Source organism: Bidens hawaiensis, unplaced genomic scaffold (genome assembly GCF_021521415.1).
Source record: "Bidens hawaiensis isolate Kalapana, Puna unplaced genomic scaffold, B.hawaiensis_p1.1 tig00026230_1, whole genome shotgun sequence".
NCBI classification, from domain to species: domain Eukaryota; kingdom Viridiplantae; phylum Streptophyta; class Magnoliopsida; order Asterales; family Asteraceae; genus Bidens; species Bidens hawaiensis.
The window spans coordinates 1-72,089 of NW_027494227.1; the positions used below are offsets into that span (position 1 = coordinate 1).

Below are 72,089 nucleotides of genomic sequence, written 5' to 3' on the forward strand. Positions count from 1 at the left end.
CTGGAAGAAAGACTGGAAGACCCATCTATACACCATCGTGAGCATTTCATTTTTAGCCAAAATATAAAAAAAATAGTTCAAAATATTTAATATACATTTCCTATTTTTAGTTTTGCATACGGTGTTTTGAGGAGGTTTTTACCGGAAGAGAAGGTGGAGTCTGTTAGAGGACTTGCATTGACTGCTGATAAAAGATGCGCTGTCTTTGACGTTGCCGTTGATGATTTGGACACATTTCTTTCAGGTATATTGTTATGTTATCTTTTATGGTTTTTAGTAAAGTTTGCAATTTTCACTGATGGTTAATAGTAGATTTGAGTAATATTATAAGTCATATTTAAATGCATTAAAAATTAAAACATCTTTACTCGTTTTATCTAATAAGAAAAATATCGCGTGTGTAAACGAACAACATAAATGGACAATTTTATTTGTGTTCATTTATTTAATAAAACGAACAATTTGACTTACGCTTGTTCATTTATGTAAATGAGAACATGTCCCGTTCAATCATTTAATCTGTGAACATTTGTTTATGGTTGTTCTTTTACGTTCATCGATGTTCGTTTATGTCCGTTTGTTTACATATTCATTTAAAGAAGTTGAGTCCAATCCGTATTGTTCTTTACTTTACTTGTAAAATGTTTTGATGGTCTATAGGCTTTAATTTGAACATTGTTCTTTACTTTTAATTGGTGTCCGTTTGAGTTACTTTATATTACTTTGCTTTCATATATGTTCGTTTAGAATATTAACGAACGAACATTAATGAATACAAACATGTTCATTTTCTTAACCAACAAACACGAACAAGAAAATATGTTCATTTAAGCTGTTCATGATCGCCTACAAATATATAAGGAGGATATATGTAGTTTTGGTAACAATAAGCCTTAATGACGTATAAAAAAATGTGTTTATGGGTCTTTTAACTTTTGGTGTTGAATATGCATGAATACACGCAGGGCAGGAGAATGGTGGTGGTGTAAGGTTGGTGATTGTGAAAGAATTACCGCCGTTGCAAGAAAGAGAACAGTCAAGGGGAAGATATGGTGATGGCTGTGGAGGTTTTGGTAACCGGAGAGGTGGTGGTGGTGGCAGAGGCGGTGATTTCTCTCAAGGAGGAAGAGTTGGTTTCTCTGATCGACGGAATGACAGGTTTCCTAGAGGTTCAGGTGGCGGTGGTAGAGGCCGAGGGGTTTATAAAAAATGGTAGCCACCAAAATGGCCTTCGGTCGCCGAGATGGCAAATCAATTTTGAAAAAAAAAACGTAGGAACATTTGGTAGAAAAAGTCGGCATAAGTGTTTTTTCCTTTTACCCTGTTGTGAATGAGAAATATAATTCCTTTTTTTACAAAAAAATAAATAAATGATTATTCTCATACGTTTTAATGTCCCCATTTACACCCATATATCATGTATGGTGGTTTAATGGCATCCACCCCGATTTTAAGTTGACATAATTGATCATTTGTTTTTATATGTTGTTTTAGTAAAAAAGATATAAGACGACTATGTAACCGTTTGAATAACAATGAGCACGTATACAAAGCCATTGAGGGGAAAAGGACAATAGCTACAATTATTGACTATTTTTGAATGATGGAGATGTTATAAAAACTAGCAAGAGCTAGAAAAAAAAAAGCACCCTCACAAGGAGCTAAAGAAAAAAAAACAAGCACTCTCACAATGGATGAGAGGATACAATAATAAACGTAAACCAATTTGCTTATTCAAGATGAGCTAATTTTGCCTTATTTTGATAGAAAGAAAACCCCTAGACTTGCATGTGGTGACTGAATTAGTCCCTTTGTTGTTGAAAGTCTTATTGTTCCTTACTCTTCACATGCACCACGACGTTATTGATGCGGGAACGAAAGCATTCAAATGGCTCATGACACTTTAGTTAATCAAAGACCGATAAACTGAACCATAGGTTTCAAGAACAAAGTTCTTCAATTTAATATTCAACCAGAAACTTATAAAACTAAATAATCATAACCCTATTTATACCAGACATGAAAATAGATAAACTTGGAAACAAGATAACACAAAATAATAAAAGATAAACTAACAAAAATAAAAGATTCTAATTAAATATAAATGCTCCTGCATCATACTCCTCGTCTTCGAAAAAACTCGTCATCGAGTTTTGCCTTCCGATCAAAGCCACTCGAATCAAACGAAAGATCATTTCGATTTATTATTATCACAACCCAAATAAACAATTCAACTTCATAGGTCACCTCAACCAACTTGGGGCGTGTACCACCTGGGTCGAAAGGAACATTGAGCTGCCTCTTGTTCACTATCGATTCAGAAACCGATTCAACTTATGTTTTTAAATCTTTGGCTCAGTTTAAACCACTAGAACTACAAATATTTTGCAAACTAAATCCTTCGTGAAAGTGATTGCATTTTTCGATTAAATCACCAACACCCCAATTAATCACTTCATCTCCTTCCTTATGCATGACAACCATGAAAATAATTGGTAACTCACAATTATTATGGAGAATGGCCTCATATTTGAAAACTTTATTTTCTTCCTTGTTTTGTATAATTTTATACTTCCTATTGAGTGGTCCCACTACCATAATTTCCTCTATTTGCATTTGCGTATTGGTTGTAACATTTGCAAGTCAACAGCCCCTACGTAATCGGTAATATTGGATTTTCCAAAATTCAAACGATACGTATCTCGTAGAACATTCAATCCAGCCACAATATTTTCTGACTTTATTGGAGCTTTCACACCACCACCATCCGCCTCAACGCCACTAATAACCATCGGACCACCTATCACCACCTTAGGGCTACTGCCATAGTCTTCATCTTCATCAATATTACTAATCTTGGAAATTGATTCATCATTTCCGTTAAGAAGATTTTTCACCAGCCGACATTCTTCTCCATCAAAACCAATCTCGTCTTCATCGAATATGGGTTTGTCTTTCGATAAACACTCTTCTAGATAGATCAGTCCGTCGAACCGAGGTGGGTGATAGTAAAATGGATGCTCATCGCCGTCGTCACCTTCATCCGAGACGACGGTGCTCAACTCGGTTTCCACCTTACGCATCTCACGTTGCAACTTGAGATCACGGACTCGTTTTCGGAGCCGTTCGATCTTCTCAAGATCGCGAACTCGTTGTCGGAGTCGTTTGATTTCTTCAAGATCCCGCGTTGAGATCACGGACTCGTTTTCAGAGCCGTTCAATCTCCTCAAGATCGCGAACTCGTTGTCGGAGTCGTTTGATCTCTTCAAGATCCCGCGGGTCGGGATAGATTCCACTTCTGGCTCTAGCGGCGACTCTGCTAGTAGAATACCAATCTCTACCGTGGGCACGTGAAGCAACATAGGCGGCTAATCTACAAGCAAGCAAGTATTCATATTCATGTTGAGCCATTTGAGAACCCAAAGCTGAACCATAGGTTCCAAGAACAAAATTCTTCAATTTAATATTCAACCATAAACTTATAAAACTAAACAATCAAAACCCTATTTATACTAGACATGAAAAAAGATAAACTTAGAAACAAAATAAACACAAAATAATAAAAGATAAACTAACAAAAATAAAAGATTCTAATTAAATATAAATGCTCCTGCATCAGTCATCCTTACTAATTATTGTTTGTAGAGCTTCTTTATTAGGCTTTGAGAGTGAAAGATTGTTAGGGAGGACAGTCAATAATACCGAATCAATAGAAATTGACGAGATCTTGCACCAAGTCTAGATGTATGACCAAACCATATATGCAAAATCACATGTTACCAACATATGATTGTTATTCTTTGTAAGGGCACCACATAATTTGCAAATATCTAAACCTATCAGTATACCTATTTAGACAAGGTCTCAAAAGTTGGGACGCGATTCAAACATGCTTTCCAAACCAAAATAATTAACTTAAAATACATTTGTTCCATTGATGTGTTTATGATGATACACCATCCATCAGAGAATACACTGTTCCAACATTGCAATGCAATATTGTCTTTCCTCTAATTCAATTTCACCAATTGACACCCTACGTACTCCCATTCCATACTCAAGAACCAACCCATTATGATGTATGAGTACATACATGTCTAACCCAACACCTTTTCTTTGTTTCAGTGGCGAATAAAATCGATAAAACGACTTTTATCTAGGTCATATTTTTGTTAACGTATATAGCTTTCATGTGTTTATTATTTTTGCAAATTATATTGTTATAATCACTAGAGCACATAAAAATGACACCGAACGTCTTATGCGAACCACTTTAAAAAATTATCAGTACAAATTAATTATTGCTGAAGTAACACACCCTAAAGATTTCAATTTAAAATAATATGTTTTTGGTAGGTCAAGAGGTTTTGTTGTCACAAAACTAATATCTTCTTTGTTTCAACAGAAACCCCAACAATACAACACAAATTCTTCAATCGATTACACAGAAAGAAGATACAGTATAAGAAAGAACCAAGAACATATTCAGATCATCATTATGATGATCGGATTACAAGATGCACTCAGTATACGAACCACATCAAACCCTAACAGGGTGAATAACAAGAGAAGAGAGAGTTTGTAGGTTTTTTTTTAGAAAATATCTCTAACTAATTTATCTATCTAAGTTTATATCAGCCATTGTAACAAACTAAACCGGTATAATAAACAAACCCGGTTTAAGTTATAGCAGACCATGAGACTTGAAAGAATTCAGAAGTAGAAGCCCAATAGATGCTTCCTACCTTAAGCCCAACAGCTTCCTTAAGCCCATCTACAAGTCCAATTTAACCCATTCTCCAAACTTATATTGTATATACAACAATACCTCATTAAGCATACAAACAAAGCTAAAAGATACAAAACATTCAATATAATATTGAATTAAAGTTTATTTTTTATAACATTTTGACATCCCCCTCAATTCAATATATAAACAAATCAATAAGACCTAGCGATTTACACAATTTATGTTGTTGAACAGAAAACAACCCTTTTGTGAACCCATCAGCAAGTTGATTCGAAGAGTCAGTCTTTACTACTTTTATAGTACCAGAAGCAATTTTCTCCCTCAAGAAAAACAAGTCAATCTCGAAATGTTTAGTTCGATCATGAAACACTGGATTGGCAGATACATAGATTGCAACATTATTGTCACAATGCAACACAAATGGCAATTTAACATCAACTCTCAACTCTTTTAAGACATTAACTAGCCAAATTATCTCATCAGTTACTGTACACATCGCTCGGTATTCAGCTTCAGCCGATGACCGAGAAACGGTGCTTTGTTTTTTTACTTCTCCAAGAAATCAACGATTTTCCCAGAAAAATACAAAAACCCGTTACAGACCTCCTATTTATGAATCATTTTCCTCAATCTTAATCTGCATAAGCAGTGATATTAAGACCATACCTTTTACTAATCAACACACCTTGATCTGGACATTTCTTCAAGTATCTTAAGACCCTTAATGCCGGTCTCAAATGAGCCATTATAGGACTATGCATAGATTGACTTAAGAACTGCACTGAAAAAGAAATATCCGGTCTAGTATGTGACAAATAAATAAGTTTGCCTATAAGTTTTTGTTAAAGTTTTATGATATTATCTCTAAAATTCTAAATAAACTGTGACAACAAAACAATACTAAATTATTTAAAATACAAATATTTATTGTTAAAATATAATAACAAGAGATAAACTAAAAGATAAGTAAAAGAAGGAAAGAATAATAACAAGTGACACAGGTTCTTTTGATGAAGGTATTGATCTTAGCTTACGTAGATTACCTCCATCACAAAGGAAAATGAATATAAATAGACGTGTCGTAACCTTTAATACTCACATCCTCCGACACACAAGTTCCGGTACTGATTAAAATTTCCGGCAACCAAAAACAAAACTATACCCTATCCATCTTCACCTTGGTTACTAAGAAAAGTTGGGTTGTAAAGCTTTCACCATCATTTACGTTAAATTTCCGACGAGTCAAAACCAAACTAAAACACCCACAAAATAACCACACTGCCTATATTCACCTTCTTGATAACTTTCGGTCACTTCGATATCTCTCGTAGAACTCAAAAACAATTTCCAGTCAACATGTACTTTTCCGACGAATCGGTATAAATGCAAGAAGCAAAACAATTGATTTTTTCCCTATCTCCACTCCGTAGCTACTCCGAATCACCATGCGACATCACAACGGAACCGATCTATTATCACTACCTATTGTTCATCTCTAACGTAAGGTGTCCACACACTTAAAAGTTTCACTTACTTACTTATGTGTTGTGTATATATGTATATAAGAGACGGATAAAAGAAAGAAAAAGAAAAAGTCCCTGGTTATTATTTCATTATTCATACCAAGAAGATGATGAAGATGACTTAGTTAATAATATGATTCTATTATTTTAAAAGAACCACTCATTTATCCAAACTACATTCAGTGGGTAATTTTTCATATTTTACTTGCTAACTTTAGAATTTTGTTTTATTTACTTGTTAAATTGTGAAACCCTTTTTAAGATTTGTTATTTGAAAAATATATTTGTTCTCATTGTATACTAAAAACTTTATTTCTGTAAGTAACGAAAATAATTGGTATTATAGATAAAAGTACTATTAAAAGATCAAAGAATAAAGGTTCATCTCATGATCAAAAGAATATTACAATTAAAACAATTACGAAAAATGTACATATAGAATAAAAACGTTTGTACGGAAATTAAAAAGTTTAATAGTTATGCACTATTATACATATATTAAATAGATTTTGTTCTAACAATAATAAACATATAGTCAGTATGTGATCATTCCAAACTAATTGTAAAGTTCTAAATATAATACTAATTAGATAACTAACTCGTATGTAGATAACTAAGACGCTCCTAAACAAGTTAGCATCGTTTTGGAACATAAAAAGGTACGGATCCTTACCCCCACTTCTTATTGCTTCATATTCTATTGTTATAAACCCATTTATTTCATATACTTTGGAAACTCATCACGTCTTTAAAATATCGATTTAGTTGAATTACCATTGAATTCCTATTATGACTATGACAAGGAATTTAACTTGACATCATGCGATAGGTTATATTTAATTATACTAATTATCGCATGTTCCGATATATGTTACGAAAATATAATTGCTATAAGTTATATGAATAAGATCATCTGTATTCCGGTACCCTGTGTGTCGCTTCTCGTGGAGTGTCCCACGAGCATGTTGTTGCGGCATCGACAACGTGTGCACCACCCGTGACGGTGAAATCAGTTCACGGCATCTCTTAAGTACAAGTGTGGTACATATGGCTATTAGGAGGCGTATAGATCAATCCTAGGATTAATACTAAGGAGATGGATAGCGGGTGTGCAAACTTGCCATCTCGTGTGATAAATATGCAGGAGTAGCTACCTGTATATTTTCACGTTCTATGTTCGCTCATGGGTACATCCGTATGATACGTCATAATTTATTTAATAAGGTTACTTTGCATCATATCATCAACTGTAAGTTAAATCTCAATTACGTTTCACTGAATTATTAATTGTTTGAGTCTATTATTCCGTACTGAGCATTTGGCTCATTCCGTTATTTTATTTTTTATATACAGGTCCACATGTTACTTTGGCCGGGAATAAGAGCGAGAAATAAAATATCAGGATCCTAATAAAATATCTTTTCAACCGTGCTAGTTTGTAAATTAACCTTAAGTTTTACCTTGTCTAATGTGTTATATCTTTGGCAAATAAATATATAAAATTATGTCTTTTGTTCGGTAACCATATTATTGTGACACGTCAGCCCTTCCGGACCAGGGTGTTACATATTATCAGTTTTAAAAACTTCAATACCCAAAAAATATTTGAGCAATCCAAGATCTTTAATTAAAAAACTAATATTTGAGCAATCCAAGATCTTTAATTAAAAAACTTATGCTTAACATATTCTTTATAGATTCTATTTCACTCACATTATTACCATTTATTACTATATCATCAACATATACAAGCAAAACTATAAACACTTGTTTATCAGATTTTACAAACAATGAATAGTCACTTTTACTTTGAACAAATCCTAAATTTAATAAAACTTTGACTAATTTCTCATTCCACATTCTAGGTGCTTGTTTTAAGCTATATAAAGATTTTTTTAGTTTGCAAACTTTGGTCTCTCTCAAGTAGGGTCATATATATTTCTTCATTTAAATCTCCGTAGAGAAAGGCATTATTTATATCCAGTTGATATAAAGACCAACCATTCTCTACAACTAAACTAAGAACAACTCTTACAATAATCATTTTTACTACAAGAGATAAAGTCTCCTCAAAGTCAACACATTCTTTTTGGTTTAAGCCCTTAGTCACTAACCTAGCTTTATATCTTTCTATTTCACCAGTAGATTTATATTTTATTTTATATACCCACTTAGAACCAATTGGTTTTCTATTAGGAGGTAAATCAACAAGCTCCCAAGTGTTATTCCTGTTAAGATAATTTTGGTTCAAGACTTTTATTAAGTGTAGACACAAAACAAAAATTTTCTTTGGACAAATTAGAGTAATTTAATACTTTTTCTAATCCATTTTGACATTTCCCTCAACCACATAGTCTTGTAATTTTCTAGACAAGCTAGAGTTTCTAATTGATCTTCTTACAGTTGAAGGTATAATGGTCTCACTACCCTTAGAATTAAAGTTGTCATCATTTGTATTGACATCTTGAACTACCTCACTGGTTGGTATAATCTGGTTACTAGGTTGCTGGTCACTACTAGCCTCACTTGCAACCTCAGGACTACTAACAAGTTGCTGCTCATGGTCTATATTTTCAGTACCGGTTCCTGTTCATCATTGAGATTTGGGTCACTTGAGAAATTATCAGCGTCATCATATTTATCAAAAAAGTTTAAATGATTTATAGTATTATCATTGTAAGAATCATCAAGTTTTAAAATAAAACTATCTTTAAAAGGATAAACTGTTTCATAAAATTTTACATCTCTTGAAAACACAACTTGTTTAAGATCTAAATTCCACGACTTATTACCTTTTTTTGAAATTGAATATCCTAAAAAAAAATTTTGTTTGCCCTAGACTCAAACGTATTGAAATTATTTAAAATGATACAAAAACACAAGCAACCAAAATTTATCAAGCGACCTAGTGAGGGTTTAAAACCAAACAGCTGTTCATATGGAGACTTACCATTCAAGACTGATGAGGGAGTTCTGTTAATCAAATATGTAGCAGTTAGAATGCACTCAGACCAAAACTTTAAGGAACCCCCTTCAAACAAAAGTGACCTAGCTACATTAAGAAGATGTCGATGTTTTCTCTCTACCACCCCATTTTGTTGGGGTGTGTAAGTGCATGTGGGTTGATGAACAATGCCATTTAATCTAAAGTTTTTTTGAACCTGACAATTTACAAATTCCGTTCCATTATCAATACGAAATGTTTTCACAATGATTTGAAACTGATTTCTCAACAAGTAAAAGTCTTAATATTATAAAAAACCTCAGTTTTATCTTTCATCAAAAATACCCACACGGCTCTAGAGAAATCATCAACAACAGTTAAAAAGTATCTATACCCTTCTTTACTTGGGATCCTATAAGGATCCCAAGTATCTATGTGTACTAATTCACAACTGTTAGTGGTTTTGTGATCACTTAGTGGAAAAGGTTTACGATGTTGTTTAGCTTTATGACAGACTTCACATGGAAATGAATCATTAACAGATTGTATTTTAAGATCATTTTTTAAGACACTAAGTGCATGACTAGCATGATGTCCTAATCTAGTATGCCAAAGATTTATAACATCAAAAATGTTACAACACACCTTAAAACACTTAGAAGAATCACCACATAGATACAACTCATCTACTTGACTACCAGTCAACAGGGTTTTCTTTGTGTGTGCATCTTAAACTAAACAATTATATTCATTAAAGGCGACAAATAATTTATTTTGACTAGCTAACCTATAGACATATAGAGTTTTCTTTGTGTGTGCATCCTGAATTAAACAATTATATTCATTAAAAGTGACAGATAATTTATTTTCACTAGCTAACCTATAGACAGATAGAAGGTTGACATAATAATCTTGGACAACAAACACATTATTTAGAATTACGTTACCATTTAACCTTATGCTTCCTATCTTTGTGACAGAAGCATTTGAACCATTTAGATGTTTAATACTTATATTAAATTCTGATACATCTATTATATTAAAAATATTTATTTTTTCACTCGTAACCATGTTTTGATTAGCCCCAGAATCAATGACCCAACTATTATCAATCTTATTACTTGAAGTAGTGTTAAAACAATAAAGTTTATTTCTAAACACATAACTTGAAAAAGAACACATAATATTACCTCCTATGTTATTGCTCTGTTGTACCTCATCACCCTTATCGTCTAGAAGACTTAACAACCTAGCAACTTGATCAGAGGTTAATGAAGCAACAATACCATTACTTGAAAGACCACTTTTACTTGAACTAGAGGGAAAAGTTCTTTGATTCCATTTAGGCCTAGGCCCTTGGGGATATCCAATGATTTCAAAACATTTATCAATCGTGTGTCCTATTTTATCATAATGTGTGCACTTCAGATTTGGATTTGGTCCATGTATGAATATCCTTTTATTGTCAAAACTTTGATTAGTTTTAGAAACAAAACTTACATTTTGTGACTGACCCTTAGACCAATTAATAGTAATTCTATGTTATTCTTCCCTAGATATAATAGCAAAAGCTGTTTTAATTGTTGGTAAAGGCTCACGAGTTAATTGATTTGTTCTAACAGGCTGGTACACATCATCTAGACCCATAAGGAATTGCATTAATTTTATTAAAGTATCAAAGTCGTTAAGCCCTTTTGAGGCTTGACAAGAACACGAGGGAAGTTGAACCATTGCATCAAATTGTTTCCACATACTAGTTAGTCTATGATAATACTCAGAAATGATGACCCATTTTGATTAAGTAAATTTATTTTTTGATATAACCCAAAAACAATTGAACCATCAATTTTCTCATAAGTATCCCTCATTTCATCCCAAACTCAAAGGCTAATTGAGAATAGACTTGATAAGCATATAGCTCTTCACTTACAGAATTAAGAATCCATGTTAAGATCATAGAATTCAATCTATCTCACTGATTAGCTAAAACTTCATCTTCTGTTGATTTAATGCATTTACCATTTACAAAACCTATCTTATTTTTGACTTGAAGTGCAAGTTTCATTGAATTTGCCCGCACAGAATAATTTTCAACCCCTTTTAATTTGAAATTAATGATTGTCAATGTGCCAGAGTCACTAGGATGAAGGCATAATGGATTACTAACATCCAGTTAGTTTGCTAATAAGAGTCACTATTTGTTTCACCCATTTTTTTAACAAGATTAATTCACAAAAAATATGCAACACAAAAGAAAATAATAACAATCACACAAGATGATTCACACGTAATAGCACGTAAACAGGGAGAGACAAACTTATACTACAACTATTAACAAAAAAAATTAAAGAGGGTTTGGAAAAATCTCATAGTGAGTGTTCTAGATATAGCTAAAAAGAAGAATAAAGCTGGAGACGAAAGTTTTCACATCTACGAAGCAACCAATATCAACTCCTTCTATAGAACCCAATAACCGTTCCAAGATCACCCGATTTTGCTTTAACCAATATTAGGGTTTACGATTTGAGAACCCTAGATAACCAGAACCATAGATTAACCGATGATCACAACCTTATAAGCTCTGATACCATGTCACAAAACTAAAATCTTATTTGATTCAACAGAAACCCAACAATACAACACAAATTCTTCAATTGATTACGCAGAAAGAAGATACAGTATAAGAAAGAACCAAGAACAGATTCAGACCATCATTATGATGATCGGATTACAAGATGCACTCAGTATACGAACCACATCAAACCCTAACTTGTTTAAGTTTTATAACAAATTTAAGAAAATATTTCTAACAAATTTATCTACCTAACCTGTTTAAATTTATATCAGCCAGTGTAATAAACTAAACCGGTATAATAAACTAACCCGGTTTAAGTTATAGCAGGCCATGAGACTTGAAAGAATCCAGAATAAAAGCCCAATAGCTACTTCCTTCCTTAAGTCCATCTACAAGTCCAATTTAGCCCATTCTCCAAACTCGTATATACAACAATATCTCATTAAACATACAAACAAAACTAATAAGATACAAAACATTCGAATATTGAATTGAAGTTTATTTCTTTTATAACATTTTGACATTTGTCACCTATGGTGAATTTCCTCCCGAAAAGGGTTTCCGCTACTCGACCCATCAGTGATCCAAATTAGTTGTTTAAAAAAAATAATAAACTCAAAAACTAAAAAAATAATAACAAAAATGTATTTTTAACAAACTAAAAACATTTAATAGGATTTATTAAAAAAATAAAAATTAAAAATATTCCTAACTCTTGCCATTTGAAATAACAAAAGTGAATAGTGTGGTAAAAAAGAGAAAGTATAAACAATAACATCTGTCAGCCTGGGTTACTGTTTACACTTGTCATTTCAAATGACAAATGAATTTAAAAGATTCAAAAATTATAAGGAAGCATGGCATGGAATGAAGAACAACACAAAACCTTATCTTTTGCTTTTCTCTCTTTTTATACTCTCCATACTCATGGTAGAACCCCAATATCAACAAGATCCGAGATCTAGGTTAGCTTTAGTGATTTCCGCTAACTAAAACTTAGATTGATTCAAGAACTAGTGTTGTTAGATTCGTATTTGGGACCTACACAATGTCCTATCTTTATAATCTAAACTTAACTTAGGTGACCAAAACACTGCCATAACAATTATATTACAATTAGTAAACTAAACTAACTTGATCAACTTGTCAACTTAGGTCATTTCATGTTCGTCAAATTGTTAACACACTCTGAAATTGCTAACACAAATAGCATATATATTTTTAGACCATCCGTACTCGGGCGTTTTAGGAGCGCATTTTGGCCCAAAACGCCGGGGAACATCGCCCCCCTCGGCGTTTTGGGGTATTTTTTTTGTAGCGTCTTGTGTAAAACGCGAAAAATGGGCTCAAATATCAAAAATATATCCATTAAGTTCATTATAGATCTTCAATATAGATTAAAATAGATAAAGAACAAAACCTTAATTGCAAAAAAACCATACACCAAAGATGGATCTAGGGTTTTCAAGTATTTGCATCTGTAGAGGCTGCAGCAAGAAGAAGAAGAAGAGAGACATGCGATTTAGGGTTTGTTGGTTTATAAATGGTTTGAGAGTTTTTGTTTAGTCCCTATGGTACTATTTATTTTTTAGTTTGAACCTTGTTTTTAATAGTATTTGCATTGAAGTCCTTGCAACTTGATACTTTGTTAAAGAGATTTATATATAGAAAAAATTTGGAACAAAATGTATATACGATAATAAGATGCCATATGCCAAAGTTGATATAAGAATGAATTTTAAAACTTCTACATCCGTTTAATGTATTTTTTAATTTTAATGTAGTTTTTTAATTATATATTTAATTATTTAAATGAATTATTATTTAAAAAAAAACAAATAAAATTAATAGTGACTGTGCGCCACGTGGCGCATAATGCCTGGGGGTGGAGAGTTATGACTACACCTGTTTTTGTAAAAAACCATAACTCTGATTGGACGCCACGTGACACATAATGCTAAAGGTGGAGAATTATGACCACTCATGGTCTTATGATGGCTAAAAAAACTTAGTAATGTGTGCAAATATTTTCTAGAGTATAAAATGACCAACATACTGATCTACTTAATTAACACGAAATTCTAGTTGTATCAAACTTGAAAAGTGTTTAAAAAAGTCATGACTTGAATCAGGGATGGATATAACAAAAAAAAGTGTTTTTAAGCCAAATAGTTACAAATGGCCAAACCCACACGAATGAAAAAATAATTGACTTTTTTCTTTTTATAAATCATCAAAGAATTTACAAATATACTTAAAACATAATTAATACATTCTATAAAACACCAAAAAACGAATATAACAATGTTTCTTTTAAAGCTATATATTTTATTAATTATATAGATATATAATTACTATATAGATTTCCTCCTCAACAAGAAAACAAACCAACCTTGAAAAAAAGGCGCCATTATTATTTACCTTAGAGAGCAATAATAACTCTTCGTTTTGAAGCTCAATAATGGCATGGTACAGATTATCAAAATTAGGGTTTAATATTATAACTTCCAAAATCACCAGCACTCCCAAACCCCTATTCCGTAACCCACGTTCGATCATCAACCACACCCATCATTCGAGTAAGTTTACATCTACTGTATCTGGCTATAGCTATAGATATTATCACGCGGATCGGCATGAGGATAAGGTTGTAAAAATTTCATCCGCAGTTCTATACCTCGGATTATGTTCTGGGGTACTTTTGTGTTTTGGGCATTTCGAAAACATACCGTATTCAAAACGGAAGCATTTTATGTTGATTTCGGGTAAAATAGAGACATGGGTTGGGGAGCATTCATTTGAGAATATGAAGGATAAATATAAATGCAATATTTTACCGGATACGCATCCGAAAAGTGTTAGGGTTAGGACGATAATGAAAGATGTGAGTGAAGCATTGCAAGCAGGATTGAACAAACAAGATTTGAACCATGGACATGATAAGCGGGTGAAGTTGGGTATTTCGCATGCCAAGGGGTTGGAATGGAAAGTTATGGTGGTGAAGAGTAATGATGTAAATGCGTATTGTCTGCCTGGCGGAAAGATTATTGTATTTACTGGATTGTTAGAGCGCTTTAAAACCAATGAAGAATTTGCTACCATTATTGGTCATGAGGTATGTATATATGTAAATCTATAATTTGGGGTGCCAATTATCGACATATCTTAACTAGGTTTTGAGATGCATATCTAAACCTGTTTAAAAAACGGATCACGTTTGGTTTAACATGTTTAATTAATCGGGTTGTGTTTAGACGTTTGCAAATGAGCGGAGCCCTAGCCATGGCTTGCTTGGCTCGTGGCTCATTTGATAACTGGCTTGTTGGCTTGCTCGATAACTTGCTCATTTATTTGTTTGTTGACTTGTTCGATTGGCTTGTTTTAATAATTAAACCCCAAATTGTAAAAACAGTTAAAAAAAAAAGAAAACAAAAAGTATATAATACATATATAATTGTTTACTTGTTTAAATTAGACCCCAAATTTAAAATAGTAATAACAATAATAGCAATAATATGCATACATATTGAAAAAGGAAAACAAAATAAATACATATAATATTTGACTCTGGCGAACTCTGTTTATGAAAACTGACAAAAAAAAATAATAAAAATAACTCATAAAATATTATAATTCAAGTTTTGTATCATGTGTATGTTAAAAGTTTATTGTTTTTGTCTAGGATCATGCTATACACCAGCCTCTTGGTGTGGGAATAAGGCTATACGACTTGTATAGGGCCTATACGAGTCGTATAACCTTAACTTATTGACCTGCGTACGAACGTGATAGTGTGCAGCTTTTTGCAGTCTATACGAGCCGTATAGATTTTCCAGCTCGTATAGCCTACGTAACTCGTCTGACCTATACGACTCGTATATACAGTATGTCATCATGTACTTTGACCAGAGATTTTTAATTACTTTTCTGGTCTATACGACTCGTATAGGTGGTATACGACCCGTATAGACCAGGTATCAGATTTTCTTTATCAAACCATGTAAGATTTGTGTGTTGCTTTGTAAGATAATACCAACATCTACACCAACAAATGAAACTAAAAAGTCGTTACCCCGAAACGCTCATGTTGTACGTAGGTTGTTATGTATATTTTTATTTTGTAACCAACTCGGGTGTTATTTTTGATATTTTTTTGTAATATTAAAATTGAAAAAAACTATACGAGTCAAATAGAACCTATACGAGTCATATAGCCCTATACGAGCCGTATAGGGGCTATACGATACAAAAGAATAAAAGCTGACACTTCTGCTTGAAAATGACTTGACTATGCACCTATACGAGCTGTATAGAGCCTATACGAGTGTGTGAATAACCAACATGGTGTATGTATAACCCAAGCCTTTTGTCTATTATACATATCATAACTTGTGATAAAACTAACGAGCCGATTCAACAAGTCACAAGTTGGCTCGAACCTTCTACCAGCCGAACTGGTGCACCACTTTTCAACTCGTTAAAAATAAACGAGCCAATCTGTCTCGTTTAAGTTCGAACCTGACTCGGCTCAACTTGGCTTGTTTACAGACTGTCAACCAACCTACTCGACACCATTCACCATTGGTGGCCATAAATGTTATGCATACCGACTTATAACAACTGTAGTTGTCCAAAGATGAGATTATTATTGTAACCATAGTTATCATTTAAACATGAATACATGGTTTTAGGTTGCGCATGCAGTGGCAAGACATGCAGCTGAAAAGTTTGTAACATTACTCTGTTTTACAATAGGCCGGGTAATTTTGGATGACTATATTGACCGGGATGTTGTCAGCGCATCGTATATTTTTCTGCTAAACCTTCCTTTCTCGCGAAAGTATGTTATTAGTTAACTTAAGTTAATAAGTTATATATAGGCCGGTAGGTGTTGGTTATATTTGGTTGTTATGTGTAGGATGGAGAGTGAAGCTGATCACATAGGGCTGATGTTAATGGCTTCTGCTGGATACAATCCACGGGTTGCACCAAAGGTATTTGAAAAGCTGGAAGAAGGATCGGGTGATTCGGCTTTGGAAAATTTCCTGTCTACCCATCCATCAGGAAAGGAAAGAAGTAAGCTGCTATCTGAAGCTAGAGTGATGCAAGAAGCAATCTCTATATATGAAGAGGCTATAGCACGACGACAAGTTGATATTTGATTCATTTTTTATTTAGTTAACCAAATATAAAATGTTTTGGATGCAGGATAGGACTATATTATTTTTGTAGTTTGATATGTTGCTTAATTCACAGGTTTTATTTATAAAAGTTTTTGAGATTTATTAGTGATAAAGTTGGGTGCTCAGTAAATTTAAGATGTTTTGCTATATTTACGAAATAAGTTGCTACGGTAATCATACATGAATGATTATTTGTATGTTTTACAAAGACAACCCAAAATGATAAGTTAATGACATGAAATTGAGCTTAATTCGATAACAAACTCGGCAAATGTGTTCGGGTTGGCCGGGTTTGCCGAGTTTATGGTGATTCCTCATACTCTGTTTTGGCCCTCAAGTGGTTCCTCATACTCTGTTTTGGCCCTCAAGTGGTCCCTCCCCACGTCGCCATGATCAGTTTCCGATATGGGATATATTCTGATTATGAAGCGTCAATTGAACTTCTTTATGCTCTCTCACTTTCAAGGTCAGTTTCTCCAGTTCGATTATTCTTTTACCTTGTTGTTGTTGTGAATTGGAGATAAACAAGGGTAATTTGACTAATTCCAGTTGTTTCATACGGAATTGTTTCACAAATCGAAGGGGAAGAAAGCGTGGCGAATGAATATAAGATATCGAAGAATTCCAGTTAGTTAGTTACTTAGTCAGTCAGTCGGTCAATTAGGTTGTTCCACAAATCATTAATGTTCTTTCTCCGGCACCCAAGTCTCCTTTCTCCCACGTTCAGCGCATTTATTCCCTATTTCTGATTCAATGTATAATAGTGTTTTTGAATTTATGCTGCTGGCTGATAGTTGAACACTAATTTCCTCAAATTTTCATAGTTTTCTGTTTCCAATTCACAGTTAGTTTTATCATCTAATCTAAATTGTTATCTTAGCCTGCCTGCCTGCCTGCCTATCATTCTGAAGATTTTATGTTCAGTTCAATATTCGTATTTAGAATTGTTTCTAGTCTCTGAATGGATGCAATGTTTATGATGTTAGTACACCCAGGAATATATCATCATCGCCGCTTATAGAGAGTAGGTCAGAAAACATGTAAGCGAATTTACAACCCAATGGCTAGAGTTGAACTGGACATAAGGAGGTACGAACGATGACTTATACAAGAGTTGATAGTATGATTTTAATGTGCATATCTGATGTCTATATGGGTCATTCAATCCTAGCAATTTTACACTCCCGAGTCTTTTGGCTATGATGAACTGGTGATACATCACTATGTAGGAAATTCTTCTACCGTGAAGGTGAATTTCTAAATTTCCTTCAAATATAACTGTTAGGGGCATGTTTATCGTTTCTAATGATCCTGAGTTTTTCCCGAATCTAAAATTACCTTTTAACTACTTTTACTTGCCAAGAGTTAATTTAGTTTATAATTCTACGTTAATAATGGACTTAACGAAAGATTTATAAAAAATTAGTAGTTCTTTTTTCTTCTATAAATTAGTGATGGTTGTCTGTTTTTCAGAGTTTGAAGATACCAATCTTGATGGAAATGGGAGCTCTATAGAGTTCATTGAAGATTTTAAGAGGTAAAATGTGAATCTTTTTTTTGAATCAAAATGATTCGTATTTGCTTAGTTTTATTCATATTTTGAGTTTGAACATGCTTATTTGCTTATTGGTGTTTCAAAAAGCCAGTAAGTTAAAATGTGTTTGGCAATCACGAAAATATTTTTTATTTTAGCTTTTTGAAAGGGTTAAAACTAAAACAGTTTTCGAAAAGCTCGAAAGGCTTTTTTAAAAAGTCAATAAGCCAATAGACATTCAATTTATTAACTTGGTGTGTTTTATATATTTATTTTCTGAGCTTCACTAAGGAAATGCATATATTGCTTCATGGTCTAATTAAGATATAGAGTAAACCTGTGATTATTGTTTTTCCACCCTGTTGATATTATTTTGATATAGGTGCAAGAAACGGTAATCGTCATATATACACTTATCAAATGATGAGAGTTCAAGTCCGATAATAATAGACAAACATGGTATAATATTTGCCTTTAATAAATTGTAAATTGTGTACTATTAACTAACTCAAGATCATAGTTGTCTCGTTGGATTAAATATGACTTACACAAATGTTAGATAACCTCAACAAAATTCATATATATTGACTTCAAATTGAATTTATTTCAGAAAGAATTGTCCCACTACAAAAAAATAATCCTAAAATAAGATTTACATTTGATATTGCCTTTATTATATAAAGATCAGATTAACTTCCCTTCCCGCTAAAAGAAACACGCCATTGTTACTGAGCAACAACACTTTCTCTGCTACCTAAAATATGTCATGGTTTCCAACATCAAAATTAGGTTTGATCATTCATTTGTTATGGCCGGCGTCATATAGGTTTGATCTTTAATCATTCATTCGTTAAGGCATGGACATGCAATCTTAGCATTTCCCAGGATCCACCGCCCCATCTGCTCTGGCCCCCAAATGTTCACAAATTACCCTAATATACATATATATATATATATATATACACGCCAGTCCAAATACCAGTTGCCATTGCCACCAAAAAATGGCCTTGTGGTTTAGAAGATCAAAAATAGGGTTTGATATAGCTGTTGCTGCTTCTTCTCTTCGTTCCAATTTTACCGTTGTTCCCAAACCCCCGGTTTCCATCGTCAACCACTGCCATCAACTGAGTAAGTTTACATCCACTTCTAATCATCTTAAGAGTGCTTCATCGCTAATTGGTGCACATTTTCGATGTTACCATGCTGATCGGAGACTGGTTAGCGATAGTCAATCTAAGCTTTTGATCCTACTCGTATACTTGGTATCCATTATTTGGATGTACGTGCATTTTCCGGACGAAGAGACAATACCGTACACAAAACGGAAACATTTTGTTCAAATGCCAGGTGTTGAGAAAATGATTGGGGTGGTTCAGTTTCGAAGGATGCAAAAGAAGGCTGACGCAAAAGGGAAAGAGAGTGTCTGGATGCATCCAGACACTCTTAAGGTTTTCTTTGATGTCATTTTAGCATTGCAAACAGGATTGAAGAAAGAAGATGAGGGGGTGAAGTTGGCCATTTCGCATCTGCAGGACTTGAATTGGGAAGTTTTGGTGGTTCAGAATGATCATGCGGTAAATGCATGTTGTTTGCCTGGTGGGAAGATTATTGTGTCTACTGGTTTGTTAGAACGCTTTAAAACCGATGAAGAAATTGCTGCCATTATTGCTCATGAGGTATATATATTTATTTCAAGATTAGATTATTATTCATTATTAGTTAACACAAGCAATAAGTATTAATTATTAATACATGTTTGTAGGTTGCACATGTTGTGGCAAGACATGTATCAGAGAGGTTTTCAAAGATATGGTTTACACCCGCACTGATGATTTACTATAAGTTTGTTAGGCCGAGTCATCTTGTTGACTCATGGGCGACTTTATTTGCACTAGACCATCCTTTCTCGCAAATGTATTTATGTTATATAAGCTATAAGGTAGCTAGGTATTGATTATATATGTATGTGATGGAGAATGGTGTTTGTTACGTGTAGGATGGAGACTGAAGCGGATCACATAGGATTGTTGCTGATGGCGTCTGCTGGATATGATCCACGGGTCGCACCAAAGGTAATTGAAAAGATGGACCAAGTATCGGCTGATTCGGGTTTGCAAAATTACCTTTCTATCCAGCCATTGGGGAAGACAAGAAGTAAATTGCTAATTGAAGGAAGTGTGATGCAAGAAGCAATCTCTATATATGAAGAGGTTATAGCAAGAAGAGGATTTGATACTTGATGGTCTTTACTGTTAAGAATAATAAGTGGTTAATAGGGTGGGTAGTTGTTTCTTAGTAACAGGATGCTTATCGGTAATGCCAAGTTAGCTTATTTCTAATGCTTCTATATAACTATTGTTCAAGTGATTTCAAGAAGGATATACAATTTCAAACAATATATGTTCTCCGGTTAGATTACAACTAACATGCAAGTGTTTCTATACGACTAACGTGCAACTCGTTTAAGGTTAATTTAGACATAACTAAAACGACTCACTCAATAGTAAATGATGCTTTTAATGACTATAGTTGATTGTCTTGTGTGAATTATTTCTTTTAAATACCATGTCTTTGGTATGACAGTTCGGTCTTTAGTACAATATTATGTTGTAGATTTATAAATCTCAACATATGAACATGTAAATTTGCTTACAAATTGATTTCCATGATTAAGTCGGCGACTTCTTCAACTGATAATTGATATGAATTTAGTTTTGAATGCCAAAATGTGTGATTCTGTCACAATGGTTAATGTAGTTATACCTCAAAAAGTATTATGTTAGATCACAATTACGTAACTGCATACAATGGTAATTAAATTTGATTACATTTCTATTTGGACTAACACCTTGTTAATGTTTGCACCTACATGAGAAATGATAAACAAGTTAAACGTACCTGGTTACCCGGGTCAAAGTGATGACGTGGAAGTACTTTGACTATTTTGACTTTTTTTTTTCTCAGAAATTAAATGATGGCTCCAGGCCAAATGGTCTCTAGATCGCCCTACTTCTCTGCCACGTCTGACACTCATCAACTGCTTCAGCTTAAGTTCAAGATAACAATAAACTTCCACTCACTTATCTTGACGGTTTTCAAAAGCCTGATGTGAAGTATGTTGAGATATTTGTTTGCATTGCCACGCACGCAGTAAGGGAAAAATATATCTGCTAAAGAGTGCAAGGCGGTATGTGTCCCGAGCACTGTGTTTGAGCAAGAGGATGGCCAGCATGACGGTAATAAACGCTTTATATCCGTTCAGAATAATCTGATCAAGAAGCATGTAAATCACCTTGATCGGTTTTTATGTCCTGTGACGCCTTTTTGATCTTGAGGTTCGGCCCTATGTTGAAAGTCAGGATATTATTAAAAAGTTCGCGTCTTGCCTCGACTGTGTTGGTTCAGGCCCCTTTACAAACATACACTACACACGCAATTGCTCAAGAGTTCTGTATGTGAATTTGTGAAATAAATATTGCAGAAAGAATGGATAAAGTATCTTCAATGTTCCAGCCATTAACCAGACATGTGACTTAGTAGCTATTGTCCCAAATCTATATCTTCAACCCGTATCTGCTTCGAGACCTGACTTGAACCGACCATCATATTTTAAACCCAATAGACTGGTGTGTGAAATTTTTCCAAGAAATATAATTTTTAGATAAAAATAAATATATTATATGCTTATAAGTTATTAATTTGTTTTTCGGTGTTAGCTTCATCTTCATGCTAGTACATATGCCGTGCTTAATGTTACATTTATGAGAGAACCGTCTAATGCTTTGTTGAAAGTTGATGTTCCCCTCGTGTTTATTGGAGATTATGCATGTGTCACCTGGGTGAAAAAAGGTAATATTATTTTCATGTTACTGAAGCTTTTGCTTCTCTTCTTCTCTGTATAGTTGTTTTGTGATTCTGGTTCTTTTCATGTTAAATATTGTCTGAATTATATGTTAACATATAGTTAACATAATTTTCAAAATGGATTTGGGCCAAAAAGTTGTTTTTTTAGTAGTAGTACCGGTTGGTTTAGATTGTTGGAAAAAACCTTTATGAATATTTTGTAAATTTCTTAATAGATAGTTAATACCATAAATACGAGTATATGATTATGTAACAATATTATTATACTCTTATAATCAAAGACTTAGATAGTTAATACAATAAATACGAGTATATGAATATATAACAATATTATTACTCCTATAATCTAAGACCTAGAATCAAGTTGTTTGGCCCAATCTACTCGTTTTCACTTTAGGTGGTGTTTTTATTCAACCTATGTGAGATTTAGACGTTACTAATACTGACTCATTCATTAGTAAAGGACACTTCTCTTGATTATAGTAATATAACTGAATGTTGTATGTGATTTAGTTTTTTTAAATACTATTTCTTAGGACATTAATATACCTATGTTAGTGCTACAGACTTAGCCTCTTCAAATCTTTCAGTATGCTACAAGTATATTTAGAGCCCCAAAAAAGCCATCACAGACATTAGTAAACTTATAGCTAGAAAAGCTATACATACATATAATAAAAATGGTTGATTCTAATATGTAGGGTCAATATTCTTATTAGTTTTAGGATTGTGTATGTCTTTATATTTGCTTAGAGTCGGTGTATTACGTACGCCAGTACGTTTATTTTGTATCATGTTATGTAAACTTGGAGAAATGGGGGACCCTATATAAAGGGTCACTTAACCCATTTCTCCAACAACCTTTGCGAATAAACCCCTTGCATTATTATTATTGTCCAACTCTCAAACTCTCTCTCCCTCACCCTTCTCTCTAACTTTCGGCCTACACATAGTCACCACAAGATCCGAGATCTCGGTCTAGCTAGTTGTTTCCGCCAACTAGTTATGAGGTTGATCCAAGAACAAATAGTACTTAGTTTGTTGTGTTGTTTGATCCGGTCACAGGACCTACAATTGGTTTCAGAGCTTTCGGGCTCTACTAGTTGTAGATCTTGGGTCATAACCTTGGATTTTGGTCTTGTGTTTGAAAAGACGGAATTTTCAAGAAAATAAGTGGGTTTCGGGTTCATGTGTTCTTCAAGTTTTAAGAAAATTAAGTTGTTCTTGTTCATGAATATGTTAAAGTTTGTGTAAAAGTTTTTGGTTTTGGTGTTTGAATTCTCAAGAAGTGTGTTTGTATTGATGCATGTGATGGTGTGCTTCAAAAGTTGTGATAAACATGCATATGAGTGTGTTTGAGAAAGGTGATGGAAAGTGATTTGGTGACTTTCCTTGTTTGGATTTGATCACATGTAAGTTGTTGGAATACATTGAAATTTCGCTTACAATCAAATCACATACATTCCAAAATCGCTTACTTTCATTTTCGCTTACATTCCCAAATCGCTTACATTCCCATTTCGCTTGCAATCAAATCGCTTACTTTCATTTTCGCTTACATTCCCATTTCGCTTACATTCCCAAATCGATTACAATTGTATTCTAAAACTTTTTCACTCAATTACAATTGTAATCTAAAATATTTTAAGTCATTTGTATTTTATTTTCTTTCATTTAGAATACATTTAACTTAGGAAATTTTTTCACTCAATTGCAATTGTAATCTAAAATATTCTAAGTCATTTGTATTCTATTTCCTTCCATTTAGAAAACATTTAACTTAGAAATTTTTTTCTCAAGTTCAATCATTTGGCTATCCTTTTTATTCTAAGTCAATTGTATTCTAATTGAAACTTTGTTACATTAGAATATAATTTACATTAGAATACATTGTACTTAGTTTTTGAGCAGTTTTTGTTTCAAGAGTGTTTGATCTTTGAGAAAAGTGTTGACCGTTGACTTTGACCCGTAAAAAAAATGTTTTGCAATTCTAAGCTTGAAGGAAGTCTCAACATGAGAGAAGACCAAAAGAATATGTTAAAAGAAGAATTCAACATGTTTGAGCATATCCAAGAAGAATCAATTGCCTCTCTCATCAATAGATTTGAGTCACTTATCACTGAAATGAGAAGTGTCGGTATCATCCCTGAGTTGTCTGAGATCAGCATGAAGTTGTTGGATTCACTGCCCTACGCATGGAACACCGGTGTGATTACCATCAAGAGAACGGCAAACCTGGATACCTTAACACTCTCAGAGTTGACTTCTACCATCAAACTTTGGTGCAAAGAAAATAAAGATGAGACAAGTGTTGAGGGTGTAAGCAGTCAAGCAAGTCCTATCATCCCCGAGTGTGCCGCAGGTGGAAGCAGTCAAGCAAGCACCTCATCAAGCTCCACCGACGGGATTCCAACACCTGCCTCTCGCATTCCCGAGGTACACAAACTTTGCACACAAGATTATATTGATAAAGTTTTTCACTATAGAAACCATAATGCTAAAATACTTGAACAAATTGATAGCATTAGAGTTCAGAATGATGATCTTAAAAAGGCTGCAAAGATTTACACTATTAGAATTAACACTCATGATAATGATACGGCCGATCTTAGGGAACAAGTTTCAATTGCTAGAAATTTAGCAAAACGTCATGAAAATCATGTAATTGAACTAAATGCTAAAATTGTTAAATTAGAAATTAAGTTAACTCAAAAGAAAATTGCCATAGAAAACTTTGAGTTATCTACCGAAAAGCTGAACAAATTAATTGAGTCACAAATGGAGTTAAGAATAAAGACAAGAATACGCTATGATAGTTCTGCAGTTCCACCGCCTTTTCAAAAATAACTATACTAGCCTTCCTCACTTTGATTTTAACTCTCCTCTAGAGGACGAAATGGTCTATGGTATTGGTCATGTGTCAATTTCAAAGACATTTTTTCCTGCTGTTGATTCAGCTGTTCCTTTAGTTAATCCTAATAGTAGTCCATCTTCTGTAGTAGTGTGTGTAGAAGAAAGTGGGTCGGTGGAAAGGCCTGTTGAGGCGAACATATCAAGTTGTTCATCATCAATTTGTGAGACTGAGGATAATTCTAGTAAAAGAAAAGTGTTTGAAAATGATAATCAACCGAGTACTTCATGTATATATGTGCCATCAAATAAAAGATCATTTTCTCAAACAACTAATCAATCACAAATCCTCAGTCATAAAATTGTTTTGATAACAACTACTATGATCATTATCAACAAAATTTTGTTAATTCATACACTAATGTCCTTGATGATCGGGGTCAATCATCAAATGTGTTTTATAATCATGTTTCTTTCCACGGATCACCTTTCCCACCACACCAACCATTTTATAGTTCTGATAAGTTCTATAGTGCTCCTAGGAGAAAGTGTTGTTTTGTTTGGGTCATTCTTCTCACCTTTCAAGACATTGCAAGCACTTGTTCAAGCAGCAACTTGATATTCAAAAGCGGCTTAGTCAGTCCCCAAAAGGTGCTTTTAGTAGCCCAGATTCAAGGACTGATCAAGCCGATAGTGAAGCCAGTGAAGTGGATGTGAGATCCAAGATCAATAAAGTAAAACGCACGAGAAAACCGTTTTGGAAAATTAAAAATGATAAAATCAAAAAGGATCCCAAGACTAAAAAGTCTGAGGGTTCACCAAAAACAGTTTTAAAATATAGAAAATAAAAGTCCGAAATTGCCAAAATCAAGGAACAAGTTTGTGCTTGGATTCCTAAGGACTGTTCTTCAAGCAACGAGTCGCCAAGAAATAAATTGTTTTCAAGAAATAAAATCAAGTTTTGTCGATTTATGGTCGACTTTCCTAAGAAAACTAACTCTCGGGAACCCATGTTTATTTAAATGCTTAGTGCATGTAGGGTTAATTAAGGAGGACTATCAAGAGTATTTGTTACTTAGATAGTGGTTGCACCCGACATATGATGGGAGACGAAGCCTTGCTATTTGATGCTAAACCATTCGATGGCGGATTCGAGTCTTTCATAAGCGACATGGGATGACAACCTTTAGGAAAGGGAAATGTCTCATACTTTGTGCTTCAACAATGCCAACCTTGTTCAAATGGATCAACCACAACTTGTCGAGCGTTTCTCATGTGATGGATCCAACATCATTTGTTGGGGCTTTGGTTTGAATCTCTTCAACTTTGTTATATGATGTGATAATGCATGTTTAGGATAGTTCATCTGACAACAGCTTTGTTGACCTTTTCACTAAAACCATTGTTTTATTTTGATTAAAATAACCTATCTATCTTTTTGTATATAAAATTGTAAATATTTTTCAAATATGTCACAATTTTAGAGGGGTAAATGAGTTAAGTATAACTCACCAAAGAGATTTTCAGTTTTTTTAAGAAAAACAAAAACGAGTCAGTTGACTTGCCAAAAAATATATATATTTTATTATTTCATTATGATGGAGTATGTAGCATGTTGGATTTACAGGGGACCACACAAGTATCATGCCTAACTATACCTTAACGTATCACGGTGAAATTAAAATACTTGCTAAGTTTAAAGTGGACAAACATATCTACAATCGACTTTGAGTTCTTGGCATAATATCCAAATAGAAGTGTGATCTAGGACATTATAGACAATGTGATTCCATGTTGTGATCTTTCTGGCAAAAATATTAAAGTTAATAGAAAATTATGTAAATATATATATATATATATATATAACAATTTGAAAAGTTTGTATGCATAACAAGTTGTACATTGTGCATTAGGGTTTTTTTTCTAATTTTCTCTTTTATTGTTAATTCTATACTTTTCATATTTCATCTTGAGTCCATATCCTTTTTATTTTTTTACAAGTTTGTCACAAAATATGTTTCATTTTTAATCTCAACAATTTTCTACTTTCAACTTTGTTCTCTAATACTTTTCATGTTTTACAAAATTTTCATTTTACGTTTTAGTCTAAATTTTGCAAATTTACACGTTGCAACACGCATGTGTTGTTCAACGTTCTTACGTCTATATTCCCCATTCAACTATCCGGTCATAAGATGACTTAGTTATTATTTTTTGTGTTTTACTTTTCGGTCTATTTTTCACGTGTTAACAAGCCGCAACAAATGGCCGTGATTGGACGCTTTTAGGTCTACTTTTTGTTCGGTTTAATGTTTCAAGGTTAATTTTTTTAATGGTTTTCGCCCCCACCGCAACGCGGTGGGGCTTAATACTAGTTGTTATATAATATTAAATTCATCTTTACTCCTATCTTTTTCATTTTTCTTGGTTTTATTTTACGTTTCAACTTCAAAATATTATGTATATATATATATTCGAAATATTATAATATATGAAAATTCCAAAAATATTTTAAGTTTTTATGTGCTCGTACATATTTTATTAAATCTTTGTTTTATTCAAAATCATGTGTTTTGTTGTCAATGTCGTTTATGCAAAGTTCGTTGGAAACCTTGGACTTAAATAAATCATTTACAAGTTGAGGGACTAAAATTGATATTTTATGGAAAGTCAAGATAAAATAAAATTTCAGAGTTATTCTGCAAATACTTCAAACCAAGGGCATGTTTTGAAAAAGAAAATTCTTCTTTGACCCTTGAAAGGGTCTGTGAACGAATCTTATAGATCAAGATCAAGTGTCCTGGGCTGCAGAGACTGAAGTTGCCGATGCTGAAGCGCTTAATAGAAAACGAGAACGTGACAGTTGGCTGTTGAACTTAAAAAGAACTGATCGTGTCTGAAGTCATTCGAAGGACAAAGCAAAGAAACAAGTCGGCACAAGAAAGTCAACAAAGAAAAATTAGATGTCGAGCCTCCCGCATCTAATGTCTCTAAAATGTGCTGATGCCAAGCCTTCCCAGAAAATAAGACAAGTCTTCAAGATCGGAAATTAAAGAACTGTTCAAAATCCAATCTCGTTCAAGCTCTTGGATCAAGAAAAGTACTAGATTTCAAGAAATAAAGACGATGCAATGAACTTGATGAAGGTTCCTAGACATACTCAATCCTAGAGGGAGATTGTAGGGCCAATATTATATATTAGTTTTAAGATCGTGTATGTCTTTATATTTACTTAGAGTAGGTGTATTGCGCACATCAATACGTTTATTTTGTATCATGTTATGTAAACTTGGAGAAATGGGGGACCCTATATAAAGGGTCATTTAACCCATTTCTCCAACAACCTTTGTGAATAAACCCCTTGCATTATTATTGTCAAAATCTCAAACTCTCTCTCTCCCTCACCCTCTTCTCTAACTTTCGGCCTACACATAGTCACCACAAGATCCGAGATCTCGGCGTAGCTAGTTGTTTCCGCCAACTAGTTGTGAGGTTGATCCAAGAACGACTATAACTTAGTTTGTTGTGATGTTTGATCCGATCACGAGACCTACAGAACATGACTAACGGAGTTAGTAATCTGTTAAATTGAGATTGTTATTGACAACTTACCTGAAAGTTGGGATTGTCACATGTTAGATTGTTAATTGGGATTATTATTGGTCAATAGCTAATTGTTGGGATTATTAAAATCCAATTTTTCTAAAAAGAAAACAGAAAAACCTAAATGGCCCTCATGCCCGCTAGACCACTTGTGCCTCCTTCACGCCCCTTCACCCCCACATAATGGTGGTGTTATGTGCAAAACAAGGAGACATAGCTCAACGCCACATGGCACATAGCCTTTTGTTGATTTGTCATGACTTACTCCCTACTCTTTGATGCAAATGATCACTTGCTTAACGTTTATTGCTTAACGTTTATTGCAGCCGAAGTACTCAAAGAACATGAGTCAAAGAAGGCCATTTTCTTCTTAATTCGTTAGAGAACACAACGCTTATAAGCCAATGATACCTCAGTGTCAAATAACATAGAATCTTTTTCAAATAATGAGAGTTCAAGTTATATTATGAGTAAATTTAGTTAAACTTAGAAGTAACTTAAACTCCATTAAAAAAAGAATTATAATACCCAAATGGTTTGCTGATATTTTGGTGAACTTCTTTAACATTGAATATATCAAAGACCTAAAAAGATGGTTAAAACTTAATTTAATTGACCTGTGTTTGGAATTGGATCATCAGTTATAAGAATTGACCAGTAAAAACGTATGCAACGTTTATGTTTGCATCTCTTAAAACAACCTTATAAACGAGTCACTTACATAATATTTTCTTCACTACAATTTCATCTAAAAAATTTGAAAATAATACTGTAATATGCGGAGAGGCCCACCCTGATTCTGCGTTTTGTCTTCTATATGAAAAGGAAAGTATATTTTGTTTTAAAACTTTGAAGTTATTATAATTATTATAATATAAAAAAGGACAGACCAACACTTGGTCTCCAAAAGTAACACACTCACAATGACAATGGCTTCCTCCTTACGGCTGCTGACTAGATCGTTCTTCCGTCCAACAGTTGTGCTTCACAACATCAACCGACGTTCACCACATACTCAAACACGCCCGTACTCGAGTCCAAGATGTACTTAGATTTTCATACTTAATAATTGAATATACGCTGTTATATATCTTCTTCATCTGCTTAACTCACTCATCTATTTGATTTACATGCCTAGGATTTCTAACTTATATTACGCCTTTTATTTTAATATTATTATTCATTTGTGATGGTTATTTGGTTATTCGAGAAATGTGACATTCGTCAATTTCGGGTCTCGTTTTATATTCGTTTTTGTAACCATTTTGTAACAAGTCAATTTTTCGCGTTTATTTTAATAAATTATACATCTTATTTGTGGTTAAGCTTGTAAACCCGAACCGGCATTTTTATCAAATTATTGATGTTATAACTCTAGCGTGTGTGCGGTTTGTCAAATACAATTAAATATAATTTTTAAGCCCGGTTAAGTAAACGTTAGAGACTAAAGTGGATTTCTTTAAAGTTATACAAATTTTAAATCTTTATAAACTAAATTGCAAACTAGAGGGGCCATTTTTGAAAATATGTATAATACATAAATAGAAAAAAATACCTAACCCTAATTCATACAAACCACAGCCGCACCCCCATCTCTTTCTCCATTTTTCCGGCGCCGTTTCCGGCGACCGGAATCGGTTCCGGCGAACCTCCGGCGCACTCCGGCCACCCTACTCCCTCTTCCTCGGTCCTCCTCACCCAAACCGAACCCCCCCTAGCCGTTTTCGGCGACCCCGAACTTCCGGCAGCCCCTTTCCTCTCGTGTTTCGTTTTTCCGGCGTGAGCTCCGGCGACCGGAAAACCATCCCTCGCTCTATCTCACACTGTCCTTCACTCACTCACTCTCGGCTCTCTCTATCTCTCTTTCTCTCTCTTTCTTTCCGCCGCTGCCACCGCCGGAGCGCCGCCGCCGCTGCCGTCAGAGGGCCACCACAGCCTCCAGCTACTGTTGTCGTGCACTGCTGCTGTGCCGTTTTTGCTACTGTTCCGCCACCGCTCACAGCCGCGCAACCACCGTCGTGAACCACTGTCATTGTTGGATTTTTTTTGTCGGATCTTGTGTCGCTCGCTAGCGCCGTTCGTTATCCCTCGGTAAATAATTTAGGCTTTGGTGTTATTAATTTTCATATATCGATTGTCGGATTTAAATTGTTAACAATTGGTTTGGTGGTATCGGTTATATTTTTTGGTTAAATACTTTGAAACGAATCGGGTTTGCGTTGTTGGTTTGAATTGGGGAAAGGATAAACACCCGGGTAATGTATATAAATTTTCTTATGGGTTTAAATTAACAACTGATATTTTGGTTCGGTTGGTTTGTACATAAGTCGTTGAACTAGAGGTCACGGGTTCGGGTCTTACCCTAGACCGGTGTTAGTATTTTTTTTATACATAACAAATCTCGATTACTATTAATACTAATAATATTACACAAAAATTATTATTAGTATTATTATGTTTAACTTACCGTACATTTATATAGTATTACTATTATTATTATTAATATTATTATCATTATTATTATAAATATGGAAGTTGTTATTATTATTATTTATTAAAATTATATTTTTATCATTTATTATTAGCAATAATATTATTATATTTATTTTGTGAACTCGTTTAGAACTCGAACCAACATCAAGGGTGGTATCATTATTTACTATAAATATTACTTATTATTATTACCATTTTTATCAACAACACCTTAAAAATTAATACCAAGATTTTATTCTCTAACCATTATTATTAGTATTATACTATATTAGTATTATTATAAATAATTATTGTTATTATTATTATCTTTTTCTTATATCTATATATATATATGTATATATAACCTATCTTTTTAGAATTATTATTATCATTACTATCATTTATCATTAATAATATTATTATAAACTTTATTATCAATTCATTTTATGAAAACCGGACTCTTGATTTAAGACCCGTCTTGCTTCTATTTAATATTGGTTTAGTTATTTAAAAGCCCCAATAAAATAATATTATGTTTATTTTAATTATCAATTAAGTACGAGTCTCTAATCGTTAACAAATTAACCGGTAATCCGATTTACAACCGAACCTCCTCGTTCAATGTTTCCAATATAGTTTCATTATGGTTTCAAGTTCATTAATATATATTATATTATTTATTTTAGCTAAGGTGTTTATCGTTTCAAGTCGGATCTGTTCGTTTACCGTTCGAGCTTCATTTATTTATCTATTTATTTCTCGGTTCATCAATCGAAGTGAGTACTTTCATACCCCTTTTTCCATCTTCCGTTTTGGGGTGACATTTCATACTTATCAAACTAAATGCTTTATTTACTTGAATCTTTAAACCCACAAACATGATTGTATACTTTACTTAAATAAATGCTCGATTTGGTGTTTTATGCTTACATGCTTATATGCCTATGTGTTTATCGCTTTCGGATGGTGGAACTATAAATCCTTGACCATTTGGCAACCCCTCATGGTAAGGTCTCGTTAACGTAATGCAATCAACGATGACTATTAAATCCTAGACTACTTGGCAACCCCTTGTAGCTAGATGGTGCTAATGTGTTTAACAATTGTCAATAAAATCCTAGACTATTTTGCATCCCCTTATAGCTAGGTGTCGCTAACGTAAAACTATTAGCGATATCTATTTTATCCAAGTTGTTGCTTTTATTTATCGTTTCGTATACAAGTTTTGTGGCTTTTTACTACTATATATTTATATGCTCAATCTTATGAATTGCTCACCAACCTTTGTGTTGACAAACTTTATTTTATGAAATGTTACAGGTTTGACTTTTGTTGACTCGAGGACTTGATGAAAATGTTACCAAGACTATTAGGGTATTAGCAAAACGAATAATATAATTGTTACTTGTATTCAATTTGTTTGTGTGAACGAGATGTGTTGATTACTGATTCGTTGAAATAAAATGAGTTGAATAAATATTGACACTTTAAATAGTGTCTTGTGTTTTTGTCCAATCACGTTGCACCCCGGCATGTTCCGCCTTTGGTCGGTGTGTGACAGATTGGTATCAGAGCTAGAAGACTATAAGATAGGTGGTTAGACGTAACGACCTAGTATAGTCTTTACTTTAGTGTCCTTATACGTAATGCTATACGTGTTTACCCTACTTGATTGTTCAATGCACTTGTTTATTTATATACTTATTTATTTTATCAAATCATAAATATACACATACACACACTTTCATAGTACTCCAAGGTATCCTTACCTTAAAACGCAAAAACTTAGTTTTTATTGTGTTTTATGGATCACGAGCTTAACTTGGATCCCGTTGTTTCAAATTTCCTTAAAGATTGTCTCATATGAGATGACCACTTTAAGTAGTCGAATGCGAGCGTTCCGCTCGCCATCCTAATATTTGGTGTTAGAACAATAGGACTACGGTTATTTCGTGGACTAGTGTTTTGGCATGACGTTGTATCTCAATTTATTGTGTTATCATTGTTATTTGAGTCTAAATCATGAAAAAGTCGCAGTGATTACGTGCACATATTTAGACTCCAACATAGTAGTTTTGTAAAAAGGTTTTCAGTGTCGAAATATCAAGTCATGGCAGTTCATGTGCGATTTTTCCCACCTTTAAATCTTAAAACATTATTATTATGTTTCAAAATTTAAACCATTTTTCCCTTTGTTTTATTATAAATCTTTATCACAAGTCTTCATTTATAATGGTAATTTTATATTGTGAATAATTCTTTTATATCTCGATTTTATGTAGTAAAGTTTTACGCCAATTTTCTCATTTTGTTTTCACAACGATTTTATTTATATAAACTTCATCCATTGCGACCTCTTCGATATATATATATATATATATATATATATATATATATATATATATATATATACATACATACATTTTCGATCCATTCGCTATGATTTTTAATATGCCATCTAGTTTCATTAAAACTATTTCTAAACAAAATTCTCATTATATAAATTTCATCATATTAAAAAGATTTCATGATAAATGTTACTTTGAATTTTCAAGTAAATATTCTATTATATAAACTTTAAATTTTCTTTAAAGTCCTTGTACAAAATTAGTATAAAATTTCATTTTTATAACAATTCCATTTATTTTGAACGATCATTCCACAATATTAATTATTTAAACTTTTCACGACGTTTTAATTAAATTACATAATACCCATGGTAGAATTCTCATTACCTAAAATCTATTTTACAACAACTTTCATTATGCATTTTTGCTTCATTATATTTTTCACCAACAAAACTTGCATCTTATGATACAACTCGTTTTAAATTTCTTATGGTAGTTTCGTTTTGATTTTTCAAGAAAATTCGCAAACTTATAGTTTGTAACTTTCTTGAAATCCCCACGTAAAACTTCATAGAAATTTTACTTTAAAGACCAAAAATCGTTTACTTGTGATTTCTCGATTTACAATGCCGGTCATTTTAACTTACCATGATATTCTTCATTACACGATATTAAGTAACAAACTTGGTAAAAAAAGGAATTTCAGTTCGCAACTTTATATTTCCAAAACGACACTCATCGTTCAATGTTTGATACCTCATAACAAATTTTAACATTCAATTTACTTATTTTAAATTTCCTCATAAGCAAAAAAAAAAAATTTAAAAAAAAATTATTTTAATCTTTATAAAAAAAAATTTTGTGATTCACATGCTCGGATCTCAAAAAAAAATTCTGTTTATATAATATATATTCATATATATATTAACTTGTAATTTTTATTATCAAAATCTTCGTGGATGCTAAAAATACTGTTTATAAATTTTGATATTTTCAATTTAATACCTATTATTAGTAAAAAAATCTCCCTAAACGCAACCACAAGTTCCCAAACACCCGTATCCCATCTCAAACTACCGCCTTAAATCAAACCACCATTCAACTTCAAAAGTTTCCCGAGCACTCAAAATCTCTCCTCAATATGAACAAAACCTAACACATCAACGTTATATCCTCACCAACTCAAACCCCATGCAAAATCCAAAATGTACAACATTAACCCAATAAAAAGCCTTAAATACTGACACTTCCACGCCACGAAAACCTATGAAACTCACTATCCTAATACTTCAAAGACACTGACAAACACACTCACAAATGTCTTGAACATGTACAAACCAAAGCTTACCCAACTATGACTTAAATCCTTCAACCCATGCTATGTCGAGTCACAAACCATATCGCCACACCGTTTCCATACAACCATAGAGTTTGATATCAAAATAGCAATCCAAACACTCCTTACCAAATACATGCATAAACCGAATCTCAACCCAAACTAGTTAAGATCAAATTATCCAACTTATCAACTTAACCCGAGCTCAAATAAGCCAAACCTCACCTATTAGCCCAACCACTACTCACACGAATCATCCAAGCCTAACCCACTCAAAAGACCTAAACACTCTCACTTACTACTAAATTTTCAAACCATTCACCGTACGAAGCTTGAAACCCCTCCCTACGCATGCAAGCTTCGTTTTTCCCTAAAATTTTTATTTATTTATTTATTTATTTATATATATACAACTAGTGTATTTATAACAACACTCTAATGTTCAAATAACATATATATATATATATATATATATATATATATATATATATATATATGGTACTATTATGACAACAAAATTCTATTATGAGGAAAAATTGTTTTTCAAGGAGATTATAAACGATTATATGCGTGCTTTCAAGGTTTTAAATATTGTCACCTAAAGTGATAAGTCTCTTAAGAACTTTATAAATACGAGGTTTCATTTTGAATGTTGAATGCGGGATTTATTTAGTAACAAATTTTTTAACTTTCACCATATTGCATAAACTCAATGACCATGGCTTTGCAAATCTTTTGGGACGCGTTTATAAATATTTTATATGTTTACACAAAATTTTTCTCAATAACGATTTACGCGACTATTACCTCTTATTATCGCAAGCATCATCACTTTATATAATTTATTTTCATCACAATAACTCTATCTATACAAACTACTTTAACAAATTGGACTTACAAGATTTACATTTGATAATGATCAAAACGTTTCTTTAGCTACGCGATACCGCGATATATTGATATTATTATATTCATTTTCTTAGAAACAATAAAACGGCTTTACTAAGACCTCATTTCCAGTTTTAGCCTATTATACGTTGCGCGATTTACATATTTCATCATTTATTCGAGTCTCACTGTTATTGCGATTTTCTTTTCCATTGATGAGATGTTTCGATGGTAACTTTATGCACATGAGATTTCATTTTTATGTCTTGAATTTTCGTGACCGAATGCAAACTATTCAATGACAATTTGTGTAATACTTTCAAAACCTTAACTTCGCCAAAAATCTCGTTTATCTTTTAAACGATATTTTCATGACTATGTTATTTATATTGGAGCATTTATGTAAACACGATTCTATGCATTATTCTATATCATTTCATCTAATCTATTAACTGCCTATGTGTGGCTGTCTACGAGTTTTGGCGCTATTAGAAACCGTTATTATGACGATTATATAAATAGTTTCACAATAGTGGTCGTATTCACGTTTTATCACATTTCATCGATTGTTTTGGTTGTTAATCAATACTATTTTATTTATATTGATGCATGTATGCGTCACCCCAACGAAACTCACCTGATTCTCAATCACATTTTATCTAATCATATCCTCAAATACTTATAACCTCAAGTTTGTTCACGTGTGAAACTCATCGTACGACGTTATTGCAAGTTGTATAATCGTTTATCCCAACTTTATGTGATCATTTATTGGACTTTTCATTTCTATTTATCAGGTTTCATCTTATCAATCATATTTAGTACCTCGATTTATAGACTTTGGTAACTATCTTGATGACTTTTGACTTCGAATCTTACTTCATATTGTTTACCCTAAATTTTTTTTATTTGATCGTCTTTACTTAATTTAAGCCAAATTTTTATTTCCGCCTTGGTTTATATTCAAAGACTTTAAACTATTTCATTTATGTATCCCATTTTCCTACTTACAAAAAAGTCAATCCCGAAATTCTCAACCGCTAGTACTATTTTGTCAATATTGGTAAAATTCAACAAATTTATTTACACATTTATTATTTAAAGATTTCAAAATAAATATGTCTTTTAAACCACGCAATGGGACGGACCATGTGGACCATACGACGACCTAAATAATTATGGTGCACACTTAATTATCGAAATCCCCGTATGGAAGCCATAGTAAGTACACTTGTGTGCGATAACTCAGGTCCGAGGATGATAGCGGAAAGACGGTAGAAATGCGAGTCATGATAAGGGCATGGTGGATACGCTGATGGTACTTCCTATATATAAGTGCCTTTATTATGTTCTCATTTGCAGCGTTTTTCGAGTCATGCAAAGATTTGTCGTTATTCTTTTAATTGTTCATGCATTATCATACAAAGGACAATATTCGTTAATAATTACTTTTTCTTTGTTTTTATTTTAATTTCGGGATGAAATTTCCAAAAAGTTGGGGGATACCATGACATTCGTCAATTTCGGGTCTCGTTTTATATTCGTTTTCGTAACCATTTTGTAACATGTCAATTTTTCGCGTTTATTTTAATAAATTACACATCGTATTTGTGGTTAAGCTTGTAGACCCGAACCGGCATTTTTATCAAATTATTGATGTTATAACTCTAGCGTGTGTGCGGTTTGTCAAATACAATTAAATATAATTTTTAAGCATGGTTAAGTAAACGTTAGGGACTAAAGTGGATTTCTTTAAAGTTATACAAGTTTTAAATCTTTATAAACTAAATTGCAAACTAGAGGGGCCATTCTTGAAAATATGTATAATACATAAATAGAAAAAAATACCTAACCCTAATTCATACAAACCACAGCCGCACCCCCATCTCTTTCTCCATTTTTCCGGCGCCGTTTCCGGCGAACCTCCGGCACACTCCGGCCACCCTACTCCCTCTCCCTCGGTCCTCCTCACCCAAACCAAACCCCCCCAACCGTTTCCGGCGACTCCGAACTTCCGGCAACCCCTTTCCCCTGGTGTTTCGTTTTTCCGGCGTGAGCTCCGGCGACTGGAAAACCATCCCTTGCTCTATCCGTCCTTCACTCTCTCACTCTCGGCTCTCTCTATCTCTCTTTCTCTCTCTTTCTTTCCGCCGCTGCCACCGCCGGAGCGCCGCCGCCGTTGTCGTCAGAGAGCCACCACCGCCTCCAGCTACTGTTGTCGTGCACTGCTGTTGTGCCGTTTTTGCTACTGTTCAGCCACCGCTCACAGCCGCGCAGCCACCGCTGTGAACCGCTGTCGTTGTTGTATTTTTTTTGTTGGATCTCGTGTCGCTCGCTAGCACCGGTCGTTATCCCTCGGTAACTAATTTAGGCTTCGGTGTTATTAATTTTCATATATCGATTGTTGGATTTAAATTGTTAATAATTGGTTTGGTAGTATCGGTTATATATATTTTTTGGTTAAATACTTTGAAACGAATCGGGTTTGTGTTGTTCGTTTGGATTGGGGAAAGGATAAACACCCGGGTAATGGATATAAATTTTCTTATGGGTTTAAATTAACAATTGATATTTTGGTTCGGTTGGTTTGTACATAAGTCGTTGAACTATAGGTCATGGGTTCGAGTCTCATCCTAGACCGGTGTTAGTATTTTATTTATACATAACAAATCTCGATTACTATTAGTACTAATAATATTACACAAAAATTATTATTAGTATTATTATGTTTAACTTACCGTTACATTTATATAGTATTACCATTATTATTATTAATATTATTATCATTATTATTATAAATATGAAAGTTGTTATTATTATTAAAGATCATATTATTATTATTTATTAAAATTATATTTTTATCATTTATTATTAGCAATAATATTATTATATTTATTTTGTGAACTCGTTTAAAACTCGAACCGATATTGAGGGCCGTATCATTATTTACTATAAATATTACTTATTATTATTACTATTTTTATCAACAACACCTTAAAAATTAATACCAAGATTTTATTCTCTAACCATTATTATTAGTATTATTATTATCTTTTTCTTATATCTATATACATATATATATATATATATATATATATATTTTCCTTGTGTTGGTCCTATTTCAATGGGAACTTGATGAGTCGATCCACCTACACGTCTTGCTTTTACTGCTATACCCGGAGTTACTCGATTGATATCAAAAGACTATTTCAAAAAAATGATTATATCCTTTATATATATATATATATATATATATATATATATATATATATATAACCTATCTTTTTAGAATTATTATTATCATTACTATCATTTATCATTAATAATATTATTATAAACTTTATTATCAATTCATTTTATGAAAACCGAACTCTTGATTTAAAACCCGTCTTGTTTCTATTTAATATTGGTTTAATTATTTAAAAGCCCCAATAAAATAATATTATGTTTATTTTAATTATCAATTAAGTACGAGTCCCTAATCGTTAACAAATTAACCGGTAATCCGATTTACAACCGAACCTCCTCGTTCAATGTTTCCAATATAGTTTCATTATGGTTTTAAGTTCATTAATATATATTACATTATTCATTTTAGCTAAGGTGTTTATCGTTTCAAGTCGGATTTGTTCGTTTACCGTTCGAGCTTCATTTATTTATCTATTTATTTCTAGGTTCATCAATCGAGGTGAGTACTTTCATACCCCTTTACTTATATGCATATATGTGTTTATCGCTTTCGGATGGTGGAGCTATAAATCCTTGACCATTTGGCAACCCCTCATGGTAAGGTGTCGTTAACGTAATGCAATCAACGATAACTATTAAATCCTAGACTACTTGTCAACCCCTTGTAGCTAGGTGGTGCTAATGTGTTTAGCAATTGTTAATAAAATCCTAGACTACTTGGCATCCCCTTATAGCTAGGTGTCGCTAACGTAAAACTATTAGCGATATCTATTTTATCCAAGTTGTTGCTTTTATTTATCGTTTCGTATACAAGTTTTGTGGCTTTTTACTACTATATATTTATATGCTCAATCTTATGAATTGCTCACCAACCTTTGTATTGACAAACTTTATTTTATGAAATGTTACAGGTTTGACTTTTGTTGACTCGAGGACTTGATGAAAACGTTACCAAGACTATTAGGGTATTAGCAAAACGAATAATATAATTGTTACTTGTATTCAATTTGTTTGTGTGAACGAGATGTGTTGATTACTGATTCGTTGAAATAAAATGAGTTGAATAAATATTGTCACTTTAAATAGTGTCTTGTGTTTTTGTCTAATCACGTTGCACCCCGGCATGTTCCGCCTTTAATCGGGGTGTGACAAGAAACACCATCTGACATGAACAAATTGTAATTATCTTACTCTAATTAAACTAAATAAGAAAATTAACAACCATAAATCATGTATTTTCGCCTAGGCTAGAATCATATAATAATACTTATTTTAATTATTTTCGGATTTCAGTTGCATTCGACGAGTCATTTTTAACAAGGCAAACAGACACCATGGCTGAAATTCCATCCATTTTTTTTTCCACATGGTGACTGGGAATATGCTCGGGCTTGAGAGTGATAAAGCCCTATATGTATCTTTTAACATGCCCGGAGTCAAAGAGGAGGACGTGAAGGCAATTCTCACTCAAGAATATTTGCTCATTAACTGCAAATTACATGGTCACGGTCAACTCTACATGGGCGCCATTAAGTTACCTCCAAATATTGACAGGAATGGTGCTTTGCACTTTCATCCTGGAGACGGAACAACAAAACTAACCCTTCCTTTGGTCAAAAGTACCAACATTGTCACTCACAATGTCATGGATACGTTCATTGATCACACCACCCGGTGTACTACCTTTTATTGTGGTACTTTCTATGCCTATAATATCTTATAAGTTATAATAATACTATTTCTTTGACAATTGATCGTACACACACGCACACATATATATCTTATTCATAAACGATGATTAATTGCAGCTTTGATGGATCGATCATATCAAAAAGGGGAGATTGATGAAGCGATGGCCGACGTGAGGGTGAAATGCAAGTCATTCACACTCTATAAGAAAGAGACTCTTGAAAGCATATCTGTAAAAGGGAGTATGCCCAGGCTGGTGAAGTTGGAGGTGACTAGTGAAGGTCTGTGTGTATCCTTAAACATGGTGGGGCTCGAGATTAATGATGTGGAGTGCAGTTTTGCTGGATGCGACACATTGATGATTGAAGGAAAGAGAAAGAAGGAGCATTGTATTGAGCATTATATTGCGGGTGTAAGAATGCCCGCGGGCTTTCATGGGAAGGGTTATATGCTCAAAAATGAAATGGAAAATGGATTGTTTAAGGTAAGACTTCGCCGTGCTGGTTGCTAGTTATATGTTAATGTTAGTTCTAAATCTAACTAGGTAGGTATATAATCAAACTGGCCCTTAACTTCTCTTGTGATTGGTAAGGTTTATGTGGGTCTTGATGTTTTTGTGTGCTAACTAATGGATAATTTATATATATCTATGCTAGAAGTGGCTCGTTATTTTGATCTTGATTGAACCAACTTCTTGAGATTTTTGGTGGTGCTAGTTGATAGTAAAATATCAGTATCAGTTGCACGTTATCAGTTGCATGTTCTGTTCTGAATTAATGCGTTTTTTCCCTTTGAGACCTGATATTAACTATACATCATATTCTGTAAGATATGAACATTGTGTTTTAGCCTGACTCAACTATTTTGTGATCAATGTTTAGATTTTTTAAGATTTAAATTCGTATCAACATCTATTAGTTTCTACGCAGCGGGGAAGCCCATACTGTAACAAGTACAACTTTGACTTACTAATTACTGATTTCAAGCAAGAAACTTTAGATTGAAACCATTGATTAAATAACCTTTTTATAAAAAATCAGTATGTTTCTGTAACATATTGAAGCTTAGAGTCAAAATATGCATTAGCAATTGTTGAGTTTCGGGGGTAACTCGTGACTTATTCCTATTTCGGACCCGAAAACCCGACTCGTTTTAAATTATTTATATATTTATGTAATATTATTATTACCCGGACTATCGTTGTTCGTCATTAATTTATTAATCATTTTGATAATTAATTTTTACTCGACACTCGGTTTTTTTTTATTATGTTTATTAATGGAATCTTTATAACTATTTGATTAGTACGAAAACTACCCATAACATTTGTTTTTGCCTATTCTGTCTCCACACCCAAACATCAGGGACCAAATAGCAAATATTATTAAACATTCCTTCCCTCCTCTTCTCCCTCTCACGTCGCCGACAACATACCCCCCCCTCCAATTTCGGACTGATTTACGCGTAATTGACCTTTCCCAATCAATCCCTTACCTTAATCCGATCCTATCGACATCCTAAACTTGGTAAACTTTGAACAATTGACAGCAACACTAAAACAAACCTTTACCCCATAATTAATTGGATTATCGTGCCATGTTGATATCTCGTTCATCACCATCTTTGAGCCGGACCTGCTTGATTCCGTTCACCCCCTTCTAATCTGTGTTTGAGGTAATTAAACTCATGTATAGAATCTCGATTTGATGCTTAACATAAACCCTAACACCTATTAACACAACATCAATCGGATTAACCGATTGATGTTGTTAGGGCTTGGTTTTGATCATGATATGATCTGTGTGTGTGTTTTTAAAAATACGAACTGGACACATGTTGCATCTGGGCCAGCTGGGTAACCCATGAGTGTTTGGAGGCAGAGGTCGCGGGTTCGACCCTCTGCTACCCCGTTTTGCCTTTATTTTTTTGTAATTTGTTAAACAAATTATTTTCAATGATTTAAAACCTAAATAAATGATAAATAATTTATATTTTATTAAAATCATCATATTAACTCGTTGTTTCCCAAATCTCGGTTAAAACTAGATATATATATACATATGTATAATAGTTACTAAAAGTTATAATGGTCTTTTGTAATGAATACTTAAAAGGGTTTTGTTTAATTAGAATACAAAAATTAAGGTATATAATATTATTTTGGCTAAGTAATTTATAAACGAATAACTTTTTATATATATGGTTATCGCTTTAATAATATAAGTACGAATATTTTATAAACAATTATATTCTATACAATAGTAATCTTTATTAATCATAAACTTTAAATAAAAACGCTATACTCTCCGTCCCCGTTCATATCTCGTTTCTCTCTTAGTCCAATTGTTTATTTGTAGTATTTTCCCGTTATTACACTTGTTAAGATTTGACCTTGCTACCTCTCGAGCGCGACGCTTATTCTCCTACAAAGCTTAACGTATTTATTCATTTGCTTATTCTCTAAGGTGAGTTTACATACCCCTTTTTTCCATCTTTTATATTTTGGGGGTAGCATGTATACTATATTCAAGTTTACTTATGTTTTATTCCACATCTATTCAAAACACAATTCAATATATGTTTATGTGTGATTATTGCATGTTCTATGATAAATGCTCTATGTGCTTAATTGTTTATTTTATGTTTGGTGGTTGGTATCTTATCCTCATCTAGTACCTCATCTAGTATGATCATACATTTACCCAAGTACATTGATTTCGTATCAATAAGAACGGGTCCACATCTATTTGGTTGTTTACATTTTCATAGGAATTGTATACTCATTGTAACATCCTAAAATTTATAATGTTGAATAAAGGAAGTTATGTTTAGTGATTTCGCGTAATTAATTAAGGTCGGGTAAGGAGCGGACCATGGACTTGGATTATTGAGATGGGTTAAATGAGAATGGGATCTAAGGGATATAAATATCCCCTAAACCCAAAATATCTTCATTTCCATCTTATCCTTTCACACTTCCAAAACACACACACACCACACACTACAACCGCCGGCCGGCCGGAAGAGAGAAAGGCGGCAGATCCGAGGGAGAGAGAGAGATTAGTTGTGATAACGAGTAAACAAGACCCAAACAAGCTCAAAAAGGTATGATTCTTGATCTTTGAAGTTTAAAGATCCGAGCTTTTAGTGTATAAACGACCGAAAATGGTCGGGAAGCGTAGTGGGTGATGTTGGACCGTAACAAGGGTGTTAAAATCGCTTGAAATGTTGGACAGAAACCGAAACAGCGGCTATCTGGGCAACTTCGCCCTCATCTGGGCAACTTCGCCTTCAAAGCGATGAACTTCGCCTGCAAGCCAAGTTCACCAGATGAACTTCGCCTGCAAGCTAAGTTCGCCTGATGGCAACTTCGCTGTAAAGCTAAGTTCGCCTAACTGGCAACTTCGCCTGAAGCTAAGTTCGCCTGATGGCAACTTCGCTGTAAAGCTAAGTTCGCCTGATAACTTCGCCTAGAGCTAAGTTCGCCTGAGGTTTAACTTCGCCTAAAGCCAAGTTCGCCTGATAACTTCGCCTAAAGCAAAGTTCGCCTAAGGTTTAACTTCGCTTAAAGTCAAGTTCGATTAGAAAATAAATTAAAAATCTAATGAAAAATGTGTTAAGACAGTTAATGGAAATAAAATTTTTCCAAGCTGACCTGGCAGCTCGACCCCAGCCAGGGGCTCTGCCCCTTGGACCCTGCTAGGGGCTGCCGCCCCTAGACCCCGCTACCAGGGGCGCTGCCCCCGGACCCCCGTTCGTTGTGGGTCATATAAAGATAGAAATACATTATGAGAAGTGATAGTTAATTGATACGTATACTTGTTATACAGTCAGCCGTGCACAACTAAAGAAAGGGATTACGATTAACGGTGAACGTAACCGTGTTCAGGTGAGTTTCTAGCCCCATTTATGTGTTACGTTTTCGGGGCTGTGTGCATACTCAATATGTTTGTTAATACACTTATCCTAAGAGATAAGTGTATGCCTTATGTGGATAATGTGAAATGTATGAATGATTGCTTGATTGTACGTGGACGATCTTCGGATATTGCACGTACTGTCAGGTTGTAACGCTATATATAAGGTAAGTATGTTATGTATGTTTATGTGTATGAACATGATAGAGATAATAGAAGAAAGAAATAATAATGTATGGTTGTTTGGTTACGAAAAGGGTACCGAGCCCTAATAATACTCGAGGTATGATGTATGGTTGTATGGTTACGAAAAGGGTACCGAGCCCTACTAATACTCGAGGTATGATGTATGGTTGTATGGTAACGAAGAGGGAATCGAACCCTACTAATATTCGAGAACTAGGGAACCGAACCCTACTAATATTCGAGGAAAGAGGGTACCGAGCCCTAATAATACTCGAGGAAAGAGGGTACCGAGCCCTAATAATACTCGAGGAAAGAGGGTACCGAGCCCTAATAATACTCGAGGAATGTAGGGCGTAATGCTCTTTATAACGTAAGATATGAAAGTAAGTTAATACAAAAGAAAGTAAGAAAGTATGAAAGTAAGAAGGTATGAAAGTAAGAAAGTATGAAAGTATGAAAGTATAAAAGTATGAATGAAAGGATATAATTTTATGTGTATGGTATGATTATGTGATTAACTAGAACTCACTCAGCGTAGCTGACTTTTAGTATGCACGCAGGTGAGTAGATTGAGGCAGCTTGCTTGAGCAGACACGTGGCACTGAACAAGAGTCTGGCATCTGAAGACTTATGATGTTTTAATTTTAATGTTTTAATGTGAAAGACAAAGGATGTTTTGAGACAAGTTATGAAATATTGTAATGTTTTATGAAAGTTTTATATTCCGCGTAAATGTTTTAATTAACTCTGATATTTAGAACTGTGTTTATGAGTAAATCCAACACGAAAGTAGGGTTACCGGTAACGGGGCCTTACACTCATCATTTACATATGAATTGTGATTTCTCTCTCTATATATACAAAACTAAAACTTATGTATTCTCACCAACATTCGTGTTTACAAACTCTATTTTCATACATGTTACAGTTACTAGTAGTTGATACTATTTAAGTTGGAAGACAATACTTTGACCATAGGAATTATTCAACATACAAGAATATGATGTATTTGTTATAATTATTAAATTGTGTACGTGTTTAATGTTAATGAAATTAAATATTTAATGTCGCTTTAATTAGTGTCTTTGAGCTACTGTCCAATCAATACGTTACGCCCCCGCATGTTCCGCCTTTTATCGGGGTGTGACATAGTAAAAGTACACCAACGACCAATGCTGACTTGACTTCTTCAGGTTAAACATCCTTTAATATCTATTTTCGTATAACATTAGTAGAAGTCTAATAGTCTTATTGAGATCAAATCTAAAGATAGGAAACAGCTTACAATTATGCTTAGAGATGGCAAAATGGGTGGGTTTCTTAATATGTCAAAATGGTAATTATCTAATAGTCAACACAGGAAAATTGACCCCAAACAATTTAGTGTAGTTTTTAAAATAATCATGAATGCTTTGATCAATGAATATTTGATTTGTTCCTTAATTTGTAATCAATTCACACAATTCTTCTACGCCCAAACCGGTCCGGTTTGAAACAGGCTTGCTTTCGGTCAAACCCGGTCAACATCAATTTTTGGCCCAAACCAGTTTGGCTAGAAACCGGTATATAAGGGGGAAAGGATTCGCTAGGTTTTGAATTGATTACAAACGTACAGTTCGGTTTGGTTAATAATTGCACACAACACAGTTTGCTGCAATGAGATTTTAGATTGCTTCTTGTAGGTACAGAGTTTCCAAATGGAATATGCCTTCACATAACTTAAAATACATCAAAACTTAACAGGTCAAAATTCAGCAACTGCTAAGAAGGTTCCAATTGTTTCAGAATCGCAAATTCACGTAACAGTCAAATACTTATCTCTTGCATTTCCAATTCAAAATGATGAACTCAACAAAATTATCTTGACCATAAGCTGCAAAAAGTAATCATTTAAGACACTTACATCTCCATTACCAAAACACAACAAAATATGTATCTACGCGAGAATGAATTAACTGTCCATGAGAAATGGACGAAACTATCCATCCAATCATAGCGTTCATATCTTACACAAAACAATTAATATATGGTACTTAATAGATCTCCAAGGAATAAAAACACATTAATTCAAACCAATATCCATATTTAGCTATTAACTTGTGAAGCCATATACGTACAATGAAGTCAAGTGTCATTGGAACTACTAGAATTATAATAATCATTACAAAGGGAATGTTTGGTATGAGGTAATGAAATAAACGGGATGATGGAATGGACATCGTAATGAAATGGATCATTGTCGACTTGTCATGTTTGGTTACCATGTAGGAATGGAATAATTATCACTTTATTATTGTTGCTATAATTATTAATGTTAATAATTTTTTAACAACAAAATTCCACCTTTACCTTGCATTTGCAAGGTTTTGAAACATAACCTTACATTTGTAGCGTGCGACACTATACCATCGGATCAATTGGTCATCGGTATTATTGTTATTAATTGAAGAAACGTGGATCTACTCACTGGTAGCAGATCTACTTTCCTCGGGTTTTGATTGTACTATTTCACCGATGGTTCCTCTGGATCTGTGTTCTTCCACCTACAAAATGAACAACGCCGTTAACTTACCCCTCAGAAAGGGACAGAGGGGTCCTCTTTGGGGTAACCCTCCGGCGTGAGAATAAGTATATGTAGGAGAAGATAATAATGTGAGAGTAAGGGAATCTGGAGAGTATTGCTTAATAGCTGAATACTGTATGTTACTCTGTATGATTGTGTGACTGTGTTTTTGTATATCTTTCCTTGTGGAGTTGATGCTGTATTTATAGTGCTAGGGTTTCCACTGATTGAGCTGGGACCAAATTAGGGTTTTATTGGCCTCCTCCAATCGATTTGCGCCACGTGTCCTTGGAGACACCTGGTGCTTTTTCATTGGTTATAATCACGTGGTAACCCATGAGTCATGCTGAGCTGTCCACCTTTCATTTAGCAGCTGTCAACATCAGCATATCCTTATTCCTTAAAAAGATGCCTTCTGGAAGGTTGTCTGACGTGCACAATCAAGGTTGCCCTAATCCTGATTTGGATAATGACGAGGTTGATTATGTGCATGTGTGATATGCGCCCATCCTGAGGATGCGCGAGGTCTTCTCTTTATTCTCACGCGCAGATATTTCATGCGCAGATGTGATACGCATAAGCATGTAATACGCGTCACGCGCGGATGCCCCACGCGCAGCTGCGCCATGCGCAACTGTGATATGGGTGGGCATGTATGATGCGCGAGCATGTGATATGCGCCGCGCGCGGATGCGCCACGCACGATGTGATATGCATAAGCATATATGATGCGTGAGCATGTGATACGCGCGAGCATATGTGATGCATGAGCATATGTGATGCGTGAGCATATGTGATGCTTGAGCATATGTGATGCTTGAGCATATGCGATATGCGCTGTGCGCATAAGTTTTGGCTTTGTGCCTTGATAATATCTTTGATTTCTAATGTCTTGTATATATCTTGTGGGTTGACCCGCCCCGCTCGATCTTGAGGCGGGTACATACCTCTTCAAGCCCCCCCAGTCTAATGTGTGTCTTATCTCGCGCGAGCGCGGTAAGATAGATATTAGACTTACTGATTTGGTCTTTTAATGGGGTTTTGTCGTTTTCTTGGTTGTTTCCATCGTTGCGCGAAGTTCTATCCATTTGGTTGAAACGAAGGGTCCAAACACGTGGTTGGTTGGTGGTGACGTGCGCCGGAAACGTGTCAGACGTTTCGTGTGCTCGAGGTGCTACAGTTGCCTTTCATGTCCCCTCACACAGCTGTCTGGAACACGTGTCGCGCTCGCATTTGTTTGCACCTGCGAGTGGGGGCGCGTCTCTGCTCCGTGGCAGTTCCGTTACGTTTTTATGTCCCCTCAACAGTGTTAGGGACACGTGCCGCGCCCGCGTTGGCTTACACCTGCGAGTGGGGGCGCGTGAAATCCGATCAGTTGCCAATTTTCTCTCTCCTGGCCTATAAAAGCAGGCCCTTAGGAAAAATTTTTATCTTCATCTTCATTGTTGTGCACTCCAAAGCTTCTATCTTTCCGATTTTCTGGTTATTGCTTCCAGATACCCTGTTATCTGTTGCTGTTGTTATTGTATGTCTGATAGCTCAGACTCCTCTAACCCCTCAATCACCTCTATTGCCTCTCGAAGACGCCGTGTGAAATCTGTGGTGATGTCGACATTGAAGCAAAAGGGCAAGGGGAAGAGGGTTGTTGAAACCACATCGGAGGAAGTAGGGAGGACCAAGGCCACGAAAAGGTGGAATGAAATCCCCTGCAAATTGAGGCAGGCCGATCTCGACAGCCTCATCTGGTCACAGGGTTTTCTCCCTGTGTTTGGCTGCATGTTGCCTGTGGCCGGGCAAACGGCGGCGGACCCGCCTCCCGGCTATATTTCACTGTACACCCATTTTTTCACCCACTGCAACCTTCGTCTTCCGATGACAAGGTTTGTAGGCGCGGTGTTACGGTTTTTCGGGATTCATATATCCTAAGTCCATCCGTTTGGACTTGTGCGCATGACTCATTTCGAGTTCATGTGCAAATCACAGCGCGAGGAGCCCACCCCTCGGCGCTTTCAATTTTTTTACAAGCCCAAGATCCAAGATTCTTGGATCTCCTTTATTCCTCGCAGTCAGAAGGTTAAGTGCAGCACTGTGTCATTCAAGAGCCTTCATGACTGGTCTGAGAGGTTCTTCTACATCAGGGCTGGTGTAATCCCCATCCGCATGACGATGCGCGCGATCGATTCTGCGCCCGCGGATGCGGATGTTATTAAGAACACAACCGGCGCCTGGGTTAAGAAACTGACCGCCGAACCATCCCCCGCCAAGAAAATTCGCGAGGAGGCGCTGGTGGGGGTCGGCATGAGTAAGCTGTGGGCCTACAGCGCGGCGGAGCCTGTCATCCAAGTGGACGGCTTGCGTTAGTTATCGCATTGCTTTATTTCCGCGCTAATAAAATTTGCCTTTGCTGATATTATTTGTCTTGTTTTTGCGCAGTAACCAAGGAGTTTGTCCACGCCGCATACGACGATCAAGTGGAGGGTGGCTCCGTCCCGCTGGGCGCTGGGGAGGTGGGCTTCCCAGATCGCTTCGATGACATGTTCATCCCTGTGGATCTGGAATTTGACTTTGATAGCGACGCGCCTGGTAAGCCTTCGCACTTATGCTTATTCCTTTAGAATACCAAAGTTTATTAACAGTCCTGTTCCTTGTATTTGCAGATGCGCTCGAAAACTACGAGCTGGAGCTCGCGGAAGAGGAGGAGGAGGAAGAGGAGGCGCCCCTACTAAAGCGCAAAGCTAAGGGGAAATCTGGCGCAGGGGGCAGTAAGAAACAGAAGAAAGATGACACCCCTGTCGCTCATCCCCATGCTCAAACGAAGGGACCTGAGGAAACCCAGGTGTTTACCACCAAGGTTTCTTTAGCTTCCCTGCCTGTGAAAGTGGGCAGACCTCCTGTCCACTTGAGGTATGGTGGCGTGACCTCCTCCCTTCACGCGGCTGAAGAGAGAAGCAGTGCCGCGCCTGCGAAAGGTATACTTTGCTTACCCATAATGGTTCAATGAGGGCGATTCTGATTGAATTATTATTAAATCTTTTTGCATTTGAATGTTTGCAGGACCGGCGACGGTAGCAGATCAGCCTCAGGCGCAACAAGGTGCTGAGGCTGCGCCGGGGGCTGCCTCGAAGTCCCCTGTTGTAGCTGGCGTACAAGCTGCTGGTGACACTCCTGGCGCCGTTGCCAGCGCCGCTGTTTCTGCTCCTGCTCCTGCTAGTGCTGAGTCTCCCCTTATTGGGATTACAAAGGAGCAGGAAGCCGTATTGCGCGCCGAACTGGCGGCGTCGAGACCTCCCTCGCCTCCTCCTACGCGCAGCCCTCTCCGCGAGACTGGTTTGGAGCCCTCCAGGTCGCAGGAGAAGAGGCCGATTGAAGAAGATGAGGAGGATGAGGGAGCTCAAGCTGAAGACTCCTTCGGAGTCCGTGCCAGCCCTGCGATGCCATAAGACTTCGCAGCGCAGACTTCTGGTGAGGCTGGCGCTGACTTTTCTGCTTCATCCCCGCATGTATGTTTTAATTTGTTGCTCCGCTGCGCGTACTTCCATATAAGTATGTTTTTATGACTTTTAACATTTCTTGTGTTTTGCAGGAAGGTGACCACGTTTACCGCCCGAGATGGAATATTAACGAAGACAGTTCCTTCCAATCCATGGGTGTATGCGAGGACTTCTGGGCTCATGCCGTGCCTCCTACTGAAAGGAGGTATCAGGAGGGGCGCACCCGCGCTGACTTGCTCAACGATCACATTTTCGCTGGGTCGGCTTTCTTTGCTGCCTCCCAAGAGCTTCATCGTGATTATATTAAAGTACGCGATGCTCTTGTGGAAGCCCAGCAAGAGGCTAAGGTGGCTGCCTGGAACCTTTCTGATGCTCGCGCACGAGCTGAGAAACTCCAGGCGGAGCTCAGCGAAAACCGAGCAAGTGCCAACACCGCCTTTATTAAGCGCGGGCATGAGCTCCAAGCTGCGCGGGAGAAGCAGCAGGTGGCGGAGGCCGAAGTTGCCAAGTACGCGCGGAGAGTGCGTGTCTTGGAACTGCAGGCGGAGGCGCGTGACCAAGCTATCGTCCAGAGTATCACTGAGAAATCATCACTGGAGAGTGAGGTTGCGCGCCTGAAGAAGGAGTTGGCGGCCGCGCAGGCCGATAGAGATGAGGCCTTGGCGACGGCAGCGTCTAGCCAGGAAGCACTTGATGCTGCGCAGGCGGAGAAAGAAAAAATTTTGGCGGCAGCAGCGTCTGATAAAGAGGAGCTAAAAAAGACCAAGGAAACTGTTGAGTTATTAAACTCCCAGGTTCCTGCCCTCGAGACGTCTGTTGCTGGCCTCGCGCAGGATTGCCAATGGCTGGTGTCACAGGGCATGACTCGTTGCTCTCTGGCGATGAAATATTCTGCCGAGTTTCAAGCCCTTGTGATGGACTGCAATGCTGCCGCGCGCTTGGTGGGTCGAGCTGAAGGGTTTACGGATGGCTATGAATATGGCATGTTGAAGAAGAACCCATCCGAGTACCCTTACAAGAGCGACGCGGCCTGCGCGGACATGGCCGCGGTGGGGGAGAAGTATATGAATACTCCCATCCCCATCCTTGTGCAGGTACCTTGACCTTAATGAGTTTTTCTTGATTAATTTTCCAAGTGTTTTGTACTCAATACTTTTCTAATGATTTGCAGATAGCTGCGCTTGCTGACCAGCCCGACCTCGGCGCGCTAAAGAAGTTACTCGATGAATGCGAGAGGGCTGGTGGCGATGATGGTGGCGCGGGGGATGTTGCCCCTGCCAGCGGCTCTGGCGCGGCGAAAGAATCTGCTCCTGACACCGTCGTGATAGAAGACTCCATTGAGGAGGAAGAACTTGACTATGGTCAGTTTGGAGATGAGGAGCGGGCCACGCCAGATGCTGCGGGAGATGATGAGGGTGATGAAGTGGCTGACGTCGACGTGGAGACTTGAGAAGCCCTTCATCTTTCTAATTTTTTTTTTTTTGTTTTTTGTTATACTTGTAATTTGTAACTCATCACACTTGTAAATTTCAATGCTATGGAATGAAATTTGTTTTCCCTTTTTCACATCTTGCGCATTTCCATTCATCTCTTCATGTTTGCTTGTATAGATATAAGATATGCTTGCACGTTAAAATAAGAACAAGGTTGTAAGGAAATTATTTACTTAACCATAGTCCTATTTTGTAAGTGGTTTCGCAGTATCTTGATTATGCTGACACGCGCGATGACTTTTCACTATTCCTTTTTTGCGCGTCGTTGTCGCGCTTTTTTTATATGGAATTATGAGTTTTAGCCATTACATGTCATCATGTGTTACTCAGATATCCACTATGATTCCGCGCGCGACCTCGACCTGAGACCTTAACAACTATGATTTGGCATGTACTTTGCCTTAGTTGTGTTTAGTGATTTTTATGATCAGGCTGCGCGGGATGTAAGATGGATGTTTGTGAGTGTTTTGAGCTAAGGCTCTTTGTTTTGGGCTAAGGCCCTGACGTTTTTAGAGTTAAGACTCGTTAACGTGTTTGAGCTAAGGCTCGTAGGTTTGGGCTAAGGCCCTGACGTTTTAGAGTTAAGACTCGTTAACGCGTTTGAGCTAAGGCTCGCGCATGTATGTTTTACTTCGTTTTATTTTGTTTTGAAGTCAATATAGTGTTGTCATATTGCTCCAAATTAATAAAGGAAGTGTGAAACATGTATGCAAAGGTAATAGAACAAATATTGAAAGATAGCGCGAATCATCATTCATGATGGCTTAAAAGCCTTGATTACATATTTGAATTTTTACATGAAGCATTTTCTAAGCTGTGCTGCATTCCACGCGCGCGGTATCTTTTTTCCATTCAAATCTTTTAAAGTGTACGCGCCTTTCCCCAATTCTTCTGAGATTTGATAAGGTCCTTCCCAATTGGGGGACATTTTTCCTGGGGGTATTGCGCGGCTAGCTTCATTGTTTCGAAGGACAAAATCATTTTTCTTGAAGTGGCATTCTTTAACGCGCTGATTATAATATTTTTCCAGCTTTTTCTTGTATTTGGCTTCATTGATGATAGCCGCTTCTCTGCGCCCTTCAAGCAAGTTGAGGTCCAATCTTCTTTCGCGCTCGTTATCAGTCTTGCTCATCATGAGTACCCTATGGGATGGGCATCCAATTTCTGCTGGGATCATAGCCTCTGTCCCATAGGTTAGGCTGAACGGGGATTCGCCATTGCTAGTTTTGCTTAATGTCCTGTGCGCCCACAGTACATTACGTAACTCTTCGACCCAAGAATGGGATTCTCCATCCAACCTTTTCTTCAGCCCATTTAACAAACTTTGATTCGCGCGCTCCACTTGGCCATTCCCCTGAGGGTGGTAGACCGAAGTGAAGATTTGGTTGATGTGCAATTCTTTGAGCCAGCTGGATATCTTCCTGTCAGTGAATTGTTTGCCATTGTCGCTCACAATTTCCATAGGAAGGCCAAAACGGCAAATGATGTGGCTCCAGATAAATTGTTTCATCGCCTCAGCTGTGATTTTTGCTAGTGGCTTGGCCTCAACCCATTTTGTGAAATAGTCTACCGCCACTACCAAAAATTTCACTCGCCCTTGCGCTTGCGGCAGGGGCCCCACAATATCAATGGCCCATTTGTGGAAAGGCCATGCGGAGGTCACTGGAATCAAGTTGTTCTTTGGCCGCATGGTGTTTGGCGCGTAGCTCTGACATGCCTTGCATTTTTGGATTTCTTTTAGCGCATCCAAGTACATGCCTGGCCAATAGTAGCCTGAGCTCATTGCCTTGGCAACCACCATGCGCGGGCCAGCGTGTATTCCGCAGATTCCTTCGTGAATCTCCCTAATCACATAGCTTGCTTCTTCAGCATCCAGGCATTTCATGAGCGGTCCAAGATAAGAGCGTCGATATAATGTACCATCAAGTAGTTCATAGTTCTGCGCCTTGTGTCTTATCTTTCTCGCCTGTGCGCGATCGTCCGGTAACTTCCCCTCATTCAGGAATTCATTATTGGAGTTATCCAGGATGAAGGGGTTGTATGAATTACAAGGACAGATTGCGTTTGCACTGACGGGTTGCTCATCACTTCCACCCTGACATCTTTGCCAAAGTGATCAAAATTAGTTGATGCCATCTTACTCAACGCGTCAGCGGACTTGTTTTCGCTGCGCGAGATGTGTATGATTTTGAAGAAGTCAAACTGCTCAACGAGCTTTTTTGCCTGCTCTAGATATAGAGGCATGGTGTTCTCCTTGGCATCATAAAGGCCATTGACCTGTGCAGCTACCAAGTAAGAATCAACATGGGCCTCTAGCCTTTTAACTCCAAACTTGCGCGCAATGCGCAGACCAGCCAGCAGGGCTTCATACTCAGCCTCATTGTTGGTACTCTTGAAGTCCAACCTAATAGCATAAGTATATTCATGATTATCAGGGTCCACCAGTTTGAGGCCTGCGCCGGACCCTTCGCTGTTGGAGGCTCCATCAGTGAATAGCCTCCAAACATCTTCTTCATCATTTGCTCGCGGAGGGTCTACCTCACGCTGAGCTTCTTCAATCTTTCCCTCTGGGATTTCCGTGATGAAATCCGCTAAAACTTGACCCTTTATTGCTGGACGGGGCTTATAGGTGATCGTGTGTTCACCTAATTCCAGCGCCCACTTTGTCAGCCTTCCGGAGAGCGCGGGGCGTCGCAAGACTTGCTGGATGTTGTAACCTGTCAGAACTTCAATAGGATGACCATTGAAGTATCTATGAAGCTTGCGCGACGCGTGTGTTAGTGACAAAACTAACTTTTCCATGATGGAATAGCGCGTCTCAGGGTCTGTCAGCACCCGACTCATATAGTATATTGGCGTTTGGATCCCCTTGCGATCCACCAATAATACTGCGCCGATGACGCGGTCTCCAGCTGACAAGTACAATGTAAGGGTTTCGCCAGGAAGTGGAGCTGTGAGCGCGGGCAGCTTTATGAGACATTCTTTTATCTCACTGAAAGCTTGCTCAGCCTCAGGCGTCCACTTGAATTGGCTCTTCTTCAAGCAGTTCCTCAAAGTGTTAACGAATGGAGTAGATTTGCTGGCGTGGTTCGCTAGGAACCTATTGATTGACACCAATCTACCATTCAGCTTCTGAACCTCTTTCATGGTGGATGGTGAAGGCATGTCAAGGATGGCTTCTACCTTTTCAGGGTTCACCTTGAAACCATCCTTAGTGACCATTACACCAAGAAATTTCCCTTCCTCCGCGCCGAAAGTACATTTGCTCGGGTTGAGCTTCATGTTGACTTCCGTTAAGCGCTGAAGAGTTTCCTCGATGTCTTTGAGCATTTGTCTCTCCTCCCTGCTCTTGATCACCAAATCATCAACGTAGACTTCTAGATTTCTTCCGATTTGTTCACTGAAAACCGAATCCATAAGTCTCTGATAAGTGGCGCCCGCATTCTTTAAACCAAAGGGCATTTTTGTGTAACAAAAAACACCCTTGTCGGTTCTGAAGGCAGTCTTGTCTTCGTCTTGTGGTGCCATTTGAATCTGGTGATAGCCTTTGTAGGCATCCAGGAAACATTTGAGCTTGAATGGCGCCACGGAGTCCACCTTTGCGTCGATGTTTGGGAGGGGGTAACAGTCTTTCGGACATGCTTTGTTGAGGTCCTTGAAGTCAATACACATCCTCCATGACCCGTTGCTTTTCTTTACCATCACAGGATTGGCTACCCACGTCTGGTATCGGATCGGGCGGATGATGTTTGCGCGCAACAGGTCCTCAACTTGCTCATTCATGGCCTTCGCCTTTTCATCCCCCATGATTCTCTTTTTCTGAGCAATTGGCTCCACCGACTTGAACGTGTTAAGAGAATGTTGCGCCAAGTCTCGCGGGACCCCAGTCATATCGGAGTGTTGCCACGCGAAGACCGACGTGTATTTTGTGAGCAACCTTTTCATTCTCAATCTCGTTTCGTCTGAAATGGTAGCGCCAATTGTGACCGTTTGCTCTGGGAATTTTGGATTTAAAATCCACTTCTCTGGCGCATTGTCTGCCATTGGAAGTTTCATTCTCCCTTCCCGCGGCGTACTTGTCACTGCGCACAAATGATCGCGGTAAACAAATGTTACGCCTGTTGGTGTAGGGAACCCCAATGCGCCGTGCGCTGGCGACGGTATAGCATTAAATTGTGCAATCGTTCCCCTACCCAGGATCATATTGTGGCATGACGTGGTGGGCAAGACCAAGAAGTTGACAACTTCGGCTCGCTTGTGCTCATCATCCCCCATAGTTAGTTCAAACTGAATTTGACCTAGGGGATGGATGATTTCATTTGAAACACCACAGATTGGTGCGTTCACCATCTCGAGCCGCGCTTGGTCTGCCGGGTCTAACTTTCTGAAACATTGCTCATACATAATGTCAGATTCGCTTCCAGTGTCCACCAGGACCTTTGACACTTCGTAATGAGCAATGTGTGTGGTGATGACGAGAGGGCTGCTGATTGAAGGGCCTCCCCTGATTCTTGGGAAGATAACTTGCTGCTCGCGCCAATCTCCGTGGATTTGCGCGCTTCTCTTTTTTGACGTCTGCCCTTGTCGTCCCCCCTCAGCCACACAGATTCTTTTGTATTTCTTGCTGGCCGAGGCTCCTTCCGGTTGCTCATCTTCTATTCTTGGGTTTTTCACCAAGTGAGCCAGCCTGCCTGATTTTACATCCTTCTCGATCGCATCCTTTAAATGATGGCATGCGTCGGTGTTGTGGCCCGGGGACCTGTGAAATTCACAATATTTGCCACTGTTTTGCGGTCCCTTGTAGTGTAGTTGCTTGGGGGGATTGAATTGGACATTCTCAGTACTTAACACCTGTGAAGGTGTTTTAGTGAGGGGAGTCCATATTCTTGGCAGAGGTCTGCTAGGATCTCTGCCGCCCTCCCTCTTGTCACCCTCCCCGCGATTACGAACATCTTTTTGGGGCTGGGGTGAGCTTGGTTGCGTTTGCTTTTCTGCGGAAGAAAAACTTGTTGGTTGCAACCTGGACCATACAGAGTTCTGTTTGGCCCTCTTCTCTTTGCTGCGCGGTGATTCAGCCTGATGCGCTTTTTCTCTTGCCCTATCTTGGGCAATCTGTTTTTCATTTCTCGCGAAGACTCGCGATGCTTCCATTAGTTTTGCCCAAGTGGTGGGCATACCATCTCTGCTTACGAGAGCTCGGCGGAGTTGATCACTGCGCGCGCCTTGTATAAAAGCCACGCGCAGGAGTTGCTCAGTTATACCCCCGAATGCCAGAGACTCCTGATTGAAACGAGTGATGTAGTCCTCAATCGTTTCATCATTCCTGCGCACGCAGTGCATGATGTCATCAGGATCGCGCGTGTGTCTGCGCTGCTGTACGAAGTGGGCTTGGAACTTTTCCAATAGTTCCTCGAACCCATCAATTTGCCCAGTCGGCAAGCTCTCGAACCAGACACGCGCCGCGCCCGTAAGGCAGCGGGCAAACATGTGACACCATGTTGGCATCGTCCAGCTCTCTAGGTTTCCCGTGTTATAGAAGCCTTGCAAAAAGTCATCTGGATCTGTTGTGCCATCATATTTGCCCAGACCACTTGGCATCTTGGTCTTGTGCTGGATGGGGGCCTTAGCGATGCGCTCAGTAAATTTTGAGTGCTTCACTAAGATGGCCGGCCTGTACGGCGTGGTTACGTCCACTTGCCCCCTCACTGGCGGGCTGTACGGCATGTGCAGATCCAGATCTGCTCTGGCTCCAGGCGCCATGTTCACAGGCGCGCGGAGTTGTGAGCCTCCTGCATGAGTATCTCGCGTCTTCCTCATGCTATGCACTTCTTCATCACTGAACTCAGTGTGTGCAGTGTGAGCAGAATGTCCGTCTTCCGGCGCGCGCGGCCTTTTTGTAGTCTGCTTATCAAACGCTTGCCTTTGTGTTTGGTCGGCTAGCTTTTTCTGTTTGACCATTTCATTGTACTTTTCCATTAGACGCCGCTGCTCGTTTATGAGCCATTCATTCGGATCATTTGTTTCTTCTTCTGGACCCATTGGTCCTTTCAGTTTCGCGCCGGCAAGATTTTGTAACGTGAGATCGTCTGGAGGAGTTTCAGTCTGACCGTGAGGGGTTGTGATGAAGGGACGGTTACTGGTGGTGCGCGTAGAATCACGCGGCACCCTCAGAAACTGCTGTCCCTCATTGACACCCTCACGTTCAATTTCCTCCAGAGCTTGATCAGCGTTACGAACGCCAGAAACCATGGTGATTGATTTTTTTATGTAGATCTGATGAGATCTGATTGCCGTTTGTAACAGTGGATGGCGCCAATGAAGAAACGTGGATCTACTCACTGGTAGCAGATCTACTTTCCTCGGGTTTTGATTGTACTATTTCACCGATGGTTCCTCTGGATCTGTGTTCTTCCACCTACAAAATGAACAACGCCGTTAACTTACCCCTCAGAAAGGGACAGAGGGGTCCTCTTTGGGGTAACCCTCCGGCGTGAGAATAAGTATATGTAGGAGAAGATAATAATGTGAGAGTAAGGGAATCTGGAGAGTATTGCTTAATAGCTGAATACTGTATGTTACTCTGTATGATTGTGTGACTGTGTTTTTGTATATCTTTCCTTGTGGAGTTGATGCTGTATTTATAGTGCTAGGGTTTCCACTGATTGAGCTGGGACCAAATTAGGGTTTTATTGGCCTCCTCCAATCGATTTGCGCCACGTGTCCTTGGAGACACCTGGTGCTTTTTCATTGGTTATAATCACGTGGTAACCCATGAGTCATGCTGAGCTGTCCACCTTTCATTTAGCAGCTGTCAACATCAGCATATCCTTATTCCTTAAAAAGATGCCTTCTGGAAGGTTGTCTGACGTGCACAATCAAGGTTGCCCTAATCCTGATTTGGATAAGGACGAGGTTGATTATGTGCATGTGTGATATGCGCCCATCCTGAGGATGCGGAGGTCTTCTCTTTATTCTCACGCGCAGATATTTCATGCGCAGATGTGATACGCATAAGCATGTAATACGCGTCACGCGCGGATGCCCCACGCGCAGCTGCGCCATGCGCAACTGTGATATGGGTGGGCATGTATGATGCGCGAGCATGTGATATGCGCCGCGCGCGGATGCGCCACGCACGATGTGATATGCATAAGCATATATGATGCGTGAGCATGTGATACGCGCGAGCATATGTGATGCATGAGCATATGTGATGCTGAGCATATGTGATGCTTGAGCATATGCGATATGCGCTGAGCGCATAAGTTTTGGCTTTGTGCCTTGATAATATCTTTGATTTCTAATGTCTTGTATATATCTTGTGGGTTGACCCGCCCCGCTCGATCTTGAGGCGGGTACATACCTCTTCATTAATATTATATTATTAGTAGTAGTAATAATAATTTAATAGGAATATAATATTCATAATAACTTGTTTTTAGGACCTGCTCAGGCAACGAGATCGTTAAACCGAATAAAAATAATCGTAAAAATTTTGACTCACACATGCACATAGTGGAATATTAACTCGCCAAATTTAAAATAATATTTATAATAATAATTGAATTGATAATATAATAATAATTCTAATATAATAATAGTTATACTAAAACAAGAATGATAATGATAATAAGAATATAATAATGGTTATACTAAACAAGTCCATGACTCAGTTTTACGCCTATGCGTTCAGCATTCACCTTCTTATACAATGTGAATGGCATACAAGTGGCCTCTAGGTGGGCTGTTTCAGGGAAAAACGCCTACCTTAGATATGATAGATCTTTAAGCATTTATGCAATCATGAATAATAATAATCATAATACCAGAGATCTATCTATGAACAATTAACTAGCACTTTAACATACCATAGCAAATAACAGCACATTTAAGATGCCAGACTATATGGAACTGGAAGTTAGCCTTAAATTGTTATTGATTTTTCATCAATGGAACTAGTATAGGAATTTCGATAATATGAATTTGACCAAAGGTACAAGGGAGATACAAAGGAAGTTTCAAATAATTGATCTCTAAGTATCTAGCGATAGTTAAGTTTTAATAACTTTGAAATCGAAGGAGGAGATGATTTGAATCCTTTTGTGAGATGTCACAGATTTTAGCCGCTAAGGGCATATAATTGAATTTATTGTGGGTCGTAAGTTTTTTTTTTTTTTTTTTGGTTTTAAAAAGCTGCTGAGGTGGAGTGGACCCTAGCCCACAACATTTAGCCTTAAGGGATGCATCTACCACACTCATGATACTCAATGTCAGTGCACTCACAAATGCTTATAGAATAGTGGTTGTGTTTTTAACATTCGATTCATAGTAGAGTGGTTCGTATGTTTTTAAGCTTAGTCGAGCCAGTGCAATTAACCAATTGTGCTTGTAATGACATGAGACATTATAGTTGGAGAAGTGTGACAATGGGTCATGACATAAGCATGTTTACGGCTATGGGTAAACACTTCAAGCTTCATGTCGGGCTTTTCTTACCTTATCTAATGTTAGCTCCACTATATGACGAGGCTGCCTAGGTCAAGGTAAGTCAAACCTGTGATATCCGTTAAAATTTCAAGGTTATAAAACATTCCAAAACATGTTTTTATCATACTTGCATCATCAGATTTAGTATAGTTGATAAACTAAGCTGCAATACATTAAGATGATGATTCACATCTAGGATCGTTTGCATCTCATGTTTTAGCATCATATGTTGATCATGTGAAGTTTCTAAAATTTGGAAATTCTTTAGTGACAGAATCTTAAACATAAGTAGGTGATGTTTAAATATTTTGGAAGCATCAAGTTTTAACTTAAACAAAAAACTAGTTTATAAAAAGTTAGTGTATTTTGTTAAAAATGTTAATGGTATTTTACAAAATAACTCACTAACACACACGTATGTTAATCTAATCATGCATTTAAACATTTAAAACAACTCTCCAAGTGTTTTCAAAAGGATTTTATGCCAAAATGGTGTATTTTGATGATTTAGAGTGAAGAGCACGCTAAGTATATGCTAATTATATGGTACAAACTATTTAAAGTGAAATTGCTGAATGTATATTTTGATTATTTATTTGTTCTATCGTTATGAATGATTTCAGCTATGGAAGGATCGTATGATCTAGTGCCCGATCTTTGTAACGCAACCCGCATCAGGATAGTGTATGATAAGTTTTCCAGTGTATAAGGAGCCTTGAAAGCATGCATATAAAAGGGAGTATGCCTGAGTACGGACACTAGTAAAGGCCTATGTGTAATGTGTGTCCTTAAGCATGCTCAGGCTCAAGATAAGTGTGGTTTTGTTGAAGATGACAATTTGATAATCGAAGGATAGAGAAAGAGTGAGTACTGTTTTGAGCAATATATTGCGGGTGTATATATACCGAGGTCTTTCACAAGAAGGATCATATGATCAAGAAAGAGATGTATGATGGAATTTATAAGGTGACTCTTCCCCATGCTGATGTGATCAAAGATGCGAGGCCTAAAAATATCACTAATATGCTCTAGTTAGTTGTATATCACTAACTAATTAATGGATATGGTTGCAAGCTGCATATTAATGTTAGATCTAAATCTAACTAGCTTGCTAGAAAATCAAACTGGCCCTCAACTCATCTTGTGATATTACAATGTGATAGGATAATCACAGGTAACAAATAGAAATTTGAAATGATAAATAAAATGGATAGAACAACGGCTCATTTTCGGATACAGACACACCACCGAGCCAAACCGAAGGCCGTCTAACACGCGTTTAGGATACAGAATCACCACCCTGACTTGTGATTAGATTCCAAAGAACACCACCCAAGGGGCCAAGCTTGGAGTAGCAATGGAAATAATAAGCTGAGTTACTCAATGAGAGAGAAACAACATAATTGAATCATAAAAAATAAAACCACCACCTTGAATAAAATAGTAGTCATATATATAAAAAAAAAGAAACCTACCCACGTTCTAATTCTAGGAAAACAAACAAATAAAAATACTACTTAAAAAACATAAAGAACAACTAGCCAAAACTTTAAACAAAATGTAGTAACATAAAACTGAATAAAAAAGGGAGTGGGGATAACCCACTCATGGTGGCAACATGGGTATTGAAAACCCATGGATTCTTCAACCTCCCTTAAGGGGCTCCACCTGAATTAACTTCAACCCGGTACTTGTTGGCAAATGTTGTCCACTTGACCCATATTTCATATATGGCCCTGGTCCAATCCCCTTTTGAATAGGTTTAATGCTATAATCCTCTCCACCTTTGTGAAAGTTTGCCCTCAAACTTGATGGAGTAGGTTTAAACTCAAGCACAGAAGACTTGCCAAAAGAATATACCAAAAGAGTTTGCTGACTACGGTTATTGAGTGATAGGGGTAGTAAGGTAATTTTCTGACCATCTTTAATAAACGAGCAGGTGTTCTTATGACCATCGTGTATGACTCTCCTATCAAATAACCACGGTCGACCCAATAACACATGCCATGCGTCCATGGGAAGGATGTCACACCAAATTTCATCCTTGTACTTCTGCCCAATGGTAAATGGTATTAGATCTCTTGTTGCAACTCTCAATCCTTTGCCTTGGTTGAGCCACTAGAGGTCATATGGTGAAGGATGAGGTTCAGTTGGTAGATTCAATGTTGTGACCAAGGACTGCGACGCGGCATTAGTACAGCTTCCACTATCGACAATCAGTGAGCATACCTTGTTCCGTATAGTGCATCGAGTACGAAACAAAGACTCTTGTTGTGCATTATCACCTTGAAATGTGGTTCCACTTAATACCCGTTGCACCATCAAGCAGTCCCCTTCATCAGGTCCTACCACTACCTCTTCTACAGGTTGTTGTTGGATCTGTTCGTCATTATAATAGGGACCGATCAAGGCTTCAAACTCGGTTAAAGTAATGACACGTTTGTTGGAGCATTCGGATGCAATATGTCCAAATCCTTGACAGTGAAAACAACGCCTTGAGTGCTTTGATGCAGTGTTTGAACTCTTGGGTGAATCATTCGTCTTTGACGGAATGGTAACGGCTAGTGTAAGGGGAGGAGTGTTTGGTGTAGGTACGGCCGCTTTAACTAAAGACTTGGACACCTCCAACTTGCCTCGAGTCTTCTGTTGAGCCTCGACTTTTGTGTGCCAGGAGGGTGAGTTCAGCCAATGTTAAGTATGATTGCAACTCGATCACATTAGCAATTCTTGGTTCTATTGCTCCAAGATATCTCACAAGGGTTTGCGCGTCATCAGGGTTCAAATCACGCTTCATAAGAAGGTGTTCAAACTCTTGGGAAAGCTCTTGAGTGGTTCTTGTACCTTGCTTGATATTATGGAGCTTAGAGAAGTTCTCTTGGAGGTAATACATCAGCATGAATTTGGCTTTAAGCAACTTCGTCATTTTATACCATGAGCAGACCTTACTCTTGCCCAACTTCTCCCGTTGTGAACTGATATTAGCCCACCATGTTGAGGCTTATTTTCTCAGCTTTAAAGCGACCAACTTCACCCGTTTTTCCTCCGGTGTTTGTTTGTAGTCGAACACTCGTTCAACTGTGCGTAACCAATCGATAAACTCATCTGGATCCAAGCGTCCATCGTACTCGGGTATGTCTACTTTGATATCATTACTGTGATATGCTTCACGGTGCTGGCGACCATAAGAGTTGTAATCCCCGGAATCCGAACGAACATCATCATCTTCATCTTCTGGTTGGTATCTTGGAGGGGTTCGTTCCCTACCCCGCTGTTGTTGCATGGAGATGTGTCACACCCCGACCAAAGGCGGCAGAACATGTCGGGGTGCAACGATTGGACAAATACACAAGACGCTATTTTAAGCGACAATATTTAACAAACTCATTTCATTTCACAACATCGAAAATGTCACATAACAATATTCATAAGACAAATAATACAAAATATAACAAAATATAGCAAATCAAATATTGTTCATTTTTGCTAATATCCTAAAGGTATTTGTGACGTTTTCTTCAAGCTCCATAATCAGCCTAGATGCAAACCTATAAAATTTCATAAAATAAAGTTTATCAACACAAAGGTTGGTGAGCAAATCATAAGTTTGAGCATAATATTATATAATACGAAAAGGCCACAATCTTGTATACGAAACAATAAATAAAAGCAATAACTTGGATAAATAGATATCGCTAACACATTAGCGACACCTAGCTATAGGGGGATGCCAAATAGTCTATGATTTTATAGTTATTGTTAATTGCATTACGTTAACGACACCTTGCTATAAGGGGTTGCCAAAAGACTAGGATTTTATAGTTCCACCAACCAAAACCGATAAACACATAGGCATATAATCATAGAACACCAAATCGAGCAATTATTTAAGTAAAGTATACAATAACGTTTGTGGTTTAAGACCCAAGTATAAAACATTTAGTTTAGATAAGTATGAAATTTCACCCCCGAAACGAAAGATAGAAAACGGGGTATGAAAGTACTCAAGTTCAAGTAATAAACTTGAAAGATGATAATTTGAAGATTTGCCGGAATGACGAGTTTAACGAACAAGGCCTAGATAAAGAAAGTCTTGGATTAAAAGGTTGTCTTGAGATCTTTAAATAAAATAATTATTACGAAATGTAAACAATTAAAGTTCAAGGTTTAAAATGTAACTATTTGAGAACTTATAATAATAACCCTTTAAAATGTAAGTTTGCTCGAGACTGGGTTAAAGCATCTAACCTTAATATTTACTCAACCTATGTTAAGTAATAAGGTGGGTAAAAATCCAAGAATGCAAGTCCCTTTGGAATATAGATACTAAAACGGGTTTTTAACGAGTGTTCGGGTCTTGATAATTGGTCAAACCCAAAGTTAACTTTCCAAAATATTAAATGTTATGAGATAACTTATAAAAATATATTAACACTTAACCAAGTATGTAGTCCTATTGTTTTAAAACTAACAACGCACGTTAAGCGAGTGTTCGGTTTTGTCGGTCCAAACTTTGTTATAAGATCAAGTTGGATTCAACATTCCTAGCACTTTAATAAAATATTTAAAATTAGTTTGTAAAGTGTTTTTAAAGATTTATACAAGTCTTGATAGCTAAAACACACTAGTGTGTCTTAAGCGAGTGAAAATCGGTTTAGTTCGGTTTGGTCGGTTTCCATCTCACAATAAGTTCATAGATGGTTTCCACATGCCCAAATATCAAATAACTTGTATAATAATTTATAAATGATGAAACTTAAGTTTTCCAACCAAAAAGTTAACAATAAAGTCTTTTAAACAAAAGTTCGGTTTACGGTCTAGAGCTTTTTACGGTTAAACCGAGGCATAGACTCTTAGATCCCTTAACCATGGAACTTGTAAATATGAAAAACAAACTAAAATAAGCAGAAGTTAATAAGCAATAATAAAGTTTGATGGTTGGATGCGGAAAATCTATAACAAGGACCGCGAAAGTCCTCCATGTAGCCTTGCCTTACGAGGCCTGAAACTTAACCAACCGGGGTCGGAAAAGTAACTACCAAAGGTAAAAAGGGGTGTATATTATATATATGTTGTGCCATATGATTCAAGTATTACTTTAGACTAAGATAAACAAACAAAAATGTAAAACTTCAACAGTTTGACTTTGGAAGTCAAACCCGACATAAACATGAAAATTACCTTGTAAAGTCTTTGAATTTGAGTGAGGAAAGAGTTTATGAGCAGGGATTGATGTTAGAGAGGGCCTTGTATTTATAGGAAGAGCTTAGAGAGGTTAAACAAGTGATTTAGTGGGCAAAAACCAATTTTTGGATAATAATAATACAAACAAGAAAACATTTCTGGTCTGTTATTCCTGTCGCGCCACAGGACCATAGAGTGGTCTCCCCATCGCGTAGCGCGATGGGGGTGGCTGGTGGATTTTCCAAACTTTCAAAATTGGCAAAACTGGCCCCTGTAGTTCGTTTTAAGTGTTTTTAACGCGATTTAAGGCCCTTAAAGGATGTTTTCAAGACCCAACAAGTGTAAAACAATATTGTAACATAAAAACCATCATTTTGATTATATCATAATTTTTAGTTTACAAAACAGGTCGGTTTACATGATAAACGGATCATAAACAAATACAAACAAGTACAAACGGGACCCGATTTTGACGAATGTCACACGAGGGATAGTTCACGAAATTGGTCTTGCAATTCTCGTAGTTGTTGTTCAACATTTCTTGTCTCATAAGCCATTATTGCACAAATTAGGTGACAAAAAAGGCAGAAGGTATTGAGGGGATGCAAGATTTGGGTAATGAGATTATGAGTCGAAATGATCGATTTCGACTCTGATATCAAATGATAGGATAATCACCGGTAACAAATAGAATTTTGAAATGATAAATAAAACGGATAGAACAACGGCTCGTTTTCGAATACAGACACACCACCGAACCAAACCGAAGGACGTCTAACACGCGTTTAGGATACAGAAATCACCACCCAAACTTGTGATTAGATATCAAAGAACACCACCCAAGGGGCCAAGCTTGGACTAGCAATGGAAATAATAAGTTGAGTTAATCAACGAGAGAGAAACAACATAATTGAATCATAAAAAAATAAAACCACCACCTTGAATAAAATAGTAGTACGTATATATAAAGAAAAGAAATCTACCCACGTTCTAATTCTAGAAAAACAAACAAATAAAAATACTACTTAAAAAGTATAAAGAACAACTAGCCAAAGCTTTAAACAAAATGCAGTAACATAAAATTGAATAAAAAAGGGAGTGGGGATAACCCACTCATGGTGGCAACGTGGGTACCATGGATTCTTCAACCTCCCTCATGGGGCTCCACCTAAATTAACTTCAACCCGGTACCTGTTGTCAAATGTTGTCCACTTGACCCATATTTCATATTTGGCCCAGGTCCAGGCCCAATCCCTTTTTGAATAGGTTTACTGCTATCACAATGGGTACTGTAGTTATATGTATTGAAGAAGTGGCTTATTATATTGATTTTAATTGAACCAACTGTTTCTGTAATCATTCATTGACTCTACATATATGGTTACTTGGTGCACGCATGTTCTTTAAGCAAATATATATTCTCTTCCACTAGCATTATTAGCGTGCGCGCGCACACACATATATATATCTTTAAATAATTGGCTTAGCATCCACTGAAGCAAGTACTAATAGATAGCATGAATCAAAGAAGTCCATCTTCCTCTTCATCAGAGAACACAATGCTTGTATCTTGTAATGGAATCACTGATCAAGGTGCTAGATAAGGTGGAGTCTCATTTAAGTAGTGAGGGTTCAAGTATCATTATAGCCTTGTAGGTCAATGGTGTAGCTTTAGGAATAGCTTAGACGTGTGCGCGCTTATTGTTCAAAAAGTAAAAAAAGAACTACTTTAACAAAATGACTCGCTCATATTTTGGTGAACTTCCTTAATGTTATTAATATAAACTATTTAACAATAAGAAAATGTTAATTTATTTATGAATTGAATAGTCTTTTCACCTCGTGGTTCACTCATCAATATTACTATGAATTGAACGGTTAGAACTTTTGCAGCCTTTTTGCTTGCATTTTTGTTAAAAGCTTAGACCATGTGTAGTCAAAACTTTGCACACTTAGGCATTTACGACACAGACGGTTCATTCAGCATTGACGAATTTAGTAAAAAATGGTGTAGTTGTAAAATATTCATGACTTTCATGCAATCACTACCCCCTCTCCCTCTCTCACAAAACGGCACCCTATACATAGATTTGAAACCCATAACTATAACCATTACATTGAGAGGGGCAGTGTAGGAGAGAGTTATGTGTCATAACTTTACCCGTAACTCTCACACTACACATGATCTTATAAACATGCTATGCCAATTTTCACATCATATATTCATCTAACCTAATAGAGTAATAACTATAATTAGACTAGTCTCTCTTATAGATCACAACTAAAAAATTGTCAAAATAACAAACAAAAATGACATATGATATTAAACATTTTATTTTTGTTTCATATAACAATGAAAATATTTATTAGTATAAAAATATAATTCTTCCTATCCAAGAACTTGACACTAGAATCTAGATTTTAAAATTGCTTAGATTTTTTATCAGATGGCTTACTCTTTTCTTTGTCACTACAAATCATTTGTGTAGCATCTATTGCACAGCACACGCAAGAACTCACAGTACATGAGTCAAAGAAGGCGTTTTTCTTATCTGTTTTAGAACATGTTAATAAAGTGGAATCCGTCTCAAATAATGAGGATTGAAGTTCCATTATAAGGTTGGTGGTTTAGACTACTAAAATGGCTTTCTCATAATTTAATGAACTTCCTAAAAGTTGCATATATCTAACATCCCATAATAAAAGAAAAGTAAATAAATTAACTTAATATATATACACGAAATTGGCCCACTTCGTAATCATTCTATGAGTTGGACGAACAAAACTTGCTTGATCTTTTTTATAAAAGCTATAGATCATGTGTAGTCAAAACGTCTCTCTTTTGGTCATTTGCGCCATTTGTCATCTCGTCAGCAATGGAGAGTTTTGTAAAAGGTGGCGTTGGGTAAAACGCCACAACTCTCCTAAAATGATTACATATATTCCCCCTCTTTCCCCTACCCACACACAATTTTATCAAAATCCATGCCATGATAGCGTTTTGTGGGAAATGCTATGTTGAACACGCCGAAGGAAAAAAGCCGGGGGGGGACGCCACAACGGCGCATGAGTACACATGGTCTTATAAACCTGCCATGTCAATTGGCGCATCATATTTTTATTCAACCTTCAAACTAAACTTCTTTGTTTTTAGGCTTTGGATATTCAGATGCCCAAAGTCTCAAACTCACCTTTATGAATCGTATATGTTTATACCATCTAAATCGTATATGTTCATATCATCTAAATCGTATATGTTCATACGATGGTATATGCGACAACTTTTGTGACCTTGTGGACCACTTAATATGACATGAGCAATACTACTCGAGCCCATACAGATAGTATTAGGTGAAACGAGATCCATTTGAATTATACGAGTCGGTCCCATGTAGTATCGGGCATACAACATCTATTTGAATGATACGAGTGGGGTCCATATGAGTAGTATTGAGTCATATGAGACCCATTTAAATTACACAAGTCGACCTTATACAAGTAGTATGGTGTCATACGAGAAAACAATGGGTTTTCTTAAATTTTAATATGATGCTCTAACTACCTTCGTTAACCAGAGAAAACAATAGTTTTAAGAATAAAATGAGCAAACATATCGGCATATATTCGTTTCGATAGAATATTATATCGTTTTAAATAATTAACGGTGAAATCTTGCTACGTGTCAAATAATTTATTAAATCTTATACCGTATCAAATAACTGATGAAATATTGTACAAACATCAAGTCGTATAAAAATAGAGCGACTCGTATTCGAGTTCATATAAAGAGTGTTTTAAACTAAGATATCGGGTGCTCTTATTAGCATGACTGTCTCTTCAATCGTACATAAACATACAACCATTTTTCTAAAAAAAAAGGTTAATAATAAAATAATATATGGGTTGTTGTCTGTGAGTCCCCACCACAGCTCTTCCGGTCCTTCTGATTCTGTTTTGTTTTATATGAAATGAAAAGTGTCTTTTTTTTCTTTATTTTTTTAGTATAAAGAAAGACCCACCCACGTCTCCAAGAAAGAAACACTCAATATCCAGCAACCAAGCAGTAGCACTACTCACTCAGTCGGAGAAGAAACATGAGCCAACAACATTCTTCTTCTTCAGACAAGCCCAAATGTGCATTCTTCTTCTTTGTTCATTAAATGTTTTAGTAGATCTGTTTGCTTTTAATGGATCTTTCTTTTTAATGTATTTCATTATTTTTCTATTTTTGTCACATTTCTAGAGTTTAAACGGAAATCATGCGATTAGCTCTTTTAATATTTCTATTTTAGTTGTGCTTTGTTTAACTGTCCACAATATACATATTTTGCTATGTTAGTTACAAGATCTGTAATGATATACCCTGAAAATTAAATCATATATAAATGTTGTTACATGATATATACTTGTGGCATAACATCACTTGCTGTTTCAAGGAACAAATGTGTAGCTTGAAAATGATGCAACTGCTTGCTTCTTCTACATACAAATACGAGACAGTAACAGATTAACAGGTTGGGTGAGGTACAACCAAGGATAATAGCCTGTTGTGCTTCTTTCTTTCTTGCTTGCAATTATTATTATTATTATTATTATTTTTTTCATTATTAATACCACTATTTTTATTTACCTATTATTATTATTATCAACACTTTGGTTATTATCTATATATTTATCTGTTTTCTCTTTACTATCTAGGGGTTTAAGAACATTGTCTTTCGTTTATTGGTTAGCAAATTATTAATCTTTATTTTCTGTTACAAGATATTTTGAGTATCAACCATTGTGTAGCTTTTTTGAGGCTATTACCCTTTTTTGTATATTTGATTTTGTTGCTTAACGCCTGAAATTCCTTCAATATTCTGAATATATCTCTGTTACGACTGGCAAACGGGTCAGGTCACGGGTCAAATTAGAAAAAGGGTTGTTTTGGGTCGGGTCGGAATGGGGTTCTCTATCCTTGTGTCGATTTTAGCTGTGCTTTGCTTGTTTAATTGATCACACATGTATATAGATTTTAGTTACATTTACTAGGGTCTGAAACAAGCGGGAATTATGCCTCAAGTTCCGTACATGTTTTGAGTATATCTTGATTCTTGTTTCAGTTTCGCCATGAGTACTATTTTGTTTATTTTTGGATTTCAGTTGTGTTTGATGAGTCGTTTCTGAAGACTCAAATGGAAACAATGGCGGAAGTTCCTTCGATGTTTTTCACTATGGTGACTGCAAAGAAGCCCGGACTTGAGATTGACGATGTTCTGTGCGTGTCCTTAAACATGCCTGGAGCAAAAAAGGAGGATGTGCTTTCAATGATCAGCGCAGACAACAATCTGAACATCACATGCAAGATACGTGATCAAGTCTACAAGGCGGGCATCAAGTTACCCGACTATTTCGACAGGGCCCGTGCCTTGAGCTTTGAGTTAGAAGACGGAGTGTTAAAACTAACCCTCCCGTTAGTCAAAAGTACCAACGCCATCCCTAGAAATGTCATGAAAGTCTTCTTTGAACATGATTGCACTACCTTTTTCTGTGGTACCAATTTCTAGATATCTTATTATAATCTGTTAAAAAATTAAAATTCATTCTTTGACTAACAGTAAGTAATTGGTTCATTTCAGCTATGATGGATCAACCAATTCATGAAGGGAATATTCGTGCAGCGATGGCCGAGTTGAGGGCGAAATTGATACGTTCACACTGTATCAAAAAGAGACTCCTGAAAGCATATACCTTGAAGGGAGTGTGCCTGGATTGGAGAAGATGGAGGTGACTGGTGAAGCCGTGCGTGTATCCTTAAACATGCCCGGGTTCGAGATTGGGGACGTGGAGTGCCGTTTTGTTGAATACAACACTTTGAGGATTTAAAGAAAAAAGAAGAAGGGGGACTGTGCTGAGTATTTTATGACGGGCATAAGGACACCCGAGGGCTTTCACGGGGAGGATCATATGATCAAGAGAGAGATGGAAGATGAAGTGTATAAGGTAACTTTACCCCATGTTGATGTGATCAGTGAAAAGGC

The 72,089-nt window shown here is 36.5% G+C and overlaps 1 protein-coding gene, 1 long non-coding RNA gene and 2 pseudogenes across 2 annotated transcripts; 3 read left to right on the forward strand and 1 right to left on the reverse strand.

Annotated features, from left to right (window-relative positions):
- Positions 1-8,697: 8,697 nt before the first annotated feature.
- Positions 8,698-11,470, reverse strand: LOC143573185 (uncharacterized). Its single transcript, XR_013142386.1, has 2 exons — positions 10,408-11,470; positions 8,698-9,246 (listed from the first exon to the last, which is right to left on the reverse strand). It is a non-coding gene; the product is annotated as an uncharacterized LOC143573185 (long non-coding RNA).
- Positions 11,471-14,667: 3,197 nt separating this feature from the next.
- On the forward strand, positions 14,668-16,954 carry LOC143573180 (mitochondrial metalloendopeptidase OMA1 pseudogene; annotated as a pseudogene).
- Positions 16,955-19,510: 2,556 nt separating this feature from the next.
- LOC143573181 (mitochondrial metalloendopeptidase OMA1-like) lies at positions 19,511-20,749 on the forward strand. Its single transcript, XM_077058127.1, has 3 exons — positions 19,511-20,185; positions 20,272-20,423; positions 20,506-20,749. The coding sequence occupies exons 1-3, from the start codon at positions 19,511-19,513 to the stop codon at positions 20,747-20,749; spliced, it is 1,071 nt and encodes a 356-aa protein (XP_076914242.1).
- Positions 20,750-21,480: 731 nt separating this feature from the next.
- LOC143573182 (uncharacterized) lies at positions 21,481-24,332 on the forward strand (annotated as a pseudogene).
- Positions 24,333-72,089: the final 47,757 nt, after the last annotated feature.

Excerpts from the sequence above, each read along its gene's own strand:
- LOC143573181 (XM_077058127.1), top strand. The coding sequence starts at position 19,511 with ATGGCCTTGTGGTTTAGAAGATCAAAAATAGGGTTTGATATAGCTGTT. Across the intron at positions 20,186-20,271 it reads CTGCCATTATTGCTCATGAG|GTTGCACATGTTGTGGCAAG; the intron begins GTATATATATTT and ends ACATGTTTGTAG. Across the intron at positions 20,424-20,505 it reads GACCATCCTTTCTCGCAAAT|GATGGAGACTGAAGCGGATC; the intron begins GTATTTATGTTA and ends TGTTACGTGTAG.